Source organism: Leiobunum rupestre, chromosome 9, assembly GCF_980474605.1.
Source record: "Leiobunum rupestre chromosome 9, qqLeiRupe1.1.hap1, whole genome shotgun sequence".
Taxonomy (NCBI): Eukaryota; Metazoa; Arthropoda; class Arachnida; order Opiliones; family Sclerosomatidae; genus Leiobunum; species Leiobunum rupestre.
Window position 1 is genome coordinate 37,609,113 of NC_143392.1, and position 58,022 is coordinate 37,667,134.

Sequence of the window (58,022 nt, forward strand, 5' to 3'; positions counted from 1 at the left end):
GAGTTGAGGAAATGAATAGCTCATTTCCCCAACTCTTCATTTCGCCAACCGTTCGTTTCTCCAAATACTAGATAGGGTTGGCGAAATGAAGAGTTGAGGAAATGAATAGCTCATTTCCCCAACTCTTCATTTCGCCAACCGTTCGTTTCTCCAAATACTAGATAGGGTTGGCGAAATGAAGAGTTGAGGAAATGAATAGCTCATTTCCCCAACTCTTCATTTCGCCAATTGTTCATTTCGCCAACCGTTCGTTTCTCCAAATACTAGATAGGGTTGGCGAAATGAACAGTTGGTGAAATGAGCAGCTCATTTCCCCAACTCTTCATTTCGCCAACCGTTCGTTTCTCCAAATACTAGATAGGGTTGGCGAAATGAAGAGTTGAGGAAATGAATAGCTCATTTCCCCAACTCTTCATTTCGCCAACCGTTCGTTTCTCCAAATACTAGATAGGGTTGGCGAAATGAAGAGTTGAGGAAATGAATAGCTCATTTCCCCAACTCTTCATTTCGCCAATTGTTCATTTCGCCAACCGTTCGTTTCTCCAAATACTAGATAGGGTTGGCGAAATGAACAGTTGGTGAAATGAGCAGCTCATTTCCCCAACTCTTCATTTCGCCAACCGTTCGTTTCTCCAAATACTAGATAGGGTTGGCGAAATGAAGAGTTGAGGAAATGAATAGCTCATTTCCCCAACTCTTCATTTCGCCAACCGTTCGTTTCTCCAAATACTAGATAGGGTTGGCGAAATGAAGAGTTGAGGAAATGAATAGCTCATTTCCCCAACTCTTCATTTCGCCAATTGTTCATTTCGCCAACCGTTCGTTTCTCCAAATACTAGATAGGGTTGGCGAAATGAACAGTTGGTGAAATGAGCAGCTCATTTCCCCAACTCTTCATTTCGCCAACCGTTCGTTTCTCCAAATACTAGATAGGGTTGGCGAAATGAAGAGTTGAGGAAATGAATAGCTCATTTCCCCAACTCTTCATTTCGCCAACCGTTCGTTTCTCCAAATACTAGATAGGGTTGGCGAAATGAAGAGTTGAGGAAATGAATAGCTCATTTCCCCAACTCTTCATTTCGCCAACCGTTCGTTTCTCCAAATACTAGATAGGGTTGGCGAAATGAAGAGTTGAGGAAATGAATAGCTCATTTCCCCAACTCTTCATTTCGCCAACCGTTCGTTTCTCCAAATACTAGATAGGGTTGGCGAAATGAAGAGTTGAGGAAATGAATAGCTCATTTCCCCAACTCTTCATTTCGCCAACCGTTCGTTTCTCCAAATACTAGATAGGGTTGGCGAAATGAAGAGTTGAGGAAATGAATAGCTCATTTCCCCAACTCTTCATTTCGCCAACCGTTCGTTTCTCCAAATACTAGATAGGGTTGGCGAAATGAAGAGTTGAGGAAATGAATAGCTCATTTCCCCAACTCTTCATTTCGCCAATTGTTCATTTCGCCAACCGTTCGTTTCTCCAAATACTAGATAGGGTTGGCGAAATGAAGAGTTGAGGAAATGAATAGCTCATTTCCCCAACTCTTCATTTCGCCAACCGTTCGTTTCTCCAAATACTAGATAGGGTTGGCGAAATGAAGAGTTGAGGAAATGAATAGCTCATTTCCCCAACTCTTCATTTCGCCAATTGTTCATTTCGCCAACCGTTCGTTTCTCCAAATACTAGATAGGGTTGGCGAAATGAAGAGTTGAGGAAATGAATAGCTCATTTCCCCAACTCTTCATTTCGCCAACCGTTCGTTTCTCCAAATACTAGATAGGGTTGGCGAAATGAAGAGTTGAGGAAATGAATAGCTCATTTCCCCAACTCTTCATTTCGCCAATTGTTCATTTCGCCAACCGTTCGTTTCTCCAAATACTAGATAGGGTTGGCGAAATGAACAGTTGGTGAAATGAGCAGCTCATTTCCCCAACTCTTCATTTCGCCAACCGTTCGTTTCTCCAAATACTAGATAGGGTTGGCGAAATGAAGAGTTGAGGAAATGAATAGCTCATTTCCCCAACTCTTCATTTCGCCAACCGTTCGTTTCTCCAAATACTAGATAGGGTTGGCGAAATGAAGAGTTGAGGAAATGAATAGCTCATTTCCCCAACTCTTCATTTCGCCAACCGTTCGTTTCTCCAAATACTAGATAGGGTTGGCGAAATGAAGAGTTGAGGAAATGAATAGCTCATTTCCCCAACTCTTCATTTCGCCAACCGTTCGTTTCTCCAAATACTAGATAGGGTTGGCGAAATGAAGAGTTGAGGAAATGAATAGCTCATTTCCCCAACTCTTCATTTCGCCAACCGTTCGTTTCTCCAAATACTAGATAGGGTTGGCGAAATGAAGAGTTGAGGAAATGAATAGCTCATTTCCCCAACTCTTCATTTCGCCAACCGTTCGTTTCTCCAAATACTAGATAGGGTTGGCGAAATGAAGAGTTGAGGAAATGAATAGCTCATTTCCCCAACTCTTCATTTCGCCAATTGTTCATTTCGCCAACCGTTCGTTTCTCCAAATACTAGATAGGGTTGGCGAAATGAACAGTTGGTGAAATGAGCAGCTCATTTCCCCAACTCTTCATTTCGCCAACCGTTCGTTTCTCCAAATACTAGATAGGGTTGGCGAAATGAAGAGTTGAGGAAATGAATAGCTCATTTCCCCAACTCTTCATTTCGCCAACCGTTCGTTTCTCCAAATACTAGATAGGGTTGGCGAAATGAAGAGTTGAGGAAATGAATAGCTCATTTCCCCAACTCTTCATTTCGCCAATTGTTCATTTCGCCAACCGTTCGTTTCTCCAAATACTAGATAGGGTTGGCGAAATGAACAGTTGGTGAAATGAGCAGCTCATTTCCCCAACTCTTCATTTCGCCAACCGTTCGTTTCTCCAAATACTAGATAGGGTTGGCGAAATGAAGAGTTGAGGAAATGAATAGCTCATTTCCCCAACTCTTCATTTCGCCAACCGTTCGTTTCTCCAAATACTAGATAGGGTTGGCGAAATGAAGAGTTGAGGAAATGAATAGCTCATTTCCCCAACTCTTCATTTCGCCAATTGTTCATTTCGCCAACCGTTCGTTTCTCCAAATACTAGATAGGGTTGGCGAAATGAACAGTTGGTGAAATGAGCAGCTCATTTCCCCAACTCTTCATTTCGCCAACCGTTCGTTTCTCCAAATACTAGATAGGGTTGGCGAAATGAACAATTGGGGAAATGAGCAGCTCATTTCCCCAACTGTTCATTTCGTCAACTCCCAAAAAGTAGCTCGGCAATTCCTACTTCTAGTAGAAAATTACCGAGGTAAACGACTGCAGAGGAAATATATAAAGTATTACCTTTTCGAGCGGTAGATTTGAAAAAAACTTAACCCGGAAATTATAAATGTATACACTGCGAATGTCTAAAGGGGAGTTCAGACTATACAATTTTATTGGGCCATTTAGTTTGCCAATGAACTTAGGCCAACTAATTGGAAAGTGTGAACAGAAAAATTGTAAAGGTGCTACAATTTTTTCTTTTCGCACTTTCTAATTAGTTAGCCAAAGTCCGTGTGCTTTAACAACTATTCCAGCCTTTCATTAGAGACTCTTACGTATATACGAAAGTGACCACGAACGCGTGAAAATATTTTTATCCCGTCCGAATAGCTGTGAAAGCAGACGATATTTTGTTCTATATTTCCTAATGAATTTTGACGTCGTACGTGTAGGCCACGTTACGCGTTCCCGTTCCCGTATACGTTAGTTCTTTTTAACCTCTCTATTGACATTAAGCCTAATGACGTTCGAACGGCGAGCGAAATATTTTTACGCGTTCGTTTCCAGTTTGCGGTTCAGTTACACATTGGGTAGGTCTTCTTAACCTCTATATTAATTCAGTTTACGGACAAAACAATCATTTTAATTTCCGGAAACATGGCTGGAAAAATGTCAAAATATAAAATTACAAAATATATACAAGAGCCCTATTTATATCAAAACAATGAGTGCGTGTGAGAAAAATGCTAGGGGTAGTCATTCGTAAAAATTTATGTACACCTGATTACTGATTTTCGTAAAATAATCAGCGATTACCAGTGATTGCGCAGTATTTTTCGGTTATTTCCAGTGATTACTCACAATTTTTCGGTGATTTCTGGTGATTATTATAAGCATAAGCCTATCGACCCTAAGTTTGAATCGAAAGGCAGTGTTGGTTCAAGCAAACGACTGGCGAAAGTACAGCACTAAATCCACCCGGTGGAGGAAAAGAGAAACGTAACGCGTCCCACAAAAAGGCCGCAATGCATGATGCCAGCTTGGATGAATAATAATGAAAGATAGCAGCTGCTTTGTTAAGAGAGAGGTGTGTAGAGAGAGAAAGGGGGAAGGAAGAAGCTTCAATTTATCTCTACCAGGTGCCGATACTATCGCCTGATTTCTTCTTTTTCGCCCGTCCAGTGGTGGTACAAAGGGCGCTATTATATGCGCGTAGGCTTATGTGCAACCTCGAAATTAACGAAAGCGCGTAATTTGTACCTTGTTAATACTGCGAAAGCGTATTACAAATAAAGCGCTTTCCGTTAAAATCTATTTAATATTAAACATAAATTTAAACTTCTTGTAATTTTCATTTTGTACCTTAAATAATGTATAGCTTAACTCTAAAAAATATAACTACCTGTTTTCGCGCCAAAAATGACCAGTGTACTTTCTATTTCATTGTATTGTATTATTGTATTCCAAGCTTTTAAAGGTATTTTCTCCCAACCTTCCTCCTGAAATAAACTGTCAACCTTTGGGAGCCTTTACCGATGATCCATTGCCAATAAAGTGTAGGGCAGGGGGAACGGTCGTATTTCCAAGAAACTCGCCAATTTGCGAAAAGGGGTAGTTTCTCTGATTGTCCGCCGTCCCATCGCCGCCATCCCCGAGAGTCGTAAAAATCACTTCTCAAGCAATTTGACTTCTTTGGGATGCCGCGTGCCAAGGGATGGCTGTAAGGGGGATCTACCTGGGGGCGTAAGAAGGGGGAGAACAAAGCTTTCGACGGTCCCCAGGGTCCTACACTGGGCAGATCTCTTGAGCCCGCTAACCAGAGAAGTGAAGTTCTCCTTCCAAATTTAAACTTTGATTTTTTCGTGTAAATAAATGCAGTTTTCATATTTTCCAATTCCAACGCATTATTTAACCTACTAACACGTTACCAATCACCAATTACCATCACCTAACTTCAAGACCGTTTCCTTCACTTCAAGACCCCATCACCTACCTGTATATACCCACTGTTTCAGTCCGGTGGAGATATATATACATTTTCTCAAAGACAATTAGCTTTCCCAAACCGCAACACGAAGTAAAGACGCGTGTTAAATTGAAGAAGCGCGTGTTGCACCTGCGCATTTCAAACAATGTTTCGGATTTTTCGAAAAAGATCTTTTTAAGGAAACTCTTACAACAAGACAAAATAAAGTCAAATTGGAAAGCGAGGGGGTAACCTTCGTGTAGTAGGTGTACACGTTGGTTTGTTATTCGAAATACATGTAATATGCGTGTAATACGATGTAGTACGATATACTGTGTAGTATCGTTTAATAAGGTGTTTATTATTTAATTATTCAATGAACAATGCGCATTTTTTTTCAGGGGTGAATTCATTATGTACAAAATAGATGGGGGTAGGATTATGTAATAATATTTGAAAGGTTAAGGGCCACTTAAATTTTTAGGTGTCTCTTATTGATCGAATAAGGCATCTGCAGAATGGGCATCGGGATCTCTCTTCATTTATTCTTGAGATTCTTTGAACCCTTTCAAGACACGTACGGCAAGCCGTATGCCCACACGGAACCACCATTGTTATTGGAACATTCGAATAACATATGCGGCATATATGTTCCTATAAAAATAATATTTTTATAGATTTTTATTTCCTAAGAAAAAAATAAATAATTTTACTTCTATTTCTTCATTTTCTGGAATAACGGGTTCGGCAATAATTGGCGCTCGTAGGATTGGCGCACGTAGAATTTGCGCATGTAGAATTGGCGCACGTACAGCTGCTGGCGCACCTAGAGCTGCTGGAGCAAGTAGAGCTGCTGGCGCATGTAGAATTGGCGCACCTAGAGCTGCAGGCGCACGTACAGCTGCTGGCGCACCTAGAGCTGCAGGCGCACGTACAGCTGTTGGCGCACGAATAATTTCTGCGCGTAGCATTGGTTCGTTGTTATGTTGCTATAAATCACTAGTTAGTAAAATTACAAAATAATGTAATATTTAGAATTGTATTACCTGTTGAGGAGCGCCTAAAAGTTCTACTCTCAACCCATTTGGCGCCCTCACTAGGCGAAATTGTGCAGGGGGCTGTGCAGCGGCCGGTGGATCAATGTTTCGGTCGTAACCATGTCCCGCAACCAGCAGCGCACCTTCTAATTAAAAATTCACATAATCAACACTTTTCGTTTCGGATTAAAACGCTTTTGGACTAAATATTACCGTGTGCAGCGGCCGGAGAATTGGCGCATATTAGTATTAATACGGGAAGGATTTAAGATTTAAGATTTAAGATTTATTTACTGACAACCCTTTTGGAACAGGGCGGCTCACTCACAAACGAGGAGCACAGTCGAAAAAAATACAAAATACATACACAAAACCAGCATCGAATATAATCCAGGAAATACCAAAGACCCAATCCAGAATTTTAAAGCAGAAATAAAACCCGCCAAAAACCCAATTCAAAATAAGCATATAAATAAAAATACAGATATATAATACCAGAAATACATGTATTTCTGATAATACTATAAGAGCGAAGGAAACCGATTAATTATTAATTATTATTCAAACGACGCCAAGCGTCCTTGGCCTTCTTCCACAACCCAAGAATCCATTTGACCTGATGGACATCTGAACCAGTATTACCGAAGCCTATAAGCACCTCTGTAGGGAGGTGTAAGTGATCCATCCGCCATTCCGACACTCCCGGATGGTTCTCCAAAGCTGGACACGACAGAAGGATGTGACTTAGGTCTTCGACCTCATGGTTACATAGTTTGCATGCCGGCAAGTCACCGAAAAGTTGGGCCTGTCGTTGACCAGTTAACAAAGCACCACAACGGGCATCAAAAAGTAGGCCACTCTGCCACGATCCGTCGTAGAAGGGCTCTGGAGCTGGAACACTTTTTAACTGATATAGGCAGAGGCTACGCTTCTCTCTTATTTCAGTCTTCCACAGTTTGCTTGCAGATTCCCGCACGTCCTTTGTTACAATAGTGGCCCATTGATGTTCGTTCGTAGCCTCACTCCTTTTAGTGCCAATACCGTAAATTTTGTCAAGTTGTTCTAGCCGCCGAAAAAAACCTGTACTAACATTTTCTTGACGCAAGGCCCGAAACACGATACCAGGAAACATGTGGCTTGGCATCAACATAGCCGACCCAAGTACTTCAATTTGCTGACCGCCTCACGCTCACGCATAGTGCTCCAACCAAGCTCCCCCTTAATAGCAGCATTCGGAGTACAGAGACCCGCAGACAAAGCACTCCTACCGGCTTCTCTTTGTGCATAGTCCAGCGCTGCAATGGAAGTTTTCGAGAGTGCCATCACCTCATTTGCATACGTAAGGGCGGGAACCGCCACCGACTTCCATAAAGTGCGCCCAACAGAGTAGTTGTTATAAGAATTTTTCGCCAAATTTTTCACTGCCCATCGGAGACTCGTCGCCTTAGACACCAACTTCCGTTCGTAGGCTTCCGAATATCCATTTCCGTTTGAAGAAAAAATAATTCCTAGGTACGTGTACTCTGTAGCGACCTCAATTTTAGCTCCATGCAAAGTGAACGTATCGCTTCCACCCTCTGAACCAAAGATCAAAACCTTAGACTTATCACTCCCAAAGCGCAATCCACACTCTTCCGCAAAAGAGGTGCAAGTATTCAACAATTCCTGAAGGCCTCCCGCTGAATCCGCCAACAAGAGAACATCGTCTGCGAAGAGCAAGCAGCTCAAACGACGTCCATATTTCCCGTTCACAAAAGCACCATGAGGGGACCACTCCAGGCGATCAGCCAATCCATTTATGTAGATAACAAACAGTAGGGGGGACAACGGACAACCCTGACGAAGGCCGACAGAAGTCTTCATAGGAGTGGTGTTAACTCCTTGCGCTTTATAGACACAACTACTTCCTGCATACAAGCGCTCAATGCTATCTATCGTATCAGAATCAACTCCCATGTTCTTCAAGGCCATCCAGAGTTGAGGTAACCTAACACTATCATAGGCCTTCTGTAGATCCAGGAAACCGCAATAAAGCGGACGCTTCTTTAATTGGTAAAGTTCAATAAGTTGTGTTAACACGAACAAATTATCAGCAATTCGTCGACCATGTCGAAACCCATATTGCGCCTCGTTTAAAAAACCATTCAACTCCATATAAATAGCAAGACGTTCCTTCCACAAAATTGCGTACACCTTATACATAATAGAAGTAACGGCTATCGGCCTATAGGAATCCAAATCATCTTCGGGCTTCCCTTTTCCCTTGTGAATCAAGCTGACTCGACACTCCTTCCAACTACTAGGAATATCGCCAGACTTTCGGATTTCATTATAGATGGACAACAGACATTGAAGAGCTGAAGAACCAAGAGCCAGAACTAGTTCCCCGTAGAGGTCATCCATCCCAGCTGCTTTACCCCATTGTAATTTTTTAATAACGGCCAAAAACTCCGGTAGTAAGAATGGTTCATTAAGGCGTTCGGCTGGAGTTACAGTTGGAACTTTCACCACGGAGTGCGCTTGGCTATCCGTCACAGTAGGACGACTCAATAGCGTTGCCTCCATGTCGGCTATATATTCTTGAATTCGGGCTTGCATGACGGATTTTTCATACAGAAGAATACCAGACTTAGACCGAAAACCCTTTAATCCAGAATCAGATTGGGAGGATAAACGTCGCATTTTAGAAATATACCTACAGAACTTTTTCCCCTGCGCTTTGCCAGCCTTGATAATATCATTCTCAATACGTTTATTAACAAGTTGGATATTTTTTCTTATCAATTTTTTAGCTTCATTTTTCTTCTGTAGATAATAGACCCACTTTGTAAGCACCACTTCCACCGTGCAGCCCTGAGATTTCGCCTGTCTATGATCCTTACACGCTCTTTTCCTGGCACGAATGGCATCAGCAATTTCCTTATCCCACCATTTCTTTGGCACAATACCTTTCTTCAAAATGACACTAGGTGATTTTTTTATTAAGTTTTTCCGCGCTGCTGCTTCCATAGCCTCCACAAAATCACCATACGAGGGTTGAGCAGTTAGCGTAGACACCCACTCTTCCATTTCGTCACTGTAAGCCTTTAGAGTTGTCTCGTTATCGAAGTCCCAGAATGTCTTCACTGGTACACCGTCAGGAAGTGAAACGGAAACCAAGTTATGGTCACTACCAAGGCTATCTGATCCAGATTCGTCAATTTCCATCGACATAACATTATCGACAACGTTAGCACTAAAGAGGACGTAGTCTATGGTAGACTTACTGTTCCTACTACTTCTAGTAGTGCGACCAACACAATTGTCTAACAAATTCCCTATGGTAAAACTTTGTTCTTCTGCAAATTCTCTCAAAAGATTACCGTTATAGCAATCCGAACCATCAAATTCAGTAAGATGTCCATTCATATCTCCGCCGATGCAAAAACTAAGAACACCATTAGCCCGAAATTCCTCAATATCCTTAGCTAAACAGTCGTAGATTTTATGATTGTAAACTCCACTACATTTACCCGTAGCACAATACACTAGAGCTATGACAAGATCCGGGAACCGTTCATGAGAAAACCAAATATGCTCTGAACAAGACTTAACAAGTTTACAAGATTCACTAGCTCGGCACAGAACTCCCAACCCTCCACCTTTCTTCTCACGACCCTTACGATTCAAACCGAACCATGTGAGACCCTTTAATGGAGGAGGAAGGTTCCCCTCCCGCAAATGAGTCTCAGAAAGACACAAAAAATTTAATTGTTTGTTACTAAAAATTGAATCGATTTCCATCCACTTTTGTATGGAAGCCCCCTGCATATTAAGAAAACCAAATTTTAAAGAACTATTTACACTATTTGCCAAAAGAGATCGGACACGTCTATATTTTTTACGAATTCCCCCGCGTGTCTTTCGGGTAGCCAAACGGCATCCCACATTGGAAATCGGGGTTTCGTGAATTCCTAAACCTGATTCCCCGAAGGCAGGCCAGGAGTCAAGTTTTTTCCATCACCATCCTTGAGGTTGCCGACAGCTCTGTTAGTTTGGAAACGGTTTTTTCGCCACCTCTGAAATTCGGAGAATGTTCTTTCCTCCCTAGAGCGATCGGGCGCTAGTCTAACGCGACTATACTCCGGTACTTGATGGTTTCTCAACCTATTGGCGACAAGAAGTATGGACTTTCTACTTTCAGCACTGTCCAAGCAGATCAACACCGGTTTGTCTTTTTTATCCTCTCTTCTACCAAAGCGTTGACACGATTTGACACTGAAATGAACAGTTTCATCAATCCCCAAATTTTTCCGAAGCCAATTTTCAGCACCACTAGGTGAGTCCAGATCATCAAATGCCACACCAAAGGCGACTAAATTAGTAACTAGATCATCCACAACATCACTTTCCTTGGAAACAAGAGCAGTGTCAGAGTCTTTAAATTTCATATTCTGACCCTTTAGCGTATCAACTTGTCCCGAGAGAGCCGAAATCGAGTCACGCATTGCCTTGGATTCGTTTTCACGTTCCTGCATTGTAATTGAAGGGCTATAAGTCACTGTTGACTTGGCCCTTGCAACTCTCAACAATGTAAAATCAAATAATAAACAATAAACGAACTTGAACTTGAACTTGAATTGCAACAGCTTCCACCTGTAATTTTAGACCGCTGATATAGTCCTCCTGGTCAGTCTGTCGTTTTTCCATGGTTTCGAAACGTTCTCTGTTAACCAAATCACGTCTATCCAGTTCACACAAAAAGATAGATTGTACATCCGTCAACCGCTCTTCCATGATGGAAAACTTTGAGACAATCAAAGACTCCAGACTAGAGAACATAGCCCCCAGAGCAAGAGTATCTTTAGTTCCACCCAAAATCAGATCGCCGCTAGTTCCAACCACAATCCCGGAGTGAATCGCAGATGGTAGCTCTTGCAACTGCTCCTTCACTAGACTTTGACTAAGCTGACTTTGGCTTAGGGAACGGGTTGCCACCGATCGAATAGCCACTAAGGGCCCTTGACTATATACCGAGCAATCCTTCTTGAAACAGTTACTGCATTCCCACATATCCTTTAGCCGACGGGCATCCCCTATGCGCAGCTCCACACATTCCACATGAAACCACTGCTTACAAAGCCTACAATCAATCCATGTATTCGGTTTCCCCGTGCCCTTATTTTTAGGAGCATCTTCCTCTTTGCATAGATAGCACAAGTCCTCATTTGTTACGTCCGCTTTACTAGAATTCATTTCCCCTCTTTATTTGCAAGATATAAAGACAACAACAACCTAAGACTAAGCCTAATACCCTACCACTGCAGGATGGCGCCTCTTAGCCCGTGCTTTTGGCACGGGCCGCTCTTCCTTCGCTACAGCGGTAACTCCGCTAAGCCTAACTAACAGAACTATCGAAAACTTTTTTAAAACCAAGAAAAACACCTTTTTGTTCAGAGTAAAAGAAAAATGGACGTATCAGGAAACTCTCTCAACAAATAAATTACAAAAACCTCACTAAATAACACTAAAACGAAGATAATTAGGGAGCAAGCAACGTATCACTCAACTTCAAATCACGCGCGTATTTAGAAAAAAAAGGAATAAAATTAAAATGGGTAATAGGTGAGAATTTTTTAATTAAAATGGACTTACTTCATTCGAACGCGATCGAATGCGTTTCGATTTCAAATATTAATCTCCGATGTCACTTTGGTTCTCAATTCCTGTTTGAATTTCATTTCTTTAATATTATTATCCGGGACCGGGTGAGTGTGGCCTTTGTTGTTTGTAAGCTCTAAGCGGTCTTTTCCTACGCGTAACAGCGCTCTTTGCATACATTGAAAATCATCTCGAAAATAACATCGCATATATTCGTTTCCATTCTTAGTATTATCTCTGAGATAAATATGCCCCTCATGTTGATATACCCGACTTCCATTTTTTTGGCCCGTAAATACATCCATGATTTTAAGTCGAGAGTAAAGCGCGTAAGTGACGTATGAAACAAAATTTTAAAGATCTGTGACTGTGAGCGGAAGAGAATGTTCACAGTGAAACCGAAATGCTCATCCCTCCCTTATCGCACTTTTTTGAACAAAATTATAAAATTTCACTAGATAAAAGATATGTAAGGGAAACTATTTACAATCGAAAAACACGGGAGAGAAATGCGTACGATCTGGAAAACACGAACGAAGACTCTATTTTGAAGACAATTCTGTAATTTCGCTGGGAAAAAGTTATGGTTGGGTCTAAAAGGGTTTCTTCGGGGTAAAACGGAAAAGCACTCTTTTCCAACAGAGGACAAGTCTGAATTCTAGGAACGTCGAAATTGGCAAGGGCGGCAACTATAAAGATTATAGCCAGTCCTACCAAGCCCAAGGGACATCGTAAATTTTAATATGTTGAAGGTTGAAGGTCGCTTCTCCCAGGACGGTTTCAGTTGAAAATGGTCATCCCAACGAAGAAGACGAAAATGACATTGACCTTCAGAGAGGACGAAGAAAAAGCAATACGATAATTATTTGAGGTTAAAAGTTGGGACTTCGAGGCTGCCAAAGGTAATTACGGATTCACGATTGTTTATTTTTTTGCTAGCACAATAAATTAAATTTCCAACTACGTATTTTTAATTTTTCCATTATGTTGTATAGAACTACCAAATACATACTTTATTTTAGTATCTAGAAATACTTTTTACCAATATAATTTTTAACTATATTTAGTTAATTTCATTAAAGCTATATTTGGTTAATTTAATTTTAGCTATATTTTGTTAATTATCAAAGTGAGTATACAATATAAAACTGACTTTTATAATTGGCACGCATTTTTAAAAATTTCCCTAGTTATTCTATTTGGATCTAATTTCGTCATAATTTGAATTCCGACATTATTTTATCTATTTTGATACATGTGTGACTACCCCTTTTTCACAGAATCGCGTCGTGTGTTTGTGTGTTTGTGTGTTTGTGTGTTTGTGTGTTTGTGTGTTTGTGTGTTTGTGTGTTTGTGTGTTTGTGTGTTTGTGTGTTTGTGTGTTTGTGTGTTTGTGTGTTTGTGTGCGTGCGTGCGTGCGTGCGTGCGTGCGTGCGTGCGTGCGTGCGTGCGTGCGTGCGTGCGTGCGTGTGTGCGTGTGTGTGTTTGTGTGTGTTTGTGTGTGTTTGTGTGTGTGTGTGTGTGTGTGTGTGTGTGTGTTTGTGTGTGTTTGTGTGTGTGTTTGTGTGTGTTTGTGTGTGTGTTTGTGTGTTTGTTTGTGTGTTTGTTTGGTGTGGAAAGCAACGACACAGCAGATGGCGCTGCGAAAATAATTTGCAGTTTTTGTGAACCCGGGATTTGAACTCTCAAACGGCTAGTCAGAAACTCCAAATCACTTCTACTGTATTCTCGTCAGTTTTAGCGACGCGGGGGGAGTTGGCTAGTTAAGTTGTCGAAATTCTCGTCCCTTTTTACGCCTTATTTTACGTATATTTTCGGAGTTTAAGGTCAAGTGAACCTCAAACTTCGCGTCGGGTGGTGGGTGGTGGGCACACTCGCTTAAGATGCCTTGCTCGAAAGTGAGTACTCGAATAAACGAGCTCGAAAATTTTAAATGTTCGGGTGGTGAGCAGTGGTAGGTGGGCACACTCGCTTAAGATGCCTCGCTCGAAAGTGAGTACTCGAATAAACGAGCTCGAAAATTTTAAATGTTCGGGTGGTGAGCAGTGGTAGCTGGGCACACTCGCTTAAGATGCCTCGCTCGAAAGTGAGCACTCGAATAAACGAGCTCGAAAATTTTAAATGTTCGGGTGGTGGGCTGTGGTAGGTGGGCACACTCGCTTAAGATGCCTCGCTCGAAAGTGAGTACTCGAATAAACGAGCTCGAAAATTTTAAATGTTCGGGTGGTGAGCAGTGGTAGGTGGGCACACTCGCTTAAGATGCCTCTCTCGAAAGTGAGTACTCGAATAAACGAGCTCGAAAATTTTAAATGTTCGGGTGGTGAGCAGTGGTAGCTGGGCACACTCGCTTAAGATGCCTCGCTCGAAAGTGAGCACTCGAATAAACGAGCTCGAAAATTTTAAATGTTCGGGTGGTGGGCTGTGGTAGGTGGGCACACTCGCTTAAGATGCCTCGCTCGAAAGTGAGTACTCGAATAAACGAGCTCGAAAATTTTAAATGTTCGGGTGGTGAGCAGTGGTAGGTGGGCACACTCGCTTAAGATGCCTCTCTCGAAAGTGAGTACTCGAATAAACGAGCTCGAAAATTTTAAATGCCCTCTTCCCCATATGTACTTATAAATGCTCTAAAAGCCCCACGCCGAGATACTTATTTTCTTATTTAAATAAATAAATAAATAAATAAACAATAAAGTTCTTTCAGTTTGTAGCTCACGACGTCGCCAATGTTATATGTGTATTGAAGGAAAACGATAAGCTTAACAAATGAAAATCTATATTTTATTCATCGTAAACATTAAAAAGGTTATAAAAAATATCTGACAAGGGTAGCAATAACCGCAAACATCAGGTTTAATTATTTAAAAAATTTAATCACCGAGATAATATAAAATCACATGGCCTGAACAGCTTTTGTATTAGTTTGCCCACCCGGGTATCCTGAGGGTGGGCGGTGGCCACTCTTTAACATAGGATGGTAAATTATATATCAAACGCTAGAAAATCACATGGCCTGAACAGCTTTTGTATTGGTTTGCCCACCCGGGTATCCTGAGGGTAGGCGGTGGCCACTCTTTAACATAGGATGGTAAATTATATATCAAATGATAGGAACTCACATGGCCTCAACAGCTTTTGTATTGGTTTGCCCACCCGGGTATTCTGAGGGTGGGCGGCACCCACTCTTTAACTTAGAATGGCAATTTATATATCAAACGATAAAAAATCACGTAGCCTCAACAGTTTTTGTATTAGTTTGCCTACCTGTGTCTACTAAGGGTGTATGGGTTGCCCACTCGAATACACTGATGTGGAACTAATATTACGGCCTGGGCCAACTTGTTTTTTCTAGGCTATTTCGCAAATATGTTTCAAAGAGAAAGTGCGTCAGGCCTTTGTCCTTTCCGTATCGCTTTGGGTCTCGTCTCGGGTCCCTCTCTAAGTTTTCGGGGTTTGAAATGTAGGGGAAGCAAAAATAAAGTCGGTTCGTATCCACCTCACCCCACCGAGGTCCTTCGTCAAAATCATTTTCGGTCTGTAACGAAATCCTTGCCCAAAAACCGGCCTTTAAACCAACTAATATCGTCTAAAATGGGATAAAATTATAACATTTTCGGGTAAAATGAAAAAATTTAATAAAACAGCCAAAAATTAATAAAATTTAATAAAATTGTGTTAAACCAACTAATAATTTGGGTAAAATAATCAAAATTCGTCCAAATGACAAAAATTGGGTAAAGTTGTGTTAAAACCACTAATATCTGTTAGAATTGGGTAAAATGATAAAATTTTGGGTAAAACAGCCAAAAACGTACCTATAATTGAATAAAATCAATGAAATTTGGTTAAACAACCGGAATTTGGGTTAAATAAATGAAATTGAATAGAATCATGTTGAATTAATTGTATTTACTAAAATGAACGAAATTGGATAAAAAGAGCAGTATTTACTTAAAATAGAGACTTGGCACTCCGTAGCTTTGGTAATGCATGCCATGGCCGCCATTGTGGTCATATTTTTCTCCCCACGATAAAAACTATTGAAAAAAAACTGTGACGTAGCACTGCCAAGTCCCTTATAGGTTTCGACTAAAATCGTCTTAAATCAATAGGTGTTTCTATAAAATAAATCAATAAAAAAATTAAATGTATAAAATGTTTTTTCCCGCGTCACTAGCTTAAGCTTTTTAGTGCTTTATTGGCACGCGCGTTTCGCACGTCGACTTCAAATACCAAAATCTTGATCGACTCGAGCGCGCGCTCTCTATCTTCAATAACTTTAGCTAGTGACGTAGAAAAAACATTTACACGTGACCTAACGTATTTTATAGAAACACCTATTGAAATTGACTAAAATAAATCTGTCAAACTACCAAAAGTGATGAAGGACCAAAAGTAGATAAACTGAAGAAAACCTAAAAGATAAGGTAAAGTAAAAACTAAAAATTTATCAATTTCGTTGTAATTTCGTAAACACTAATTAATAACGAAAACTACTATAACTTAAAGATTTTTTCGTTAAAAACCACCCTTTCGTTCACATCCAAAATACCACAATTTTGAAGAAAAAAAAACATATTTCAACGTTTTCCATAATGTTATTCGTTAATTACAACTTGCAAAAAAATTTACTTGTGTTTTGTCGAAGCTCCCTCTCTAGCGAGTCAAATGTCTGTATGTCTGTAACGATGTTTCTCAGAAACTACCCTACCTATTGAAATTAAATTCCACACACCTAAAGATCTAAGCGGCTTTGACAAGGCGTCATTTTCATGGAGGTAAAACGCGGATGAATACATTGTTTAAAGGCACTATAGAGATATTTCACGTCGTCTGCTTTCCCTAGCTTTGGCAGTGTAATGGTCGCCATTTTGAGCGGGTTTCTCAATACGAAAAAGCATTGGTGACGTAGACCCCTATACAAGTGAAATATCTCTATATCACCGAAAAAATCGGTATTGACCACACTTGTTTTCTAAAAAGTGAGTCCATATTTACGTTCTGCATAGTGGCGACCTCGTATTTTTGCGGGAGTTTTCAAAATTACTTTCAAGGTTAGGCAAGGCATGGGCCAATAAAAGCTTTTATTGGCCCATGGGCAAGGTGTCGAGATCGGCCGGTTTTGAAAAGTGGACCGCATAAAGATACAACTGCTGGAGGGTAGAAACGAAAATTGGGATATGAAAGTTTTCGACGGTCGCGCGGACCAAAAAAACAATATTACATAGAACGACTACAACGTAAATGACTTATTTACTCAATCTACTAAAAATATAAAAACAAAACACACTTTTTAGGTAAAATTTTGCAAATATAGATGAATTTCACCCTAAATAGTTCAAATTTAGCATTTTAGTTGAGATTTGAATTTTTTTTATTTTTGAAACATTTTCACAGTAAGTAACCTGTGAAACCGAGAAGTCCCATGCTTTTTTAAATGTTCATTTTTCATTTTAAGTTGTCAAAATCATTTTCGGTTGCCATAGCAATACGAAAGCCCAACGTAACTTTTACCTTGGTGAAAATTTATGTTACCCAAAGGTCTACACACCCCACTAGTTTCATCAAAATCGGTGATTAACACCTCGGGTAAGCTCCTCGTGAGAGCTATTCACACAGTGACGCCATCACAAGAATAAAATCGCACCCTAGCGAGGTACTGTCAAAGGCTATGAAGACGCCGGAGCAAGTGTCCGCAAAACGGTAACGAAGCCCGTTTTAGCGTTTCTCTTGTGAATAGCTCCCATTAAAACATTCGCGCGTAAAATATAGGAAATGTCATACTTATATTAAATTATTATAGACTTATGGTATCACACATAATACGATAAACTTCAAAATCTGAATTTTTATTAAAAAATACATCTATAAAATATTACGCATAATATTACATAGTATTAAACGGTAAGTGGTATTACAAGATAAAGAAAATTCACTTTATTAAAAGATTAGAAGATATACCAAGAACGTTTTTAGTTTTATCTGGTAATTCCAAATATTTACATATTCACTAATTTTAAAACCTAATAAGTCCATGGTATAGAAATATTTAAAAATTGAGTCTTTAATGAAAAGGTCCCATGGATAATAAAAACTTTTTTTGATAAAGGATTTTCACGCGCAATGTTTATCGCGAAAAGATAATTGAGCGTCTGATAATGGTCTGATGTGAACCAGTGTCCTATTTTTTATTTTAAAAGTCATGGCTGGTACGAGATGGTCACATTTTTACAAGGGGGTAGTCACTTAAGTAATCAGGCGTACAAATCATAGGTAATCACGGGAATTCACTTATAACATAAGCCTATAACTCTAAGTTTGAAACGCGCATATAATAGCGCCCTTTGTACCACCACTGGACGGGCGAAAAAGAAGAAATCAGGCGATAGTATCGGCACCTGGTAGAGATAAATTGAAGCTTCTTCCTTCCCCCTTTCTCTCTCTACGCACCTCTCTCTTAACAAAGCAGCTGCTATCTTTCATTATTATTCATCCAAGCTGGCATCATGCATTGCGGCCTTTTTGCGGGACGCGTTACGTTTCTCTTTTCCTCCACCGGGTGGATTTAGCGCTGTACTTTCGCCAGTCGTTTGCTTGAACCAACACTGCCTTTCGATTCAAACTTAGGGTCGATAGGCTTATGCTTATAATAATCACCAGAAATCACCGAAAAATTGTGAGTAATCACTGGAAATAACCGAAAAATACTGCGCAATCACTGGTAATCGCTGATTATTTTACGAAAATCAGTAATCAGGTGTACATAAATTTTTACGAATGACTACCCCTAGCATTTTTCTCACACGCACTCATTGTTTTGATATAAATAGGGCTCTTGTATATATTTTGTAATTTTATATTTTGACATTTTTCCAGCCATGTTTCCGGAAATTAAAATGATTGTTTTGTCCGTAAACTGAATTAATATAGAGGTTAAGAAGACCTACCCAATGTGTAACTGAACCGCAAACTGGAAACGAACGCGTAAAAATATTTCGCTCGCCGTTCGAACGTCATTAGGCTTAATGTCAATAGAGAGGTTAAAAAGAACTAACGTATACGGGAACGGGAACGCGTAACGTGGCCTACACGTACGACGTCAAAAATCATTAGGAAATATAGAACAAAATATCGTCTGCTTTCACAGCTATTCGGACGGGATAAAAATATTTTCACGCGTTCGTGGTCACTTTCGTATATACGTAAGAGTCTCTAATGAAAGGCTGGAATAGTTGTTAAAGCACACGGACTTTGGCTAACTAATTAGAAAGTGCGAAAAGAAAAAATTGTAGCACCTTTACAATTTTTCTGTTCACACTTTCCAATTAGTTGGCCTAAGTTCATTGGCAAACTAAATGGCCCAATAAAATTGTATAGTCTGAACTCCCCTTTAGACATTCCCAGTGTATACATTTATAATTTCCGGGTTAAGTTTTTTTCAAATCTACCGCTCGAAAAGGTAATACTTTATATATTTCCTCTGCAGTCGTTTACCTCGGTAATTTTCTACTAGAAGTAGGAATTGCCGAGCTACTTTTTGGGAGTTGACGAAATGAACAGTTGGGGAAATGAGCTGCTCATTTCCCCAATTGTTCATTTCGCCAACCCTATCTAGTATTTGGAGAAACGAACGGTTGGCGAAATGAAGAGTTGGGGAAATGAGCTGCTCATTTCACCAACTGTTCATTTCGCCAACCCTATCTAGTATTTGGAGAAACGAACGGTTGGCGAAATGAACGGTTGGAGATATGAACAGTTGGGGAAATGAGCAGTTGGGGAAATGAGCAGTTGGTGAAATGGAGCATTTGTGGTTGGGGTAATGAAAAGTTGGGGAAATGAGCCTTTCCCGGCGAGAACGCTTCGCTTGCGCAGAAGCGTGCGCGTACGAAGTATGATAGTTCGCGCGTTAGAAGTATAAACGTTTGCGAGTGTCAAGTATGATAGTTCGCGCGTTAGAAGTATAAACGTTTGCGAGTGTCAAGTATGATAGTTCGCGCGTTAGAAGTATAAACGTTTGCGAGTGTCAAGTATGATAGTTCGCGCGTTAGAAGTATAAACGTTTGCGAGTGTCAAGTATGATAGTTCGCGGGTACAAAGTATGCTCGTTTGCGTAAAGTATGCTAGGTTGTGAGACAAAAGTATGAGATATGGTAGAAAAGTATACAATAGTGTGAAGTAAGAATTTTGTCCGGTTTGGCGTGCCATAATAGATGGCGTTGCAAATTCTGCCCATCTCCGCTTTGATACATGCGTGGGGGGGGGGATGAATGTTCTCGGTCAAAAACAGGGGTGCCTTAACGCGGTAATCTTCCCTAAGTTCCCTCTATTTCTTTTCTATCTCTATGTGCTGCGCCGCTAAAATTGGCGGGATTATGTTTTTATGAAAGCATGTTTAGGACTGGGCGCTTTAATTATTATTGAGATTCTATTATTTAGTAATATTAATTTTATTATTGATACCATGGGAATTCACGGTCTTTCAAAGCTTCTAGCTGATCACGCTCCAAATGCGATCAAAGAGGAAGATATTAAAGCGTATTTTGGTATGATAATAGGGAAAATTGTGGTAATCTTAGTAGCCAGATATTTATTTTTTATTATAGGTCGGAAAGTAGCTGTTGATGCATCTATGAGTATCTATCAGTTTTTAATTGCTGTTCGGCAAGAAGCTAATGTTCTTACAAATGCTGATGGAGAGACCACTAGGTAGATGCTTTTTAACACTACTGTTACGTATCTGTAACTTTAAGTCAAGAGAAATTTCCTTTTTTTAGCCATATAGTCGGGTTATTCTACAGAACAATTCGAATTTTGGAACATGGTATTAAACCAGTATATGTATTTGATGGAAAACCACCTCAACTTAAAAGCTCTGAGGTATTATACATGTTTATTTTGGTTAAATAGGGGCAATGACAATAATTACCATATAATTTAGTTAGACAAGCGTAATGAAAGAAGACAAGAAGCTCAAAAGAGCTTAGAAGTGGCTGAAGCTGAGGGTAATGGCATTTCCTTAGTTCAAGTAAGTAACAGTTATATAATGTAAGAATGCTTTTAGGCAATGCTGAGGAAGTGAACAAATACAGCCGTAGACTAGTTAAAGTCACGAAACAACATAATGATGATTGCAAAAAACTGCTCAAACTGATGGGTGTACCTTATGTGGAAGTACGTAAGGTATTGGGTACTGAAAATTTCAGCAAAATTTATAAAAAGAACTTCTTTTAGGCTCCAAGTGAGGCCGAAGCTCAATGTGCGGCTTTAGTTAAATCAGGAAAAGTGTATGGAACAGCTACAGAAGATATGGATGCATTGACCTTTGGCTCGTCAGTTTTACTACGGCACATGACATTCAGTGAAGCTAGAAAAATGCCCATTAAAGAGTTTAATTTCCAAAAAATCCTTGATCAATTAGAATTGAATTACGAACAGGTATTGAATGTACTTAATCTAAAAGTTTTAAAAGTTTGGTTTTAATATTTCCCATTAATAGTTTATCGATTTATGCATTCTTTTGGGTTGCGACTATTGCGACAGTATTAAAGGCGTGGGGCCTAAAAGAGCCATAGAGCTTATACAAAAATATAAAAGCATTGAAGGAATACTCGAAAGTATTGATAAAAAAGTATTATTTTTTATGGACTGCAATCTTTGAAACTTATCAATCAAGAATACTTGTATTTATTTTCAAATATCTTCGATAATTAGAAATTTCCACCGCCAGAAGATTGGCTCTTTGATCAGGCTCGGGAGCTATTTAAAAAGCCTTCAGTCACAGATCCCAATGATATTGAAGTAAAATTGTTATCCTGATTATACTTCCAACGTTACACTACGTTTATAAATGTTTCACATAAGTGTATTAGCTTGTAAAATTTTTCCTGCAAACCTTTTCTAAATTAACCACACGTATTTGCTTAATACATGTTCTTTACGTGTTATAATTTCTTTTATGCTGATCATTTTTCTTGCCAGCAAAATGTCACTCCATGCTTCTCATAGCTTTTCAGACAGCTTTAAAACCAGTTTTAGCCTATTAAGTAAATCGAAGTTAACTTTTTATACTGAAATATGAAAAGAAAACAAACTTTGGTTTACTGAACTTGGTTTTATGAGCCTCGTCTGAAAAGCATATAACTGACACACTTATAGTACATTATTATAAAATTTTGATGGTACTGTATTATTAATTGATTGCTTACATAGTTAAAATGGGCCGATCCTGATGAACCAGGACTTATAAAATTTTTAGTGGAAGAAAATGCATTTAGGTTTGTTTCAATTTATTCATCAATGATTTACAAGTGATGAATATAATATTTTTATTTAAATAAAGTGAAGAAAGAGTGAAAAATGCTGTCAGCAAATTAATGAAGTGCCGCAGTGGAGCCACTCAAGGGCGATTAGATTCATTCTTCAAAGTTATTCCTCACAGTAGCACTAATGGGAAAAGAAAAGTATGGGACTGTCGCTTGCGTTGTCTGTCTGTCACTATATTTCTTTTATTGGTTTTAAGGCTGAAGAAAAAACCAAAACTAGTGCTAAAAAGAAGAAGGGAGCTGGTGGCACTTTCAAGAAGGGAAAATAAATTAACTAATATTGTGTAATCAAGAACTTAGATGTATTGACTCTTGATATAATTAAATTGACTTTTTATTTTTTATATTAAAGTACAAAAGTAATATTTATTTTAACTAATATTTCCATCAAATGGTTTTGATTTATCATGGTCTGGTATAGTTAAGTATAAAGGTGTATATAGTCTTGAGCCTCCATCAACGTGTAATATTTCCCCACTAATTAAAGAAGCAGCTGGCGACAGTAAAAAACAAACTGGACTAGCTATTTCTTCTGGTAGGCCCAATCTTTTATTGGGCAAATGTTTAACCAGTTCGTCAAATATTCCGGCTCCATAATTGGCTTCTGCTGTTTTCGAGTATATGCCACTAGCTGGAGCTACGGCATTTATACGAACGCCAGAGGAAGCCCATTCGATGGCTAGGGACTTTGTTAGGTTTTCAACTCCAGCTCTAGCTGCTCCCGAATGTGCCATTAAAGGCACCCCTCTCTCACAGTCCATGGTGATATTAACAATCACTCCTCCATTGTTTTCCATCCATTGGGTGTAAGCTGCTTGGCACATTTTAAAGGTACCAGTTAGGTTGGTTTCAATCACAGCGTCCCACCCTTTTCTTTTGATATCAGTGGCTTGTGATAAGAACTGACCTCCTCCATTGTTGACTAAATAATCTAGTTTTCCATAATTTTTTAGAGTGGTGCTGATGAGTGACTCTATTTCAGGTTCTTTTCGAATATTGCAAGATTCTCCCCTAATTTGGGAACCATCCAAATTGAGGCTTTTTTTCAGTTCCTCCACCATTCCTTTTATTCTTTCTTCATTTCTGGAAGCGATAACTACTTTACATCCAAGCGAAAGAAGTTCCTTGGAAATAGCTAAACCAATTCCAGTAGCTCCCCCTGTCAATTAATATTTTGTGAATAAAATAAAAATTACAAATACAATATATAATTACCCGTTACGATAGCGACTTTATTTTTGAATAAGTTTTCTCGGAAAACCGAGTAAATTTTGTTGATGCCTGACATTTTAATATTTTATCTTGCCCCTATTTACCAAGGTCATCAAGTAGGTGGAAAACATGGTGCATCGTCTAGGGGTAGTAGCTGGGATTAATAATAGTACTATACAATGGAAATTCGGAGAGCAGCAGAAAATTTGTCCCCCAAATTAAAAAATGTACTAAATATATGTCAAAAATATTAAAATGTATTTTCGTTCCATATATTTTCAAAATGTACTAAATACGCTTTGGTATCATAAATTTACAAAATGTACTAAATACGTATTAAAAATCTCAAAATGTATTTTTGTACTTCAAAATCAAAAATGTATTAAAAAAGTACAAATATACCGCCTGGAACATCACTGCCCTGGGGGCTACTTGCCATGGTGCTGTGTACTGACTGTACTCATCCGCGATTTGGCGGGATCCTCTGCCACTACCCGAGTCAAGCAAGCCGAGTTATGTGACTTTTGAACTAAATTCCAAATAAAAATCCTCGAGTATTTCAACTTTTTTCTCCTGTACTTTCATTTTTAATTTACTCATTACTCTTTAAATAATTGCATTTCATAGCATTAATTGCCTAACTTTTGCACCCGTGAAGGTACATGTTTAATTTTATTGGCCTGTTCTCAGCCTAAAAGTGTACTCTTTTTAACCTAAAACGTTTTATTCGCTTGTTCCGAGGATGATAATTACTCCGCCCCATATTCGCTTGTTCCGGAGGGCTACGCCTTTTTTTCTCCTTCTGAAAAGTAGGTATAAAGACTAAAGAGCGTAAATCGGATTTTGTCGTCTGCTAGCCAGAATTTATCAGCTAAAAAGACTTAAAGGGAATATAACCTCTGGTATTTCTGTCGCCCTCCGAGGGTTCCAATATTGTCCGCTGCCTCCCGTGGCTTTTCATACATGCGGCGCTGATAATCGCTGATTGTGAAGGGAATAAAGGAAATTGATGGGGTCTTCCATAAAGAACGCGTTGGAGGTTCTATTCCCTTTAAGGCGGCCATTTTGGAAAAACGTTTTTACTCCGACTCGAACTATTCGCCCCCACAGAATGATACGGAGTAAAATGACGTCATAGCGTTACTCTTCTAACCTCCGAAATCCCGGAACAAGCGGGGAAAAAACACCTATAACTTTGTATATGTTAAAACCTCTGTGGAACCAAGGTTGCCAGATTCAAAACTATAGTTAAAAAACAGCTATATAAGAATTTAATCAATGTAAACTTTTATTGCTTTCTCTGGAGTAAAACCCCACATTGGATAATTTTTGAGAATTTTCACAAATTAAGTAGAGAATAGCTTTTTAATTATGAAATTTAAATTTCGTTCCAAAACGTTAAATTTCAAATAACGTCATACATTCAATCTATCTGTTTATTGGCCAATTTGTCCCTATTCGTGACGTAAACAAGACACGTGATTCTTTCCGACGCGGAGCGGAAAAAGCCGGTCGTTTGTCCTTCTCTTTCATTTCGGTCGTTGTGAACATCGGACGGAAAGCAAAGGACGAGGCGCGATTAAATAATTTTGATCCTTTTCATAGTGTTGTTTCTGACAAATGACTATTGGCGTTTATAGAAATTAATAATTTTAATTGAACTATTAAAATGGCCGATGAAGAGCAATACGCGGCGGAAGGTGAAGAATACCAGGAATATTCTGGAGAATACAACGACCAAGGAAATTATGAAGAGAATTATGACGGGGACCAAGATCAGGCCGGCGGGGCCGACAATGCCGCCGAAAACGGAGAAAAGAAATACGACTCCAAAAATGATTCTAAAGACTCCGAAGAAGAAATGAGGCAAGTATCGAGGTTTAAACAATTTCGTTTATTTTATTCGTACTGTCCCATACTTTGTGTCAAAAATCGTGGGCCTAGGGCGCGGGATAAACAAAATGGGCGTAGGAAAATGGCGCCTCTTCTTTCCGCCGCTTTTGTTCAAGTAGGTAGGTTATTCGGAAATCTCGATACATCTTCTTATTAGAACGATATTTTTATCATTGAGATGTATCTGCCGTGTTTTTAATGCCTTATCGGTCAGTTTCCGTAATTATTTTTGAAATTAAACTGGTTTTTAAATGTTACCGGTATGTACTTTTACAAACCGAGAAAGACGCTCATACAGGCCTAAGGTTTTGTCTTTTGTAAATTCGTTAGAATCAGGAGCTAATTTCTTTAGTTCGTGCTTCTCTCGTTTCTACGATTACTTTTAAGTTGAGAGCGTTGTCCTAATTTTTTTTAAACTTATTCGGTCGGTTTTTGGGAAAGTCGGGATGTTTAAAATACCAAATGTGTATGGATTGGTTTTCAAAATGGCGTCCCATCTATCCTTCGCAGCTGCTGCGCGATTTTGGCCTAATAAAGGAAATGTCCAAATCAATATTTTTTTCTAAATTGGAAATCTATGAAATACAACTACTACATTTGGTGATTGATCCACTGAAATGTTTACTTCGCCATGATTTTTACCATGTTAAGATATTGGTATAAATTTATTTGAAAGTGGCTTAATAAAATAAAGGGCATTTTTTTAAGCAAACATGGCGAATATTTTAAACCATGCCTAAATGAAAAAAAATTTAATTGGTAAACCAAAATATATCAAGGCAAGAGACTTTAATCATTGGCCTTGCATGGCAGTCTTTGATATTATTTCTTTAGCAAAAATCGACATACTAATAAAATTGATTGTAAAGATTTTGAAGTCTTATTTGTTAGAGCTCTAAATTTCACTGGGCACCAGTGTGTTTAGCAAAGGCTGTTTCTTCCCTTGCCGTAATCCAGAAATGTCTGGGCCATATAGAGCAGCAAGCTGTACAAAAGTGCAATGGTTGGTAACATATCTTAACTATTGTACTTTTGAATCCGTATTTTCCATTGTAGTCCAGAAATTCTAGTCAAGATTTCAACTCTTAAATTACTCTCAAAACTGGGATTATGTGAAAGGGATATTTTAAATTGTACATAGATTGTTTTGAAAAAATGGGGATTAAATTTTATCTTTTAAGCAAATTTATAATTTAAATTACCTATTCCTTATATTGATTAATTAGTAGTTTTTTAAACAAAAACCTTTCACACCACTCAACGTTTTTTGGTCTTTCATTGACATTATTCATCTTGGGTTATAGGAAAAAAAAGTTTCTCGGAAACTGGAATTAAATTTGCATGATTCCGAGTATTGTTGACTATTAATAATTTTCAATTTTTCCCAAAACCTTCCAGGAGTTAGCTTTTGAATTGTCAGAAGATTAATTTCAGATAGGGTCCATGTAAAGTATCGCAATAACTATGAAGTTTTGGCTTGTATACATTTAAGACTTGTTATTATCGTGTCTTTTAATTTTAAATGACTTTAACGCAATTTAAATGAATCATTAACGCAATTTCAAAGTGTATAAACGCAACTTTTACCTCATAAAGTAAACATATTTGTTGGTATTTACCAGTATCCAAATATTTGCCCCGGTTAATTTGTAGGGTTAGTTTGCAATAACTAGTAGTTAATTATCTGCTGTCCGAAATTGAAGAACTTGGATGCCTGCGACGATGAGGATGGTGTTATTTCCTGACTGGTGAATTCAGGAGTCCTTGAATGTGAAGCACACACTTCAGAGATGGTGGATCTTTACCTCACGTTGGCAGGTATGATGTATGAATCAACTACTGGGGAAAGTTGATGTAGAGCACATAAATTGTGAAGCACACATAATACTAAATAAAGGAATTAAAATTCAACTATCCGTTTTACCAAGGGCCAGTATTTTTTTTAGTTACAAAAATCTTAATTCATGTAAAATTTAATTGTTTTCACATCAAAAACCAGTAACTGTAACCATTTACTTTTGATAATAAAACTGTAAATTAAATTTTGTAATATTTGAAAAAAAAAAAGTACGTTGTAAAATTAAAGATAAAACCTTTTCTATTGAAATCCCCTAATGTATTTCACCCCTAAAAATGACTGGAAATTAGTTGCGTTTTTAAATGCGTTAAAGACACGTTTTACCATGGTATTTTTGCACCAGCCTCTTTTTCCCTTGGGCTTTTTTGCTTTCAGGCTGGTCCTTTTACGGGTTAAATTATTTAACTATGGGGTGGGCTACTAATTTAAGATCTCAATTGTTTATTAATTTAAGGTTTTTTCAGATAATTTTCTAACGCTTAATTTAAATTCTTAATTTTAAATTTTCAGTGTTCATCTTAAGACTTAATTCTCTGGCCCTAATTGTAGAATATTATCCAAGTCAATATAAATTTGTTTCAAAACTAACATCACCCAATTCTTTTAATTTTTTTAGGAAACTCTTCGTGGGTGGAATTAGCTGGGAAACTGAAGCCAGTAAGTTTAATTAAAGTACTTTTTTGTGCTACATTTACGGAATGTAATTTCTTGTTTCAGGTGATCTTAAAGAATACTTTTCGAAATTTGGAGAGATTGTGGATGTCAACATTAAAACAGACCCTGCCACCAGGAAATCCAGAGGCTTTGGTTTTGTAACATTCGCTTCGCAAGAAGCGGTAGAAGCTGTAAGTATATTTAGCAGTGTGTCCTATTGGTAGCTTGTTATTAATTTTTTATTCTATTTTAAAGGTATTAAAAGATGGTCCTCACACAGTTAAGGGTAAACAAGTTGACCCTAAAAGAGCCAAAGCCCGCCCAGGCATTAAGAAAATATTTGTGGGTGGCTTGGAACCGGACATTCCAGAAGCAGACATTAAAGCTTATTTTGAGAAGTTTGGAAAAGTATAAATAATAGAGGTTTTACCAGTGAACAGTCTTGTTTAAACTTACAAATTGCAGGTTGAGAGTATAGAGCTTCCATTTGACAAGATGAAAAATCAACGTAGACAATTTTGCTTCATCACGTTTGAATCTGAGGAAGCTGTCGATGAAGTTTGCAAACAACCAAAACAGAAGATTGGCAGCAAGGATTGTGACATAAAAAAAGCAGCACCTAAACCTGATGCAAGATCTGCTCGTGGTGGGTTTTTATTTTATGGCTTTGGGGGAGGAAGGAGTAGAGGTTGTGGTCATTTGCTCATAGTCCTGTCTCTCTGATAGTCAGTTTTTGTAAGGATTTCTTCTACCGAAAGCTAAGAGTGGCTTAAGGACCCTGCTTCCTAAGTCATTGAAATTGATGAAACCTTACAAACTTGTTTGACTAAATGAAAGTAAACAGCGGAATAATTGGAAACCTTGTTTATAATGTATTCAAATTGTTAAATTTGAGTCTAAATTCCAAAGTTTTATTTGATCTATTCGCACCACTCTCACACTCCTTACTTTTGGGTGATTATTAGTAACCTTTTTTGTTATTTAAAGGTGGATATGGTGGACAAAACTGGGGTAGTCAAGGCTATGGCGGCTATGGACAAGGAGGCTATGGTGGATACAATCAAGGCTATGGAGGATACAATCAAGGTTACGGAAATTACGATTACAGCGGGTACGGTGGAGGGTATGGCAGCGGCTATGGAGGATACGACTACAGTGGCTGGGGTAACTACGGCCAAGGTGGCTATGATAATAACGGTAGTAGTAACAGGTTGAATAGGAGGAAAAAACCTTGATCACTGAAAATCACGAGTTACATATCTTTTATTCAGTACCCTTATGTTCCTTATTGATACTAGAGATGTGAGTGGTGTCCAATTATTCAGGTTATTTTTGCTAGTGAACTTTTTTTCGTTCCTCGTACTCCGTTTTTTACTTGTACAGTTGTAAATAGCTTGAAAAAACGAGAAACTATATGCAAGCTTTTAAGAAAAAAACACAAATGTATTGCAAACTAATTTTATCTAGTCTGAATAATTGGATACTACCTTTTTTGGATTGCGCTTGTATTTTTGAAAAATGAAGCTCTCAACCAATTTTTTTATAAATTGAATATTTTTTTGTTCACTCGTTTTTTCCTTTATTCTCTTGGCACGAAAACATTTGGCAAGGCCTCCTTGGCGCTAGTGTCGTGTGGGGGAATGTAAGGGTCGATTGAAAGTGATCAAGGAGGAGTGGTAAATACTCGATACAAGTAATGTGTTGACGTTCAACAGGTCAACAACCGAGTTACGGAAAGTCCAGGCGTGGTGGTGGAGGCGGAGGGGGAAACCACGGCTACCATCCATACAGTCGCTGAAACGAGCTAACCCGTCTCCTCTTCTTCTAAGACCCAACCCCGAAAATGGTTTTGTTTATCATGTGAATGCTTCTCGTCTTCGCCACCATTTTGTTACACCTTTTCAATTGGTGTTTCAAACTTAATTCATTTTTTATTCATTGTATATAGTGCAACGGAGGTGTCCGTAATAAAATATTTTTACCATCACCATTCAAGGTGGTTTTTTTTTAAACTTACTTTTAAATATTAATGGTTCTGGCACTGGTTTAAGTAAAGACGGATGCATTTACATGATATTTTACACTTGAGCCATCACACTTCCAACAATACTCCAGATTTGGGACATAAACATTCACAAATTATTTGGTGGGTGGTCAAACAATACGAGGGTAACCAGTGCTTGTAGGATGGTGGTGTCGGTGTTTGGTATAGGGATATAGTGGATATTTTGTATGATATCCCCAGGGGAATGTGGCCTGGTCTTTGTTGATATTTAGCTTAAAGCGTGCTGTCAAAGTTGTCTTTCGGTTACAAAGATAAGTCACTTTCTTGAGTTACCCAGAAACAAGCTGTATTTACTGCAATGTCTTGCTCAGTTATGTTTTATGAACAGAAGTAAATTACTAAGTTATGCCGTATAAGATAAAAAAGAATCGTCGAGCTAAAAACTGACCAACAATAATTCAAGGTTTGAAGGAAATATTTAATGAAAACAATTACAAAATCTTAGCAGCATCAATTTACATGCTAAAAAGTAAAAAATTATCGTTTTTCTAAAGCCTTGAACTTCAATTCTGAAAATATTTCATAATGCAAAGAAAATATTAGCCACTGAGGATATATTTTCCTAGGTAGGTAAATTATTTACCAAGTTTCTTGGAATAGATATCCAACTTATAAGCAGCTTGTTCCAGCTTTGCAACACTGGCTTCGATTTGGTCAATTTGATCAAGATATGGTTTTAAGGTTTTATCTGAAAAAGTCAAATTAAACATCATTCTTATTTTAAAATAGATATAAAACTTACATTTTTCATTCAACTCTTTCAATGATCTTCCAATGTTAATAGATATTTGCTTCATATCAGAGTATTTGGTGATTGTAACTCTGTTCATATCTTCGAGTAACTTGTAGTCATCAACTGATGCTAAATGCATTGATATTAAGTTTTAGGCCGCTGCCAAAAATCTTGTGACAAGCTCTGACAATAGCAAAGGCCCTACCTGAAAGTTCTTCTTTCAGATATTCAGACGTCTTATCGAACATTTTAACTGCTAAATCATTTAAATTTGGCTCTGGTTGCTCCTCAGCCAATTCACCAACTTCCATCTTGAATATTCTTACTGATTTTAATTAAAATAAATACTGGTTATGTACCGCCAATGTTAAAAACTCGTTCTTTCTTTCAATCATCAATTAAATTAATAGCAGACAACCAAAACCAAAACTGCGGTATACTGCCATCTATTGAAGAGGAAAGAAAATAGCAAATTGCAGCTGGTCTACGTGCAAAATTTAAAGGTCGGAATGGTCTTTCGGAAAACGGTAGATTGTGTATGACCGGGCGTTTATCAAAATTCCGTTTGCGTACTTGTAATTTTTTTCTTTATCTGTCGTTTGTTCGTTTAAAAGCAGTTGGATTTCGTCTTAATAAAACCACAAATTATATGGTACGTATGCTTGGAAGTTTTCTCTCATTGCTCCGTCAAACGTGATTTTTAAAGTACGGTTGGTTGTCTCCGCTATTCCCGGGATGGGGACGGCTTAATCTCATACGCGACCGTCGTAGTTTCAGTTGATTTAATACTGGTAAAGTTCAAATATTAATTATCAAAAGAAGTATTAAAAAATTAACCAACTATTTGATTAGTTATTTTGGGTACTATCCCAGTAATTTAAATAAGGCAATAATTAATCATAACTATAGTTTAAAGTAATATGGGAGTTATGCTCTAATGTGATTTACTCAAATATTTTATATTGAATTATATTATTTTCTAGACTCTTTCAAAAATGGAAATGAAGGGTTCCGCAAATGAAAATTATCAACTGAAGTTAAAGGAAAAAAGAGAACATATTGAAGATGCCATCCAAAACGTGTCCAAACTCAGAAAGGATTTGGAGGAGAATTGCAGAAATGTATGCTTCTTTATTTCTATTGCTTTTATAGTGGAGTCTTATTTATAACCGTGGAATGCAGTATTGCAGTTCACTCATCCAATGACCCAAATTTTGGTAAACTTAATTTAGTATTCTATGTTTTGGAAACAACTAGTCACATTTATTCTTTGTTTATTGGGAAATGTTAAGATAATAATCTATTGTTCTTTATAAGTATCATCACTTCAACTCTTTATCTAACCAAAGGTTTTGAGAATTTGTACAATCATTTTGAGTATTGTTTTATTAGACTGGGATACTTCATCAGTTTTTATCAAATTCCTCCTTCAGGAAATGGTAAAATTAAGGGGAATTGATATAACCATTAACGAGTCCTCGTAGAAACTATTCTTTATCAAACCCTTACCCTTGAAACTGGCCACTACTTAGTGATACCACAATTCTTAACTTAAAATTATTTTTTAAGGTGAAAATGGAAGTTCAGAAAAGCATTGCTCTTAAAATTGAACATTTGCATCAACGTGAAATGCAGCTGTTACGCCAAGTTGATGCCTTAATTGGCCATCAGAGTGCCCTTCTTCAAATGCGTCTTTCTCATTTGTATCAGGCACTGGGAAGTTTCAAAGCATGGGCTGAGCTTGGCACTAAAGTCTCCAAATTACCTACACTCAATGAAGAGTAGGTTTAATATACGTTTGAAATATCTTTTTAATTTGACCCAAGCAGTTCAACTGACAATTTGCTTAAATCATAGAGATCTTGAATGCGTCTCTCCTTGTTTGATTCATTACCAAGCTGATGAAACTTTATCATTAGCCATTCAAACTTTTGGCTCTTTGGAGGCTAAAGGAACCCCAGCTAAAGTTTTCATTTTACCAGATGAAGAGGGGTATGGTGATGGTGACCATCACGTTCTTCACAAGACCCTCCAAGAAGATAATGAAACAAAGGTACCGCTCCTGGAATCCATTTTTTTTTCTTATACTAATATTCCTTTCTTCTTCTTGCCATTACAGATAACATTTCCAAAACTTTATGGGAAACTTGAAGATTGGCTTCCCAAAGAAACAACTATTGAGGATTTAGAATACAACAGTTCTGACAGTTCCATTTCTGATGTATCTGAATCTATAGAGATGCTTTCCCATCATGATCTTCTCGAAAACCAAGAATGGCTGCTTCCAAACAACAACAGTGTAAGTATCGGCAGGGTTATTAAAATTTTGGGAGGTTGGATTACGAAAATAAACACTCTTCCTACTAATCCCCAACCCTTGGGGAAAGAAGGGGATTTTGTTGATTGGTCATCAGAGCCCTCTATTGCTTACTAATAAAGCCTTAAAAAATCAAGTAAACAATTAAAGAAATTATGAAAATACTTTAATAAAATATATTTACTTTTATAACTTATTTTGAGTTATGACTACCTTTGGTCAGTGCAATTAACCTAGATGGCGCTCTCGTGCAATAATGATTAAAGAGGGGGAATTTTGTGGAAGCCTGTGTTTTTTTTATGGGTGTCATCTGAAAGCTTCTATGATCCAACCTCTTCAAGTTGAATGACCTTGATATTAGTAAAGCCTGATATTTAAAAGACTAAAATAGTTTTTTTAATACAGTCAAAGCTTTGTAACTGCCAAAACCTAGGAAATATAGAGATAGAAAACCTAGATTCATTGTCTTGCGTTCCAAACCCAGCCAGCATTGCCAAGAAAAAGGCTGATGATGTGTTTCTCATGGTACCACCGATTGATTCCATTTGCAAAGCTAACGGGACTGAAAAATGTTGTTCGTACGAATCATGCATATGCGGGAACAGCTGTTTGATTAGCAATCTGAAAAAACGCCTTATTGAAATGGAGATTGTAGATAACCCCTTGCAACAAGATTGCATAAACACAGCCATTAAGAAGAGCTTATCGAGGCAGTGGCTAAGTAGCCTAGAAGAAGAGGCGTTTGTAGATCAAAAATGGATATCCGATATCAAAAGCAAGACGTCAAATGAAGATTGGTTATCAAAACAGATTGTGAATGCAAAAGAATCAACCAAGAAGCATTATATTATCTTCCCAAATACTTTAATCAATGGAGATTCATCTTCTTGGCTGAAGGAAGTAGGCGAAGGAAATAATTTGGAGAAGGTTGACAAATCCAAAGAAAAGAGTGCCAACTATTCTAATAACAAATTGGAAGATTCCTGGTTATTTGATAATAAAAGGAAAAGTAACGATGATCTTTCCGGTCCTAGAAGTTACTCAATCAAGGCATCCTTTGACAGATATTTGAAGTCTTTTGATAACGAATCTTGGTTGTTCAATAACGCAAATGCATGCGTCAAAGACCTTTCAGGCTAATTTTCAAAATAATGGTAAAAAAAAATAGCTTCAATTTGACTGTTTAAGAGTTTGGTTTTTGGTCATTTAATATCCCTAAGGAACTGAACAGTTTATTTTACTGAGTGACCAATATATAGCTAAATACTTTAATTAAACCATATTCATTGTAGGTTTGCTTAATATATAGTATTTTATACGTAAAACCATTTTTGTTTCTGGCCAGAAAAATAAATTTATGTTCATTGTATTTCGTACAAATTTAACAAAGGCAACTTAATTATATATTATAAATAATTTTATGTACAAAACTAAGGTTTTACAATAGCATTCCTTAAAGTAATACTTAATAAATTGGACTTTTCAAATAAATGTATACGTATGTAAAATGTTCATTATGTTAGGAAGATCTTTCATTCCTACATTATTTTCTTTGCAAACTGATTGTGGAAAAGCAGAGGAAAAGTTAAGGCCTTTTTTAGTAGACTACGTACGCCTCTTGTAAACAAAAATATGCATAGCAAATCAGTAGATAGGTTTCCTCAAATCTACAACATGTACGGTAGAATTATCATCAATTTTAACATGCATCGAACTCTGAAATAGAAAAGTTCAATTTAATTTAAACGCTAGAATGCTATTAAAATAAATTAATTTGTACATCGTATAACGGTGGGTCCTTGGGATGTGGATGAAACCCTGGTTCTCTACAATTTGCTATGTATTTAACGCCATAGCCGTGAGTAAGTGAAAATATACCTGTCCTGTAATTTATAATATTTATATATTTGTAGGAAGAGTTTTATTATTTCAGCCTACTCTTGATATTTTGGGGCACACACAATAGCTATTGCTTCAGGCATCATAAGCTGATAAGAACAATGCGTGTGCAAATCCACACTTGACATGAATGCTGTTTGAGATGGGTGAGTCTATATATAAAGATATTTAATGAGATTTTAATGGTTAACAATGGCATCTGAATAATTACATGAATCCATCCTAAAGTAATAAGATCATTCTGATCTTGATAGGCAAATAATTCTTCTTCATTATCAGTGGAGCAAGAATCTGATGTACCAGTTTGTTTCGGTATCAACAAATGGGTCACTCGAAATTTATTTTGCGCCTAAAACCATATGATTAGACCAATATATCAAAAGTTAAATGTTATTTCATATAATTACAAGTTTTCCGGCTAAAATTCCACAAGTTTCAATGTTCATTAAGGTATTACTCTGAGCCAATATCAAGAAACTGGACATGACATTTTGGGGGACTGAAACTTCTCTGAGAGTCTTTGATTCATCCGGGAATTGACTGGGACTCATCAGAGAATTTGGTTTTGATGAGCGATCAACTGATGGTAGAGGTAAGGTCAACCTACAGTAAAATAAATGTTGGTTATATTTTATCAGTAAACATAGGTACGAATTAAAATTTACATTTCTGACTCTTTAATGTTTATGGGTTTTGTAATTCTCGGAGGCACAATCGGTTCTTTAGAGTTGGAAACATCTTCTTGATCCATTACCAAATTACTGGGATATAACTCTTCGGAGGAAATATGAATATCACCAAGTTTATCACTTATATAATTTTCTTCCTGATCAATTGCTTTGGGAATTGTATTCCACAATTCCTTTTGGACGTTTTCAACTTCTTCCAAGAGGGGTTTATCTGTTTGAAATGGCTGACTTTCATTTTTCTTTGATTCTTTCAATCTTGCCTACATCATAGACATGATTATTGAAAGGGAATGCCATAAATTTGCGTATTGTAATACCTGCTCTATTAGCTGTTGTGCCAGCCACAGTTTATACTCTTCTTCATATAGACTTAAAAGTCGTTTTTTTAATTTCTCTGCAATAGGAAAAACTTCCATAACTCTTTGGTTCGTTGCCTTTTTCTCCGATGGCAAAGTGTTTTTAAATTCAGGATGGTTTGGTAACTTTTCTAAAAACAAACTAAAAGAAAAACAAGTGTTAATCGATAGAAAGATATAAAATTTAAGGATTTTTTTTACGTAATAAACTTGTGGTATAATATGAAGGCATTTTCAAGTTGTTTTTCCTCCATGTAGACTTTAGCCATCCTAACCATTTCAACACCAGAACGATAATAGCGTTTTGGAGGTATAGTAACATCAATCTCGACTGCTTTTCCAACTTCAGTCAGATAATTGAGTCGTTCTTTAGGTTCTAAGGATGCTTGAGTTGAGTTGTCAAAGAATTTTTCGTGAGGCATTGTGTATACTGTTAAATGTTAAACAGGTTGTCCTGCTGTTAAATAACTAATTTCATCAACTCAAAAGCCAATTATTAAGACCAAGGCTTCAGCTAATATGAAGTCATCTCATGATCTCGCAGTTCTCACTACTCCATGTTAATACACGTTATACTAATTTTAATACTCTTTTGTTTTAAAGTGTAAAACGAACGCTTAAATCAGCTATATTTGTAAAGAACCAATATTCTATCTTGCTTTTCTACGAACTTCTTTCGTGGATAGGGAAAGCTGTCTAGCTACAATGAAAAAGTAGAAACATTTTTTGTCTGCTAATATTTTAACCAATCACAACACTAAACCATTGAATTGGGAATAATACTGCTAGAATTACAATTACGATTTCAGTTGCCATGGTTACGCGGGACCTGTTCTGATAAGATCGTACGAAATTCATCTTTATAATTAGGTGGTAGCGCCATCTATATTTTGTAAAGTTATATGGCTAAAAATAAATAATTATTAGCTAACTTACCGTAACTTGAGTTAAAAAGGATCGTGTTGACAGAATAAAATTATTTGTAAACAACTTCAAAGGTTTCTTTGTTACGAGTAATCATACATTTCAATTTCGCATCAGATTCGCGAAAAAATTCAATCGCAATATAGTTGCCACCACTAGAGACAGATGCCGCCACGGTAGAACGATAAAGTTGATAAAGTCTCCTTATTGAACGAAATTGGTCCCGCGCCAGCAGTGGCGCCAGCCAGATTTAGTTGTTCCTCTATTTATTCCCAACTCAATGCACTAAACACGTCAATCGTAGATTTTTGATTGATAGATTCTAGTAGGCGGAAATTAACATGTGATCATAAGTACAGTACCCATCAAAAGATTCTGGTCGTTTTCTCTTGGCAGCCATTTGTTTCTATTTTAGGTAGAGAGCCGAATGAGGGCTTCTATGAGAGAATACCCTCACGAAAATAATATAGGTGAAAATTAATGCCCTACCACAATTAGGACGCGAGCAAAACCGGAAATAGCTAAACCCCTCCAAAATGACGTCATGAGAAAATACATAAAATACGCTTGTTCGAAGCGTCATTGGTCATAATATTCGGAAACATAATCTGGTTTCATTTTTCAAATCGAATTAGTGGTCGTAAAGTTATTGAAGAAATTGACGGCTTTTAAAATTCATTTTGCGCGTTAAAATACCTCTGCATGTTATGGTAAAAAAAGCACGCAAAGAAGGCTGTGTGCCCAAGACATGTAGCTGTAGTGTCGCGCGCTAAAACGTCATTTCAAAATCTGTCTTATAGTGATGACCGAAAACATGAAAATTAACCCTAATTTAATTTTTAAGTGAAACAAAGCAAGCGTTAAAATAATATCGCTCGAGACCATGATATTTTTTGCTTCACCCAAATAGCGATATTATTTTAAATACTACTTTCACGATTGCTTTGTTTCACTTAAAAATTAAGTTAGGGTTAATTTTCATGTTTTCCGTCATCACTATTTCTTCAATAACTTTACAACCACTAATCAGATTTGAAAAATGAAACCAGATTTGGTTTCCGAATATTATGACGCATCTGAATAATAATGAGTGAGGCGTTTTAGAACGTATGTCTACGGGCGAGTAAATCGAAGAGATAAAATCACGCCAGACTATAGACTAAATATAATGTTGCTAGTATTTTTCCAACTAGTAGGTTATGTAGTCTATAGTGTGACTAGGTCTCGCTAGAAATTTTAATAGACGCGAAGGTACAGCTGACACACTTTTGGGTCTTATGCCACTTTTGCTATTATTGTATGTGCATTTAAAACCAATGTAGAGCTTCAAGATGGTCAAATATCTAAAGGCACTATTTAATTTGAGGACTCTGCCGATAGCGATAATGATTAAAATGTTTTTTGTACTTAAATAATTGTATTTGAATAATTCAAAACATAAATATGAATTTAATTTAAATTTCGATTTTATGAGGCAATATTAAGACCAATACTACTGTTTCCTAAACATTAAACCTGGAATTTATAAGTTATAAAAGAAACGTCGCATAATTCGACAAGTATATTAATACTGTTTAAGTTTACTTTTTTTAAGCTGGTTACCTCGATTTATTTACAAAGTCCATTTTAGTTTCACATCGAATATATATTCGAAGTGACACTATTGCTATGGACGGAATGTCGTTAAGTGTTGTATGTTTGTTTGTCGTCGGCGTAGTGGAAAGCGACGACATGGTAGATGGAGCTACACATCGAGCAGTTAGTTTGGCGGGAAGTTTGAATTATGGCAGCTAGTTTGAATTAGACAATTTCTTTCCTTTACTGTATTTCCTTCGAATACAGTAATTACGGTCACTGGACGGCCCCTACAACTCTTTAAAATTTTTGCATAACCTTTTGACAACACCCTGTATAATACGCATTTTTCGAAAATTCAGCTTTCGCGTACGATAATATACAATAATTTTGATTTCAAAAGTTTAAAGTCAGTATTTCACACAAAATGTAATAGTATTATACCTACTCCCCGCATTCGAGCGCCTGCTGTTCCCTATTCAAAGGTTATCCTGGGCTAAAACTGAAACTAAAACCATTTTTCTATTAGTGTTGAGAAAACTAGACAATTGTAACTTTGAATTCAGTCGAAGAAATATAGAAAAAGAACGTTTTTGTTCGCATGGACACGGGGAAAAGATTAAGATGGGGAGGACCATTGAAAATATAGCGAAGGACTAAATTTTTGCAAGTCATGACGATATTAAGTGCAGGGTAGTAAGACAGTAAAAACACGGATGGAACGCAGCCAATACGTTCAAATATTAATTTCAGGACGTGCAATCTGCTAGCAGAAGTCTGGAATAGCCTTATAATGGGCTACGCTAAGCTTGACGCCAAAGGTTTAAGATTTATCTCCATAGGGGGCTGTTCACAAATTACGTAACGCAGAAAAACCACTTTTTGGACTCCCCCCTCCCCCTCGTAACAAAGAGTAACAAATGGAAAGCCCCCTCTTCTTAAATTACGTAACAAATATCGAACCCCCCTTAAATTATTATAGTACGTAACAACTAATATGCTGGTAATAAAGTACAATAAGATCCGGTACTAAATTTTATTGTTTGTAATTATCATTGGAAATTACAACTGTATTTTTACGCAACACTTTATACCCATGGGTATGAAATTCTTTTAAACGTGAGTAAACCAATGAAAATACAAATGTTTTTAATAATTGTGACTGTTTCTGAAAATGGAGAAAATTTTATTTTACGATATTAAAAATAAGATGTGTTACGTAACATTTCAGTTAACCCTCCCTCCCCCCCACGTAACATTTCGTAACGCTTGCCAAAACCCCCCTCCCCCCCTACCACGTTACGTAATTTAAGAACAGCCCCTAAATGCACATTTCAGTTTTAAGTATTGTAAATAATTCATGAAAATTTAATATTTGCCGTTATTTACCGCACAATTTACCACCTGTTAAATAGCATTTCGAAAACCGGCCGTTTAGCAAACGCTGAGAAACGCGCAAGTACGTACATTAAGTGTCATATCCATAACAAACTAAACCAAATTCAAATATGGCGCCACTAGCCTTTTGACCGTTAGGGGGCGCCACCTTCAAAATGAAGAAAGTAAACCAGTTCCCGGTCGTAGCTCGTAGCTGGGGATTCTCGTTCCCGCCTCGGGCCCTCGGCCTGGAGACGTAGCTCCAAAACTCATGCTATGTAATCACTTCTTTTATGTGTAAAGATTATTCCATTAAACGTTATTATAATTAACCAAAGTTTATTCAATCAACATACACAACCGAACTCAACGTTTAGTCAAGGGTGAGTCATTTGAGGATTACTGAACGGAGCCGAGGTCCACGCCTTTGTAGGGGCGCAGAGCCCTGAAACCCGAAACTGCGTAGGTCAAAGTGACGAGGAGCCCAAAGAAACCAAGCTCCGCTACGGAGTGCTGTCGTCTGATACGATTTTGAAAACTTGTAACGTCACAGCTGTAGTGTTAATAGTGGCCGCCATGACTGACAGTTACCATTTTTTATCAATAGGCAAATTACAATGGTGACGTCGCAGGGTTTCAGACGACAACACTCTACTGACCTTTCGTGAAAAATAATAAAATATATTTACGGTCGGTGTAACTAATTTTGACATTATCATCCTTTTGAACGGTGAGATGTATAGAAATTTTACGTCCCGTAACCAAAAGTACTTTAGCTGTCCTTATTGGATAGCAGTACTGAAATAGAGAAAAGGCAAAAAAACAAAACTAATCTAATAGTTGATGATGATCAATTGATTATTCACTTTGGTCGAAGTGAAGTATCCAGAAAATGTCTATCCAATGATAACAAATCATATCACCAAAATAGAATCTTAATATAGAAGCTTTTATTAAAAATTATTTTCCTAACTCGGAATTGATACATGCTTTAAAATATAACACCGTTTTGTTCCAAACTGTGGAATTAAAATACAGCTCTGAGCGTCTTACTTATGCAACAGTAAATAATTATACTATTATTAAAAGTTTAGATATACTCTTAAATAAAATCTTTCGCGAAACGAAAGAAAAAATCGCAACTAGATCCATGACCCAAGAGTTCCGAGACGAACTGGTCGGGTGACGGTTGCATCCTCAACACACGGGTCAAATTGTAGATGAAAGTCCCGCTTAGACATTCGCGGAACTTGGGTTTTGGCAACGGGTTTCCCAGAAGTTGGTTCAAGTTGAAGGCGTTACGGCAACAAACTTGGTATTCGTTGTAGCGATGTCCGACTGGAAAACGCCGTTGGTGCGTCGAACTGCATTCGAATATTTGGATAATCGCACATCCGCTCGAATCAAATCTTTCGACAATCCGGATTGATTTGTCATTGAAAGAATCGTTTCGTCAAGCAATGGACGTATCAGCCCAAGTAGAATCAACGAACAAAGCGAGGCGTTTATGAACTCTTCACTAATTGGTAGAGTCGTGTTCTTTTTGAAAAAATGAAGAACCGCGATAGGCAACTGCAAAGTCGATGGGAATACATCAAGATCCATATCCGGACATTCCAAACTCTCCATCCAGTATTGACGCCTTCTCATTATATCCATATTGGGAAGTTCGATTAAAGATGGTACAATCATTTGGTCGCACGTCACTTCAATTCGGTTAGAAACGAGTTGCCAATTTCTATGATCATCCTCTTGCACGTCATAGCTTTCGAATCCGTCCACGTTTAACACAATCTTGTAGATGGCCAATCTAATTTTTGCCGCGCAAGTGTGACAACTTGGAGATGTCGGTTCACCGATTATAGGATAATTTCTTACTCGGCGGTTGCAGATTGCGCTTAACAAGTTCGGGTCCAAATCTGACAAACTCATTTTTTTTAAAAACCACAAGGGAGGGATATTCCCACCTTTGGATTTAACCTTCTTGTTTAACGTACGTGATACCAAAATGTTCGGATTAAGCAAATACCCCACTAGGGCCGAACTGTGTTTTAAGTAATTTCCCTTCACTTCTTCGATCATTTCAAGTACTTCTTTGCGGTAACCAACTTTGACGCTGACTAGCACTAGATTCAAAACTTCGTGGTAAGTTTGAGTTTCTATCCAAGACAATAGACCCACTATTTTCGTATGCCCAAAGTTTCTGGGGTTATAAATAATTCTTTTATTTTGATAATTATCTACACTTATCGTCTCGAAAAATTCTTCTAACACTTCGGGTGGAATGTAATCGCTGCCCAACAACGCCACGCACATCGGTATAAGGTCTTTGCTTAAACCAGGAAAATGTTCCAACAAGTGTGTCAGGAAATAGAGCTTGCATCGCATGAAAGATTGCGGGTTACCTTCCAGGTCAATAGTGTGGGTTATATCACCTAAGGAACTGATTCTGACAAAGCCTCCGTGAAGTTCGAAGAAGTAAAATTCGCTGTCGTCGCTTAGTATGGGGCATTGGAAGTAGTTCGCAATGACTACGATCTCTTCGTCCGCCTCGAATTCCGCCTGCAGGACAGAGATGCCTTCTTCTTTAAGAACTTCGATAAACACCAACTCGGCGAGGCGAGGTAAAATCAACTTTTGGTTTGCATCGTGTACCCCTGTCCGAGAGATTTCATGGGCTGCTCGGATACGTTCCGTCATGCGCTTTATCAGCAGTGCATTCTTTCGATTGGTGGGATCTTCTCCACCATCGAGTATGACGATTGGAATAATGTTGCATTTGCGCAGATTCAAGAAAAACATCCTTACCAACTTGGAGAATCTGTGGAAGGCAAGAAAGAGTTTTATAAACTAAAAGATTAAGTTGACAGTTTTTATATAGGCTCATTTATTTAACGATATTCGTTCATTTTGAAAACGCAACTAATTTCTAGTAAAAGCATGACTGTATTCGTTTCTACCATGAATGCCGAATTATATTTTACTCTTTGTACCATCTGGGAGGTAGGGTGGGCGCTGCAAAATCTACGTTGACCCATGAGTTTTTCTCAGTACAAAATCAGTTGATAAGAAAAGTAAAAACATGTTGGCTGTTAATATGTTTAAATATTTTCGTTCAATTGAAAAGATGCGTATTACACGTTTACGTAAATAAGTTCGAGCATCAAAACAATTTTTGAGCGGTAGAGCGTGAACATCGTCATAATAACAAAGCTCAGGCTCCTATCCGCGCGATTATGGACCTACTACCTAATTTCGTGCTAGAATAAATAATAATCAGCTAGGCTAGCTAATATCCAAAGCACTACACTAGGCCCAACACAGCTAGCGACCTTTATATTAATAATAATAATAATCAGCTAGGCTAATACCCAAGGCACCACCTTAGGCCTAAGTCATCAAGCGACTTTTGAAGCCTTTAATTGACGGCTTTTAAAATTCATTTTGCACGTGAAAATACCTCTACATGTTATGGTCAAAAAAGCACGCAAAGAAGGCTGTGTGCCCAAGACATGTACCTGTAGTGTCGCGCGCTAAAACGTCATTTCAAAATCCGTCAATTCAGGTGGCCGGGTTACAATGCGTAGGAGGGTGGTGGCAAGTCCTGCATCATTTACATGCCACGCCAGCCAACAGCTCCCTACACTCACTATTATCGTTATGTCTACAAGTTTTTATGGATATAGGAAACCGAAGAACTCGGGGATAAACTTTTCAAACCAGTGGGGAGATAACTTGCAAATTCTACGTGGAAGAACTGTTCCGAGTTTTCACTCTGTGTCACAATTTGGGGTCGAACACGGCTCCTCCTGTTGCGAGGCGAAAGTGCTAACCATATTATGCCACTCCACTACACTATAAGAAAACTTATAATGGTGAGAAATACCTGAATGAATGGGCCAGTAGAAGGTCTTAATAGGCCATCCTCTCGCAGCCAATGATCGAAAATTTTCTTAGCTAGTTTAAAAATATTCAGACAGTCATTTAAACCGGGGTTTGAACGCAAAATCGGCTTCCAATATTTTTCCCTCTGAGCGACATCCATTTCACTCTAGTCTGTAGAATTCGCGAGTGCGGAGCTATTTATAACTTTGAATTGCCCCTCTATAACCCAATAACAACGAGGCTGGTGGTTCGAAAGTGTAAGAGGTTATCTTTATAATCGGTCAAATACAATGCAAGTGCGCTTTAACGGCGTGCGTTAAAGCGCACTTGCATTGTATTTGACCGATTATAAAGATAACCTCTTACACCAATTTAACAAGTCGGCCCAATTAAGTAACAACATATTTAATTTACCATCACCAAAGATAATATAACTACGTACCCTAGATTCGAAATCACGGCGTTTCTCGATAGCGCGTTTTCTCGTGAGGCTTTTACCGAGTTCGCGCCGGAAGTCGGAAAAATCGGGCTCCATAGCAGGGTGAGAAATAAGGAATTTCAATAGATAACCCAAGATTATATTACTCACCTTTAGTTTTCTTTCGTTTAGAAACATTTTTAGAGCTACAGACATGATCCATTATTGTTTTAAAACAATATAACGCAAAAACATCTGGTATCTTGAAAACCGCGAGTCAAAAACCACGGTGCAATTTTCACTAAAACTTTTTAACTAGATGTCGGTAGCCCTGCCAGCAGCGGCTCTATGGAGGCAGTTTTTTCCGACTTCCGCCGGGAACTCAGTAAGAGCCTGCGTTTACCTTCAAGGAGCTTGATTTCGAATCTAGGGTACGTAGTTATATTATCTTTGCTATCACTACATATAATAATTTTTTTTCTTTTTTTAGCGTAGATGGAACAATACAGTCCAATAACCGCTATGCGACTATAATCAGGGGTGAGATATGCGTAAAGGCCACGTTAACGGGGGATACTTGGGGATAGGAACGGGACAACCGTGGCGGAAGCATGACCATCACGCGTTGGGGGATTAATGGTTGTCCTCACATGGCCGTCCACATTATCTACCTCCAAGACGCAACGGATTACAGGAGTGAGCCAATACTCCTGGCCATAGCTACAACTATTTATTTCTTAAATTTGAAAATCAATTTTCCATGCTGTAATTGGCTATCTAGATGGCGTCCCAAAAATTGTCGAGATTTCGTCATCGATCACGAGGAAAAATCGCAGTGTTTCCCCCCAGGGAAACCGATTGAGTTTTTACCCCATCTAGCGGATAAAATCGTTACTACATATTCACCTATAAACAAAAATAGGGTTCGCAACGAATGTTTCGTCGACTGAAAAGACCCGAAACATATACGAGTAATACTATAAACGTTCAACGATACCAAAATATCATTAAAATCATTTACTCGAATGTCATATTCCCAGAAAGATTCGGGTTTCAAATTTTTGCCGTAAGATTTCCGTCTCACGGCTAACAACCCACTTGCAAAGTATCCATGTTATTCAGCTCATTTTGTTAGAGTACATGTATTTTGAAAGGGTGCATCCAGTAACGAAAATCGCTCGCGAATCAGCACTTGCTTGATTTCTGTTTAATTAATTTCTGTTGCAACGTTCGGCCGGGGGCACGCGGCAGTCGGGGATAAATTTATGGAAAAAAGTATTATAAGCAACTTCCATTTTCCAAGATAGCCGCCAAAAATATCAGATTATTGTATACCTAAAAGATATGACTATTAAATCGTATTAACAGTTTGAATTGTTTTTATCGCCTTCGGTTTTTCCGAGATAATCTTCCTTGGCGAAACGTTTCGAAAAAACATTCACGGCACTCGGCAGTGAACGATAATAGCGATTATCTGCCTTCTAAATATACTATTGGAAAATAATATAATATAATTAATACTTTTACTATAATATTCTATTAGTATTGAATAAAATTACTTAACACATAAATCAACAAAATAATTTGAATGAAATGTAATTTATGTTATATATTAATATTATAAAATATAAAATAATTATTTAAAAATAAAATTTTAAAATATAATAATACTTATGAATGTTTCGTATTCCGTTCAAGAGATAGCGATCTAGACCTTAAATCGAGATGTAGCTTAAAATGGGGCTGGGTATCGGTATAATTAACAGGTCACAAATCTGTTTTTGGACGTAGCCAGAAATTTGCAGCCTTGAGACCTTAATTCCGGAGGTCAAAATATTGGTACTGTCAGAGCTCCGAGACTTGTATCAACCAAATATTTAAGCTAGACTTTTCTTATAGGAATCAGACTGAGACTAGTACACACAATTTGTATTAGGCCTCAAAGGGGCGTGAAATAGGCCCAAATTCACACTGCGCTTCGGGGCCTTAACTTCCCTTAAGTGGTATAGACGCGCCTTTTGTAGATACGATAGAAACTGAATTTACATGTCGGTTACGATGAATTTCAATATATTTTTCATCAAGAAGCAGTGTACTGAAATTTAAAAGTCGAGAGAATCTACTTTCGTAAGAGTTCCATTTTTTTGTCTAATCGGAAAAAGCCCGTTTGAAGTTTTAAAATCTATATGGCGCTTTTTAACCTATGCACGGAGCCAAAAGATCAAAATTGTGCAAAGCTTACTTATCATAATCGCCTCCATGCAAGATGTCCAAATCGCTCTTGAAATATAACCGATTTAGTAGGTTTTGTCCGTCGATTACAAGGCGAGTGTTTCGTAGTTTATGATGAGGGGACATTTCCTCATTTTTATCTATAAGCGAACTCAAACTGCGAATTCCCATTTTCACTAAAATAGGACTAACTTTAAAAGGTTTAGATCGCGGCCAAACTAAAAGAATAACATTCGATAGTACTCGCAACTCTCGTATATCAATGATAATCACTCTTGTTATCGCTTCCAGTAATACCTACATAGGTAAATTACCCACGATAAAAACCAAACTAAAACTAAAAAATAGCATACTGACTTGATTTAAGGTCTAGAGCGCCATAAATTGAAAGGCCATGATATTTATACAGAAAATCAGAATATAACAAAAAAGTTTAGATAACAATCATCTTACTCTTAAAAAATCCATTACAAGTAATAAAAACGTGTAGTTGCGAACATCCCGGTGTTCTTAAAATCTCATTTTAATTATTCAGATTACATTATTTCATTGGTAGTAAGCATAATTTATTGATGGGTCGCTGCAGCACACGGACAGTGGTCTTGATGGTGACCACTCTTACACAACCGTCTGCGCCAGGATGTATCTCCGGTATTCTGCCCAGCTTCCATTTGGCCGGAGGAAGATCTTTCTTCTTAAGTAGGACAAGATCGTTGACATGTAAGCTTCGTTTGGCTGAAAGCCATTTAGGGCGTTGTTGTAATCGGGTGAGGTATTCATTGTTCCATCTACGCCAAAAGTGCTGAAGGAGTTGTTGTCCCAACTGCCATCGTGTGAGATGGTTTGTTTAGGTAGTCGTTAGGTCAGGTTCTGGAATTGCAGTCAAGGCGTCACCAATCAGGAAATGTCCGGGTGTTAAAGCCACAAGGCTATCGGGATCAGTTGATAATGCTGACAAGGGTCTACAATTCAGGCACGCTTCGACTTGGCATAGTAAGGTATTCATCTCTTCGAACGTCAAAGCAGTCAGTCCCACGATTCGCCTTAGATGAGACCTGCAAAGGTTGCCGCGCTGGGTGGATTAAAATGCCAGCGAATACCTTCATTCGATGTCAACCGTGAAATTGCACTGCGACTACTCCGTGTTGTCGTGAACTTTAGAAAAACCTTAAGTTATCGATTTGCACCGTGGAAGTTGGACCCACAGTCGCTATAAATGTCGGAGCTCTATCCTCTTCGACCTGTGAATCGTCTCAAGGCAGCTAGGAAGGCATCTGCAGTCATGTCGCTGACAATTTCAAAGTGAATCGCTCGGGTTACAAAACAAACGAAGAGAGCTACGTACGCCTTGAAAGTCCTCTGTCCACGAATTTTCAGGACCTTAAGGGGAAATGGTCCGGCGTAGTCCACACCGCTTCGTAAGAACGCTCTAGCTGGGTTGACTCGTGCTGCTGGTAAATCTGCCATTTTTTGCTGGAGGGTGGTCGCTTTCTGACGGACTCATGGCACGCAACGTCGAATATGAAATCTGACCGCATCTCGAATGCCGAAAACCCAGAAGCGTCGCTGAATGACTGATATAAGCAGCTGCGATCCGGCATGTAAATGGCTTAAATGTTCACGGACAAGTATCAGATCTGTTAATTTGTTTCTTCGTGGTAAGATCATCGGATGGAGTCGATCGGTATTCATTTTTGCCTTTTCGAATCCGATCTCCAACTTGAAGTAATTAATCTGGATCAAGAAATGCATTTAATGACAGTAATTTACTTTTTGACGGAATTGGTGAAGATGTCTTTAGACATTTCTTCACTGAAATTTTGTTGTTGAACAGTCTTTACTCAATATTTGAATGCGGAGTCGATTTCGGTTGCAGATAACGGACCAGTTGTCCTGTTAGGTTTGGACGATCGAGTGTTTTTCAGGAATCGATGGATGTACGCCGTAGCTCGAAGTAACACGGACAATGATGAGTAATTATCAAGTAAGGACGCATCTACCTTACCCAGCGTAGAAAGTGCAGGAATAGGTCGAGCATCGAGTAGGCACACTTCAGTTTCGTCTGTAATGACTTGATGGTGGTATTCCGTAGCCTGATTCAGCCAAGACGGCCCATTCCACCATAATGAATAATTATGGAGTTCAACGGCGGACATACCCCTAGAGGCGCAATCAGCTGGGTTGTGTTCACCTTTGACATGATGCCATTGTACTAATGTTAAGCGAAAAATTGGGTAGATCGTTAGTAACAGTTCTCATAACCAATGCGTCAACCTGGATTGGGCCATCTCCATCGTTTAGTTTGATGGTAAACTGGACCCTTTCTCGTGAAGTGCAAACGTCGCCGGCTCCAACTCCTGATATGGCGACCGTGAGACGTTTTCGTTTAAGTTGTAGTTTCTTGCAGCATTGTTCAGAGATAAAACTGGTTTGTGAGCCTGAATCTAACAATGCTCGTATTGATCGTAGTTGCCCGTTTGAGAGTTCAACCTCGATCACTGCCGTGGCTAAGACAACCTGGGATGATGTCCAAGATTCTCTTGATACCAAGCAATTGACTCCATTAGAATTCATTGATGACTCTTCAGACTGGCTGGGTTTGTTGCGCTGTTGCGGCTGTTCGCTGAGCAAAATGATCGTTAAAGAATATGCTAAGTGTCTCTGCCCTTCCGATCAGTTCGTTGAACTCAGTTTCATTTGTGTCGAAATCTATGGCAGTACTGGCTAATATAATAGACGTTTGAAGCATTTCCAACTCATTTACAACTCTCTCCGCTTTGCCTTGGTATAGTTTTACTGTGGTGTCCGTGAGTGGTTAAGTTGCGTGACTGGTGACGATTCCTTCAAGTCTTGTTAACTATCCCTTGATGTCACATCGTTTGTTGATCAGATTATCCATACTTCGTTGAATTAGATGACTACCACGAACCGAACTGTCCCACACGCCAGGATTAGAAGACCAGATCACTCAGTTTGAGTTGTAGCGGCTCACTGATGTAACGAGGATCCGGCTCGACGGACCATAGCTAGAAACTGATAATAACTAATATGAAACTTACTGTAAATATCTTAAGGTTCGCTTTCGAGTCCATCTTCTTGCGCTTTGGCTATCGTTCTTGAGCCTAAAATTTCGTTCATTTCTTCAAAATACTTGAAGCCTGAACAAGACGCGTCTCCTGATCCCGATCGCTTAGATTTTTCTTTAATAAATTCCATTTTAAATGTTTCCGTTTATTTCTAATTTGTTTTCGATATTTTTAAAAACGTCTGCATTATTCTGCCTTTTCCCTTCTAAAATACTTAGCAGCTTTTTTCACGAATAACATTAATCAAAGCTTTAATTTCCGAATCGGTAAATCTTCTGCGGAGGATTTTTTAAGGAAAAACCTCTACGAAAGGGTTCGACAGCGTCTTTATGGCGATTTCGGGTCGCTCCAATTGAAAAAGTCTACCTCATGCTGTCGCACCTTTCTACCGAAAATGGAGCGATACGTTCTGTCGAATTTTTGCGTTTACATAACGAACCAAAAAAGATCGCTCTGTTTGTCGCGTAAAGTGCGACCATGTTAACGCTGTCTAAGTATAGGTCCTGGTCTGGTCATTTCGGCGCCCCTCCAGGGTCTGCGCCCTGTGCCTGGGCACCGCTGGCACCGCCCTAGTTACGGCACTGGCCAAAGCCAAGACTGTCCAAGCAGCTCGTAGAAAGGCTCAGCGCTCAGGGTTCTCTCTTGATCAGATTTCCTACAAGAAAGAACGAGCTCGTTTTAAACGCCATCAAGGATAAAAAAGGACAGTTGGAGACAGTACTGTGCCAGGCTTCACGCTCACACTCCTCTGACCCAAGTGTGGTCTCAGGTTTGCTGGCGCAAGACGGAGTCCTTTCCTCGTAAACTTCTCACCCTTAAAAATGGCACTGACTTCCTTACGGACCAGACGGAAGTTGCGGAGGTTCTGGCTTTGACTGCCTGCTCTGACATTCATTCTCCTCCGGCGCTACGTCCTGACCAGGAGTATATCTCGGCTTCTTTCCTGGCTAGCCCACCTACCTGTTACAATGCTCCTTTCTTTGAAGAAGAACTCTATGGCGTTCTTTCCGGTCTACACAACACTTCAATTGGGTGTATCTAATCAGATCTAAAAAAACTCTACTCCGGCCTATCGCGTGGCCCTCTTGGCGCTCTACAACCGTCTCTGGGCTGAAGGGGTAATGCCTTCGAGGTGGAAACACGCCATCTTACACCCAATCTTGAAGCCGGGGGAATCCGCTACGGACGCTACCTTTTACAGGGACATTGCTCTTCTCCCAAATCTGGGAAAAATCTACGAAAAACTGGTACTTGGTCGGTTAGTCTGGTATCTAGAGCTCAACAAGGTGCTCCCTCCGGAACAATCGGATTCCTCTGCTCTGCCCCAAGGCGGTCGGTCACTGAATTTCCGGTGGCCTTCACTTTCACACTGGGCCATCAGCCACTCACTAAGGTTTCCACCTACAGGTACCTAGATGGTCTTTTCGATGACCGTCTCTCTTGGATTCTCCATATCGAGGAACTTTCCTCCTCTTCGATGAAAAGACTAAACCTCCTGCGAGCGGTTACGGGTACCCAGTGGGGTGCAGGTCGTAAGGTTTTGCGGCTTCTGTATACACACCTGGTACGCTACAGACTGGATTACTCTAGTCCCCTTTAAGCGTCAGTGCCAGCTTGTGCCCCAAGAAACTGGATAGAGTTCAAAATGCGGCCCTTCGAGTCATCCTCGGGGCTCCACCGTCTTCTCCTATCAGTTTAATGGAGGCCGAACCGGCCATTCCACCCTTAAGCAACAGGAGAGACTATATGGATCTAATCACCCTTGCTCCATGTGGGGCGGTGGACACTCCGGACTTCTACCGCACTCTCCTGCGCCGGGACCTTGCTTCCTTGGAGATTTTGGAGCATCGCTTCCCAAAGAACAGGCTGCCTTTTCTACTTATGGTTTGGCGCCTGGCTCAGGCCTGCAATATTGATTGGCTTTTCCACGTTACTAGTCGCCAGTCGCCACCTCGTCACTGCGGCGACCCCACCATGGACCACTCCATCGTCTCGCGCTGGCTCACCAGCCCTAAAGATGACAATAACTCTGAAAAGTTACGGCAACTATTTTTCGTAACTCTTGAACCTCACGCGGAGGACGCAACGGTATTCTACACGAACGGTTCGGCTTCCCCCGATTCAGGGGTCGCGGGTGCTGCCTTCGCAATTCCCTCCCTCAACGTTGGTGTGGTTAATTTATTGGACTCCGGTCATCCTATTAATAGGGTCGAACTATTTGCCATCTAGATGGCTCTCTCCTACGCGTCCACACATCCGCGTTCGCCTGTAGTTGTCTGTTCCGACTCTAAAAGCGCACTCACCCAACTGGTAAGTTGGTCGGTGTACCCGGTGGCCATCTGTATCCAGGAGCTTGGCGATAAGTACCCGTATCCGGTTTCTCTAATCTGGTGTCCAGCACACGTGGTACTTAGAGGAAACGAGACGGCCGATCGTCTCGCCTCGGTCACTAGGCTCCAGCGCCCTTCTAGAGTGGACTTCCTCCTCCCGTCTACTCTTGTAGAAATAATGAATGCGTGTCGTCGACCTCTTTCAGCTGAATCATTTGTCGATGGCTGAATGGAGCACGGAATGGTAGACCAGTGAGGTAGTGCGGCCTCTTCGTGAAGCAGAACCTTTTCCCGGCTCTAGTGCTATACTTCATTTGAAACTCTCGCGCAAGGACGATACTCTTCTCTCGCGACCCTACATCGGTTCAACCTCAGTGTGACGGCCGCTTGCACTCACTGCGGAGCTATCGACGATACGTACCCCGTCTTATTCACCTGCCCCTATCACACTGGGCGTCGACCAGCGCTGGTTTCAGCGAAATCTTCCGAACACTCTCGTGGGGGTTCTTAAAGCAGTACATGGAGGTCATATGGACATCATTCTCGCCACCTGTGCTATTCTGCGACTGGCGGTGCATTGACATTCTGATCGGTTTCTTTACTTCGTGTTTGGTGAAATTCTCCCATTTGTACAGTATTCTTCTGTTTTTTTTTGTTTGTTTGTTCATTTTCAAATTGCGTGCCTGGTGTGAAGGCCCCCGCTATATACACCAAAAATTTGTAAACCTTTAATTCGACCCCCCTACTGATAACGTCGTCAGAGACGCATTGTAGAGTATTATCAAGAGACATAGAAGAAAAAGAGTCTGCCTCGAGAGCCCTCTCCTAGCTTCTACCATAGGTTTCCTGAAAACTTCGCAAACATCTCTCTTACCCCCTATACCAGCGAGCCAATCATATTGTTCAAATTCAAATCGTTTTTTTTAAATAGTACCCGCGACACTAGCGACCCTAGTAGGAATTCGGGCGAGCTCACGAATAAGGCCTTTTCAAAATGCTACGCCCATCAAGTGTAATCATGCGCAAGGGGGGAAAGAACATGACGGAGAAGTTGGAAATTTTCATGGCCCACGGACTCACGGAGCTAGCACGGAGGCAGCGTCAAGTCAGACTCTTTTTCTTCTATGTATCTTGGTATTATATATATTTCGACAACTTATACTCTATTTAGTGTACTTTAACATAAATTATATATCCCATGTAAAATATATTGTTTAAAATTACTGTAATTTATGTTATTGAGCAATTTACAAACGATTCAATCAACGCGATTCCTGAAAGTTTATTTGCAATGATCTTTAAACAGCCTATGGCGCACATTTATATTATTTTTAAAAACATTTCTCTTAACAACAGAATTCGATAGAAACTTTCTATATGCATTCTATGGGTCTCTATGAGTAAAAAATGTCTCATAAACATGGGTCCTAAAGTGCTTCGTTTCAGAGATATGGGCTCCCAACAAGTCGGCCCAGGCCGTAATATTCGTTCCACATCAGTGTATTCGAGTGGGCAAACCCATACACCCTTAGTAGACACAGGTAGGCAAACTAATACAAAAACTGTTGAGGCAACGTGATTTCTTATCGTTTGATATATAAATTGCCATCCTAAGTTAAAGAGTGGGTGCCGCCCACCCTCAGGATACCCGGGTGGGCAAACCAATTTAAAAGCTGTTGAGGCCATGTGATTTCCTATCGTTTGATATATAATTTATCATCCTATGTTAAAGATTGGCCACCGCCCACCCTCAGGATACCCGGGTGGGCAAACCAATACAAAAGCTGTTCAGGCCATGTGATTTCGTATCTTTTGATATATAATTTACCATCCTATGTTAAAGAGTGGCCACCGCCCACCCTCAGGATACCCGGATGGGCAAACCAATACAAAAGCTGTTGAGGCCATATGATTTCCTAGCGTTTGATATATAATTTATCATCCTATGTTAAAGATTGGCCACCGCCCACCCTCAGGATACCCGGGTGGGCAAACCAATACAAAAGCTGTTCAGGCCATGTGATTTTATATTATCTCGGTGATTAAATTATTATTTTCTTAGAGCAGATATTTAATATGGATTATTAACAACTGCATAAATCATATTATTGCAAGAATGTATTTATGTACTAAGAATATGGCAAGACGGAGATTCTGTCCCCATGGTCGCATACTTTGCAGCTTAAGGGCCTCTAGCCAAAGTGCTAGCCCATTGAACTTAACATGTTTGATTCTAGCAAAGCAGACTTTTGCAAAACGCCCTAGGTTCGACTGCTTTGGATTTTTTGGTCTCACTCTTTCAAGTAGACGCTAGCGTAGACGATCCAATTTTTAACTTTTATTGTTCTATGAGACCAAATTGTTTTTTTCGATCACTATCCCTTTAAGGGGGTTGGTCGGAGGGGTCGGAAATTAACGGCACTGCGTGCGCGTCAAAGAGCTCTATCGAATGAGACCAACTTCTTTTTTCGGTCACTTTCCCTTTAAGGGGGTTGTTCGGAGGGGGCGGAAATTAACGGCACTGCGTGCGCGTCAAAGAGCTCTACCGAATGAGACCAACTTCTTTTTTCGGTCACTTTCCCTTTAAGGGGTGGTTCGGAGGGGGCGGAAATTAACGGAACTGCGTGCGCGTCAAAGAGCTCTATCGAATGAGACCAACTTCTTTTTTCGGTCACTTTCCCTTTAAGGGGGTTGTTCGGAGGGGGCGGAAATTAACGGCACTGCGTGCGCGTCAAAGAGCTCTATCGAATGAGACCAACTTGTTTTTTTCGGTCACTTTCCCTTTAAGGGGGTTGTTCGGAGGGGGCGGAAATTAACGGCACTGCGTGCGCGTCAAAGAGCTCTACCGAATGAGACCAACTTCTTTTTTCGGTCACTTTCCCTTTAAGGGGTGGTTCGGAGGGGGCGGAAATTAACGGCACTGCGTGCGCGTCAAAGAGCTCTATCGAATGATACCAACTTGTTTTTTTCGGTCACTTACCCTTTAAGGGGGTTGTTCGGAGGGGGCGGAAATTAACGGAACTGCGTGCGCGTCAAAGAGCTCTATCGAATGAGACCAACTTCTTTTTTCGGTCACTTTCCCTTTAAGGGGGTTGTTCGGAGGGGGTGGAAATTAACGGCACTGCGTGCGCGTCAAAGAGCTCTATCGAATGAGACCAACTTCTTTTTTCGGTCACTTTCCCTTTAAGGGGGTTGTTCGGAGGGGGCGGAAATTAACGGCACTGCGTGCGCGTCAAAGAGCTCTATCGAATGAGACCAACTTGTTTTTTTCGGTCTCTTTCCCTTTAAGGGGTTGTTCGGAGGGGGCGGAAATTAACGGCACTGCGTGCGCGTCAAAGAGTTCTATCGAATGAAACCAAATCTCTGGACCAACTATACAAACTATACAAGTTCTCCAAGAAGGCGATAAGAAAGTGCCACACTTATTTATTACTTCTGACCATACACGGTTTCGATAAGAAAGTGCCACACTTACTTATTACTTCTGACCATAAACGGTTTCGATAAGAAAGTGCCACACTTATTTGTTACTTCTGACCACACACGGTTTCGATAAGAAAGTGCCACACTTTTTTATTACTTCTGACCATATACGGTTTCGATAAGTGGGTCGAAATTAGGGCGGGGGGAGGCGAAGTTTGAGGTTAACTTAACCCTAAAACGCCGTAAATATACGTAAAAAAAACCGGAAAAAGGAACGAGAATTGCGACAACTTAAGTTGACAAATCCCCCCCCGCGTTGCAAGGAAAGACTAGATGTTCCGAGTAAAATTTGTACGGTGCGGTGTGGCTTGGTTGGTAGAGGCGTCGGGTTTTGGAGATTACGCGGCCCGCAGCTATCTGGGTTCGAGTCTCGGTGAGGCCACTAATATAAATTATATTAATAAATTATTTTTCGCAGCTCCATCTACCGTGTCGTCGCTTTCCACAACAAACAAACAAACGACAATCCGTCCATAGCAATAGTCCCACTTCGATATATATATCTCGATGTGGAACTAAAAACTACCCCAAAACCCGGACCCAGCCTTAAATCTGGCCAACAATATTCTTCCTTGAACCAAATTGTTTTCATTAAACTATCAATTGTTTTTTATTCGTGAGGCGAGAAACTTTAATAACAAATGGCAAAAGTTCATTAATGTCCTTTTAGAAGTAAAATGAGTTTGAAGACAAGCCATTTTAATTTATTGATACGATTTTAATTATTAAATTTAAAGATACATATTTTTTGTATTTCTCTTAGCCGTCTATCTACACTCAAACGCCGGTCGATCTGACACCAGTCTTTTAGGAATCTACTGCTGGTTGAATCTTTGAGCTTCTAACCCATTTTTCTTGAGCCCGTCCGTGCAATAAGCGTTCCTGGACCAATGTGCCATATTAGCTACAATATTAGACAATTTTAAAGCCATTATTTTGTACCTTTAGATTAAATAATTAAAATCGTATCAATAAATTAAAATGGCTTGTATTTGTCTTCAAACTCATTTTACTTCTAAAAGGAAATTAATGAACTTTTGCAACTTGTTATTAAAGTTTCTCGCCTCACGAATAAAAAACAATTGATAGTTTAATGAAAACAATTTGGTTCAAGGAAGAATATTGTTGGCCAGATGCATATAGAAAGTTTCGGTACTCTTATCCGTTACACCCTGTATAAAGATGAATGTTTGTTTGCGAGGGGCAGGTCACTTCCGTGATTAACGACGCACCGAAAGATTAAATCACGTTTAATCATGATTAGAATGTTTAAATCTGATTCATTCATGATTTAATGATTAAAATGATTAAATCCTGATTAAAAAGATTAGATCATGATTAAAATGATTAAACCTCATTTAAATCGTGATTAGATTGATTAAATCGTGATTAGATTTTTTAATCTTGATTTCCCTGATTTAATCATTTTACTATGATTAAGACGCACCCAAAATGGAAATGACCTGGCCCTCGTTTCTTTGTATACAGGGTGTCTCAATTTGCTCGATCAGGCCATTTTTCTCAAAATGTATTTATGCTAGGGTTCTGACATTTTCAGGGTTTATTTGTTAGGTATGGAAGGCTTTGGTTACTAAATTTCAGAAAAATCGAACGATTTTGTGCCGTTTTGGAAAATGTATTTGTCACGCAAAATGTTTCAATAGAAAAGTTGTAGGGCATAGTCGAAAGTGTAAAAATAATTTTGGTTCGGTTGAAAAAGACCTATTTTTCACTGAGTTTGGAGGTCGGGGGAAAAACAAGTTGTACTAGCAGGCAATAGCCTTTAACGTAAACAATCGTACATAATCACAACACACATGTACATTTATTTAAGGGAACTTATGCTTTCAGCTATGTAGTTAATAATCAGATCTGCAAAAAGTTATTGTTAAAGAAAATTATTACGTTCAACACCTAATTAGACAAAGACCGCGTCTTCCATTTTAACGTGGTTACGAGTAAGATCATCAAACAAAGATTTGTAGACCAAAAATTACGCTTATTTTTCTTTTGTTGTTTTTTAACGTGAAATATCAATTGCTCGAGTAGTATTTAAAGCGTTTACATTTCAAAGTTAAAACATCATCTCAGCTTGGCCGATTGTTGTCCAGTATGCCTCTTTACACTCGAGATCAGCGCGCTCATATGCTAGAATTATTTTACGGAGAAGGTCGTCATAATGCTACTCTAGTAAGTCAGTTATTTAGACGAAGATTTCCCAATTGCAGACCAAGTCATAAGACGGTTCTTAGAGTGGTCCGCGACTTCGACAACTGGGGTAATATCAATCCGAGGTTTCGTGGTCGTGGTCTCCAGGACATCGACATGGAAAACACCATACTTGCCTACTTCGTCGCCTATCCTCAAGCGAGCGTCAGGACTTCCAGCCTTGACTTAGGGTTGGATCGAAACTACGTTTGGAGAACACTCAAAAGACACCATTTTCATCTTTATCGAGCGACACTTCACCAAGGACTGCATGACGGTGATAGACAGCGCCGACTCGACTTCTGCAATTGGTTTTGCCTCATGGCTGACGCACACCAGGATTTTCACGATCAACTACTGATGTCCGACGAATGTTCATTCGGAAGAGAAGGGCCTTTCACCCGTCAAAACCAACATATGTGGGACTACGAGAATCCACACTGGGGATTTCCTCACCGCCACCAAGTGCAGTTTCGCTTAAATGTGTGGGCTGGTCTGTTAGGTGACAGAATTATTGGCCCGTTCTTCCTGCCAAATCGTCTGAACGGTCAAAACTACTTGGAGTTCCTTCAAAATGAAATATCCAACGTGTTGGACGACATTCCTC

At 39.0% G+C, this 58,022-nt stretch overlaps 6 protein-coding genes and 1 pseudogene across 13 annotated transcripts; 3 read left to right on the forward strand and 4 right to left on the reverse strand.

Moving 5' to 3' along the window:
- Positions 1-20,234: 20,234 nt before the first annotated feature.
- On the forward strand, positions 20,235-22,553 carry Fen1 (Flap structure-specific endonuclease 1). The gene is made up of 11 exons (XM_090158059.1): positions 20,235-20,442; positions 20,503-20,605; positions 20,674-20,776; positions 20,838-20,901; positions 20,961-21,070; positions 21,131-21,334; positions 21,396-21,527; positions 21,611-21,697; positions 22,109-22,173; positions 22,239-22,359; positions 22,419-22,553. Exons 1-11 carry the CDS (start codon positions 20,280-20,282, stop codon positions 22,488-22,490), a joined length of 1,224 nt encoding a protein of 407 aa, XP_090014185.1. The 5' UTR covers positions 20,235-20,279; the 3' UTR covers positions 22,491-22,553.
- LOC149927363 (peroxisomal trans-2-enoyl-CoA reductase-like) lies at positions 22,495-24,059 on the reverse strand. 2 transcript variants are annotated; one of them, XM_090158060.1, is made up of 3 exons: positions 23,870-24,059; positions 23,437-23,574; positions 22,495-23,380 (listed from the first exon to the last, which is right to left on the reverse strand). In XM_090158060.1, exons 2-3 carry the CDS (start codon positions 23,507-23,509, stop codon positions 22,593-22,595), a joined length of 861 nt encoding a protein of 286 aa, XP_090014186.1. In that variant the 5' UTR covers positions 23,510-23,574; positions 23,870-24,059; the 3' UTR covers positions 22,495-22,592. The 2 variants fall into 2 exon arrangements, with proteins under 2 accessions (XP_090014186.1, XP_090014187.1); XM_090158061.1 differs by having other exon boundaries at positions 23,836-24,059.
- Positions 24,060-24,951: 892 nt separating this feature from the next.
- LOC149927364 (heterogeneous nuclear ribonucleoprotein D-like) lies at positions 24,952-29,828 on the forward strand. 4 transcript variants are annotated; one of them, XM_090159018.1, is made up of 7 exons: positions 24,952-25,311; positions 27,801-27,841; positions 27,902-28,029; positions 28,094-28,246; positions 28,304-28,484; positions 28,826-29,035; positions 29,554-29,828. In XM_090159018.1, the coding sequence occupies exons 1-7, from the start codon at positions 25,103-25,105 to the stop codon at positions 29,634-29,636; spliced, it is 1,005 nt and encodes a 334-aa protein (XP_090015144.1). In that variant the 5' UTR covers positions 24,952-25,102; the 3' UTR covers positions 29,637-29,828. The 4 variants fall into 4 exon arrangements, with proteins under 4 accessions (XP_090015144.1, XP_090015146.1, XP_090015147.1 ...); XM_090159020.1 differs by having other exon boundaries at positions 28,826-29,017; XM_090159021.1 differs by having other exon boundaries at positions 28,826-29,002.
- Positions 29,829-30,312: 484 nt separating this feature from the next.
- On the reverse strand, positions 30,313-31,063 carry Blos2 (biogenesis of lysosome-related organelles complex 1 subunit 2). The gene is made up of 4 exons (XM_090159026.1): positions 30,842-31,063; positions 30,646-30,765; positions 30,487-30,591; positions 30,313-30,412 (listed from the first exon to the last, which is right to left on the reverse strand). Exons 1-4 carry the CDS (start codon positions 30,945-30,947, stop codon positions 30,381-30,383), a joined length of 363 nt encoding a protein of 120 aa, XP_090015152.1. The 5' UTR covers positions 30,948-31,063; the 3' UTR covers positions 30,313-30,380.
- Positions 31,064-31,108: 45 nt separating this feature from the next.
- Positions 31,109-34,444, forward strand: LOC149927366 (nuclear receptor coactivator 4-like). 3 transcript variants are annotated; one of them, XM_090159022.1, is made up of 6 exons: positions 31,109-31,288; positions 31,620-31,757; positions 32,206-32,417; positions 32,494-32,689; positions 32,756-32,935; positions 33,359-34,444. In XM_090159022.1, exons 1-6 carry the CDS (start codon positions 31,175-31,177, stop codon positions 34,091-34,093), a joined length of 1,575 nt encoding a protein of 524 aa, XP_090015148.1. In that variant the 5' UTR covers positions 31,109-31,174; the 3' UTR covers positions 34,094-34,444. The 3 variants fall into 3 exon arrangements, with proteins under 3 accessions (XP_090015148.1, XP_090015149.1, XP_090015150.1); XM_090159023.1 differs by lacking the exon at positions 31,109-31,288 and adding an exon at positions 31,296-31,427; XM_090159024.1 differs by lacking the exon at positions 31,109-31,288 and adding an exon at positions 31,440-31,551.
- On the reverse strand, positions 34,292-36,572 carry LOC149927367 (STAM-binding protein-like). The gene is made up of 8 exons (XM_090159025.1): positions 36,099-36,572; positions 35,859-36,039; positions 35,518-35,801; positions 35,260-35,455; positions 35,064-35,201; positions 34,892-35,004; positions 34,734-34,836; positions 34,292-34,669 (listed from the first exon to the last, which is right to left on the reverse strand). Exons 1-8 carry the CDS (start codon positions 36,317-36,319, stop codon positions 34,598-34,600), a joined length of 1,308 nt encoding a protein of 435 aa, XP_090015151.1. The 5' UTR covers positions 36,320-36,572; the 3' UTR covers positions 34,292-34,597.
- A 4,191-nt stretch (positions 36,573-40,763) lies between these two features.
- Positions 40,764-46,479, reverse strand: LOC149927368 (single-strand DNA endonuclease ASTE1-like; annotated as a pseudogene). The gene is made up of 4 exons (XR_016473646.1): positions 46,319-46,479; positions 45,098-45,173; positions 44,101-44,204; positions 40,764-42,594 (listed from the first exon to the last, which is right to left on the reverse strand). The product of XR_016473646.1 is annotated as a single-strand DNA endonuclease ASTE1-like (transcript).
- Positions 46,480-58,022: the final 11,543 nt, after the last annotated feature.

Coding starts and splice junctions, on each gene's coding strand:
- LOC149927366 (XM_090159022.1), top strand. CDS start 31,175: ATGACCGGGCGTTTATCAAAATTCCGTTTGCGTACTTGTAATTTTTTT. Junction 31,758..32,205: donor TGGAGGAGAATTGCAGAAAT/GTATGCTTCTTT, acceptor TTATTTTTTAAG/GTGAAAATGGAAGTTCAGAA. Junction 32,936..33,358: donor TGCTTCCAAACAACAACAGT/GTAAGTATCGGC, acceptor TTTTTAATACAG/TCAAAGCTTTGTAACTGCCA.
- LOC149927367 (XM_090159025.1), bottom strand. CDS start 36,319: ATGCCTCACGAAAAATTCTTTGACAACTCAACTCAAGCATCCTTAGAA. Junction 35,202..35,259: donor GAATTTTAGCCGGAAAACTT/GTAATTATATGA, acceptor ATATGGTTTTAG/GCGCAAAATAAATTTCGAGT. Junction 35,005..35,063: donor TTACTTTAGGATGGATTCAT/GTAATTATTCAG, acceptor CTTTATATATAG/ACTCACCCATCTCAAACAGC.
- LOC149927364 (XM_090159018.1), top strand. CDS start 25,103: ATGGCCGATGAAGAGCAATACGCGGCGGAAGGTGAAGAATACCAGGAA. Junction 25,312..27,800: donor GAAATGAGGCAAGTATCGAG/GTTTAAACAATT, acceptor TAATTTTTTTAG/GAAACTCTTCGTGGGTGGAA. Junction 27,842..27,901: donor TAGCTGGGAAACTGAAGCCA/GTAAGTTTAATT, acceptor TTCTTGTTTCAG/GTGATCTTAAAGAATACTTT.
- LOC149927363 (XM_090158060.1), bottom strand. CDS start 23,509: ATGTCAGGCATCAACAAAATTTACTCGGTTTTCCGAGAAAACTTATTC. Junction 23,381..23,436: donor TAAAGTCGCTATCGTAACGG/GTAATTATATAT, acceptor ATTAATTGACAG/GGGGAGCTACTGGAATTGGT.
- Blos2 (XM_090159026.1), bottom strand. CDS start 30,947: ATGGAAGTTGGTGAATTGGCTGAGGAGCAACCAGAGCCAAATTTAAAT. Junction 30,592..30,645: donor GAAAGAGTTGAATGAAAAAT/GTAAGTTTTATA, acceptor TGACTTTTTCAG/ATAAAACCTTAAAACCATAT. Junction 30,413..30,486: donor TATCTATTCCAAGAAACTTG/GTAAATAATTTA, acceptor AAATATTTTCAG/AATTGAAGTTCAAGGCTTTA.
- Fen1 (XM_090158059.1), top strand. CDS start 20,280: ATGAAAGCATGTTTAGGACTGGGCGCTTTAATTATTATTGAGATTCTA. Junction 21,071..21,130: donor TGGGTGTACCTTATGTGGAA/GTACGTAAGGTA, acceptor AACTTCTTTTAG/GCTCCAAGTGAGGCCGAAGC. Junction 21,528..21,610: donor TCGAAAGTATTGATAAAAAA/GTATTATTTTTT, acceptor TTCGATAATTAG/AAATTTCCACCGCCAGAAGA.